Source organism: Quercus robur, chromosome 1, assembly GCF_932294415.1.
Source record: "Quercus robur chromosome 1, dhQueRobu3.1, whole genome shotgun sequence".
Taxonomy (NCBI): Eukaryota; Viridiplantae; Streptophyta; class Magnoliopsida; order Fagales; family Fagaceae; genus Quercus; species Quercus robur.
The window spans coordinates 32,545,857-32,599,750 of NC_065534.1; the positions used below are offsets into that span (position 1 = coordinate 32,545,857).

General features: G+C 39.1%; 3 protein-coding genes and 1 pseudogene across 4 annotated transcripts; 3 read left to right on the forward strand and 1 right to left on the reverse strand.

Annotated features, from left to right (window-relative positions):
- Positions 1-1,257: 1,257 nt before the first annotated feature.
- On the forward strand, positions 1,258-2,318 carry LOC126731208 (osmotin-like protein). The gene has a single exon (XM_050435025.1). It carries the CDS (start codon positions 1,305-1,307, stop codon positions 2,055-2,057), a length of 753 nt encoding a protein of 250 aa, XP_050290982.1. The 5' UTR covers positions 1,258-1,304; the 3' UTR covers positions 2,058-2,318.
- Positions 2,319-11,511: 9,193 nt separating this feature from the next.
- LOC126731224 (ubiquitin-conjugating enzyme E2 7) lies at positions 11,512-19,457 on the forward strand. Of its 2 annotated transcripts, none has more exons than XM_050435027.1 (6): positions 11,512-11,694; positions 11,824-11,926; positions 15,425-15,522; positions 15,617-15,717; positions 17,302-17,379; positions 17,839-18,325. In XM_050435027.1, the coding sequence occupies exons 1-6, from the start codon at positions 11,649-11,651 to the stop codon at positions 17,845-17,847; spliced, it is 435 nt and encodes a 144-aa protein (XP_050290984.1). In that variant the 5' UTR covers positions 11,512-11,648; the 3' UTR covers positions 17,848-18,325. The 2 variants fall into 2 exon arrangements, with proteins under 2 accessions (XP_050290984.1, XP_050290983.1); XM_050435026.1 differs by lacking the exon at positions 17,839-18,325 and adding an exon at positions 19,116-19,457 and having other exon boundaries at positions 11,519-11,694.
- A 2,541-nt stretch (positions 19,458-21,998) lies between these two features.
- On the reverse strand, positions 21,999-22,503 carry LOC126714060 (uncharacterized; annotated as a pseudogene).
- Positions 22,504-24,428: 1,925 nt separating this feature from the next.
- Positions 24,429-25,847, forward strand: LOC126701438 (protein FAR-RED ELONGATED HYPOCOTYL 3-like). Its single transcript, XM_050399565.1, has 2 exons — positions 24,429-24,629; positions 25,053-25,847. The coding sequence occupies exons 1-2, from the start codon at positions 24,429-24,431 to the stop codon at positions 25,845-25,847; spliced, it is 996 nt and encodes a 331-aa protein (XP_050255522.1).
- The last annotated feature ends 28,047 nt before the right edge of the window (positions 25,848-53,894 follow it).

Genomic DNA, 53,894 nt, shown 5'->3' on the forward strand with positions numbered 1-53,894 from the left:
CTCTCACTCCTTCCTTAAAATATTTCCAAATAAGATAATTGAATTACTCTCCCTCCCTCTACTATACTCTCTCTCCTTTTTTACACATCCAAACAGACTATAACTAAAAAAAAAGGCAAAACACTGTGCCAGCAAGCAGAACTAGTTTACTTGATTCTCAAAAAAAAAAAAAGCAGAACTAGGAGAGTGTTTGGTCATTGATTTCAAAACATATTGTTTAGTGTTTAAACACTAAACAATATTGTTCAAAAACAAAAAAAAATATGTTTGGTCATTGATTTCAAAAAGTATTGTTTAAAAAATATTGCTCAAAACATATGTTTCAAACAATAGTTTTTGAAATCAGCTTGGGACTGATTTTGAACAACAAAAACCATTGCTGAGTGGCATTTTTGTAATTAAGTTGAACAGTACCGGTCAGCTTTTTCACCCACACTGAACAGTACCGGCAGCTTTTAAACAATATTTTATATTTTTTTTGTACTTTGCTGATTTAAAAAATATTTATTTTGTACTTTATTCAGCTTTTTTTTACCATCTAACACACACATATCAAACACATATTTTATGTTTTTGAACACTGAAACATGTTATTTAAACCATGATACCAAACACATTTTTTTTGTTTTATAAACACTAAAAACATATATTTCAATAACACTTTTTAAACTACAATTTTTACATCTTTTTAAACAATAATTTTTGAACTCTATAACCAAACGGGCCCTAGTTTACTTGATTCTCAAAAAAAAAAAAAAAAGCAGAACTAGTTTACTAATACTGTTAACATTTCCCATAGAATTTTTAGTCTTTATTCACAACTTCACTGTTATTGGGAGGCCAAAAGACGTTTTAGTCCTTGGCATCCCCACGTTTGCTTGTTCAGTTGTTTTAAAACGAAACTGACGTCTAACTTTGGTGGTCAAAAGAAGTGAGATCACCTATAACTTTGAAACGTAAAAATAAAATATAAAAAAATCCTTTTAAAAAAAAATAATAATAAAAAGTTTACTTTCTCTGTCCCTAGTTTCTGACCGACGTGTAGTTTCTTACATTAAAAAAAAACGTTTCTGACCGACGTTGTACATAGGACCACAAAAAGACAATAGTACACGTATTCAAAAACCCAAAAAAAAAAAAGCCAACGTCTCTTATACGAATAAGGGTAATATGGTCTTTCCAGTCTTCAACCCAGTACTACTTCCTACCAGTGCTACACCAGTTTGCATAACATACCAAGCTCCTATAAAACCCAACCAAACCCTTCGCTCTATCTCTCACTCTCACACACACAGCTTCTGAAAATGGCTTCCAGTTCCTTTGTTTTTCTCACTGCCACATTTCTTATCCTGTGCACCCTCACCAAAGCCACGAACCCAGGTCTCTTTCTAACCCTGGTTAACAACTGCCCTTTCACCGTCTGGCCAGCCATCCAGCCCAACTCCGGCCACCCCGTCCTCGAGCGCGGCGGCTTCGCTCTCCACACTCTCACCCATCACTCCTTCCCCGCCCCGACTCAACACTGGTCGGGTCGGATCTGGGCCCGTACCGACTGCACCTACGCCAACAACCGCTTCTCCTGCGCCACCGGCGACTGTGGCAACCGCCTAGAGTGCAACGGCTTGGGCGGCGCCACCCCAGCCACCTTAGCTCAGTTCAGCCTCCACCATGGCCACACTGACCTCTCCTCTTACGCTGTTAGCCTCGTTGACGGCTTTAACGTCCCCATGACTGTGACCCCACATGAGGGTAAAGGCCAATGCCCAGTGGTTGGCTGCCGTGCCAATCTGCTCGCCACGTGTCCTGACAAACTCCAGCTCCGGTCACCGCCGGGTCACGGTCCAGTTGTTGCTTGTAAGAGTGGGTGTGAAGCGTTTGGTACCGATGAACTGTGTTGTAGGAACCACTATAATAGCCCACAGACGTGTAGGGCTTCGACCTTCTCTGAGTTTTTTAAGCACGCTTGTCCTGCCACGTTTACCTATGCACATGACAGTCCGTCTCTCATGCATGAGTGCTCGTCGCCACGTGAGCTCAAAGTCATTTTCTGCCACTAGACAGTAGAGAGACCACGAGATAATATGCATGCATTCCCATCTTAATTTCAGTCGGTTTCGTTTAAGGTCTAGTTTTTAAAATGAGAAAGAAAAAATATATAAAAATAAATATGGTTTGGGTTATTATTGACATTTCGTTGTGTCTTTTATGTAACGGGCTTTTACGTGCAAACTGCAAAGCCTCTTTTATGATTGGAGTGGGAATGTAATCTTTTGGGGTTTGTCTAATGCATGAATAAAGTGTATGCGTAATTATTGGTAGCTTCTTTTCTCTCTTTTTACCTAATGTAAATACAACATAGTGCTTAGCCAGTGGCCCAGTGGCTAATGGGCAAAAATTGCTCTCTTTAGTCTCATGTAGTAAAGTTCAAACTTCAGACATGAAAAATGGTAGTTAGATTTAAAATATTGTAATAGCAGCTGAACGGGTCTCATGATCAGTTTTTCTGGAGATAATGTAACGTATGGTAAAGAGTAAAGGCAGGAAACAGAACGGTGGGAGTTTGTGCCTTGTGGTCTTTCGGCCGGTATTTCTCTCTGGTAACCCTTTCTCTTCTCCCGAAAAAAGCAAAAGAGAAAAAGAGAGTGCGCAGTGCGCAGTAGGAAATCTCTCATTAGCGAATATTTGACGAATATCTTGTGGGAACATAAATCAAAATATTGCGAGCTTTTGAGTGACAGATCACAGATGCAAGGGTCCATGGTCTTGAAAAGACCTATCTTTTGGTTCGTATCTCGAAATTTACCATCTTTTATTGTTCCACAAGCATGCTTTTGCTGCGTCTGTTGCTAGTTTGCTTTATAAAAAAGAAAGTCTAAAGAAACAAATTTCACCAAAAATATTAATTTTGTTATTTGTGAATGTTATAAGTGGCGGATTTAAATGTAAATAAGTGGAAGATTGTTGTCAATTTTATATTACCAAATTATGTGTGTATGTAGCAACTTTAGTGAGGGAGTCAGGGAGGTCTTGCATGATGAGATTTTGAATTATTTAACAACTCTTCCTATCAGGCCTTCAGATTTTGTAAATAATTATCCTCGGGTTTTATAACATTATTTACATATTTAAAAATTATTCTACACACTTACGCGTGCAGCTTGTGTGAAAAAGACGTAGATGTTGCGTTGCTTTACAGAGTGATTTTTTTCTTTGTGCTGACAATAGTTTTTCTCCACAGCTTAATAAAAGATTAAAGAAGCTAACATTGGAACCCGAACTGTGAAGTGATAAGATCTGAGTTGTCCTTATCAAGAAAAAAAAGATCTGAGTTGTCAAGCACCTTTGTAAGAGGTTTTTTTTTTTTTTTTTTTTGGGAGTAATGAACTTTATAAGAGTTGATTGTCTGTTTCCAAGAGCACGTGGTGAGAGAATACTTCTATTTATGGGCCTTGAAGTCCAGCCCATATAGCAAAGAAAATATGGGCCAAAGGCCTAACTCGTGTAATAAATTAATTGCGGGCCAAGAGCCCAATAACTTATGAAAGAAAAATAAATGCGCTAATACTATATCCTATATATATTTGTTGTGCAACATCAGAAGCTAACATCAATTAAACATTTACAAAAGATAACAATATTTAATGTGGTTTGGCCAACGACAACTCACACAAATAATATTCATAAACCTTACCAACATAAACTCACAAACATAAAGCCTTAATATACTTAATAACTCACACTCACAAAACAAACAACTCTCAGCATACAACTATGGGTAATCTTTCAACTCCAAATAATCTACTATTTACTCTTCGAAGTAACCCACTGTAGGGTCACGTTTTTCAGGCCAAGTCCAAGATGCATGGGACCTTAGACCAGTAAGCCCGATACAATGAGTTTTGTAGAGAATGAGCCAAAGAACTGGGGTTTAGTGGATGGACAACAATCATCACGGTGTTCCTCATGGGTCGATTTTTAAGAAAATTGGTTCTCGGCATGATCCGAGGAGCTTTTCCTGGTATCCCTGATATGTTGGGGGGGGGGAGGATCCCCCTTTTCTGTTTCTCTTTATTCCTTTTTTATAGTCGTTTTCTTCCTCCTGAATGGGGTCCCTAGGGTAGGTACTTGTCCCATCAGCCTCTCCCTTCAGTTGTTGGGAGTGGTTGTGAGGACAAAGAAGTATGGTTCTGTCAGGCATAAGGCACTGAATGCAATAGTGGTAGCCTTTCCCTTAGATGCTTCCGTTTTCTCCGTTGTCTTTTTCTGCTTTAGTGTGTTTCTTGCCCTATGGAACGATATGGAGTGTCGCTACTGGTGATATGTTGCCTCTTTTACCCTAGGCTATATCTCAGCCGAGGAGGATTCTCCCATGGCCGAGGAGGGGTTTTCCTTGGGCTGGGCCCCTGGCCCAATGTAGACATCGACATGGGCCTATTAGTCTTTTACCCCCCCCCCCCCACAATAGCCCCTTAAAATCCTGCTGTCCGGCTCCTCAGACGGAGAGGAGGGTTTTGGTGACATCAGGCCTTTGTCACGGTTTGCAAAATCTTGCCGTCCATTAATGCCAGAGTCTCTTCGTTTGCCCGAGGCGCGTTCCTGGCTGTGAGACATTCTTTTAATCTATCCAAGCCACGTCCATGTCGCTTCGGTACACGAGGCGGGCTTTAATTAGGGCCCTTTCACGAGGTGACATAAATCCAACGGCTGAAGACTACTTTGAAACTCGAGCGAGAATGATCTCATTTGTAATTCCTTCTTGGGATTTTGGGGCGAATTGATTGCCTCCAGATTCGTCCCCTTCTTCAGAAGCCTTGGGTGTCTCTAAGATTCAGAATGGTCCAGTCAGGACAAGGGAGACAAAGGCTCAAGACCCTTTTTCTCCTCGACAAGGCAAGAAAGGAGCCTCTTCTTCCTTCAGCCAAAATCCGAAGCGGTTGGAGGTCGCATCAAATTTTTGGTGCGACAGCATTGGAACCTCTATCCGGTGCCGTATGTCATGCACGTGGGGGCGTGGATTTCCCATCACCGGTACCATTTGTGCTTGCTCGATTGCTGCTAGAACGATACTTGCTCGGTTGCTGCTAGAACAGGTATGGGGATTGGGCATCCCCGCTTCTTCCTCTCTTCCATCACTGGTGCCATCCAGGTGCCTCCGCTTCTTCTTCTCTTCCATCACTGGTGCCATCCAAGTGCTTCTGTTTCTTCTTCTCTTCCATCACTAGTGCCATCCAGACTTGCCTAGTCATTGTTAAAGCAAAATTGAAGGATCTATCGTCCCCGTGTATTCCTTTTTTTTTTTTTTTAGTTAGCTTATGATTATAGGCTTTTCTAAGCCCTTTTATGTATACTGTACCATCTCTTTATCTAATAAAAGATGATTTTATTGCATTTTACGTATCCTTTCTCTTCTGCAATAATTATCTTGTGAATGGATGTGCTGGTGTCTTTTATTTCAAACCATACTTAGAACCAATGCCTTCGTTGGTAGAGTTATTACTTTGAACTTGTCGAAATCGACGAGCACAACAGTGCCGACTTTAAATAAGTTAACTATACAATACTAACCGGGATAACAGCCGCACGTTCTGTATTGCGAACGGGGTGACCGCCTAAGGATGTGTAATCCGAAATAAACCGTCTAAGGGGGTCGCTGGGTATTAGGGTTCTTTTTCGCGTTTTCGATGATATTCGTAGCTTTAACTTGTTTTAAGTGTATGGTCCGAGGACCGAGGCATGACTGTACCTGGTCTAAACACAGAAAGGCACCGTTGTGTGTTAGTTTCCGTAAGGTCGGAGGGCTGAGGACCATGCAATACTTCCATTCTGCCCAAGACTTAGAACCTTCTTGAAGTTGCTAGTTTCCCGTAGGTTTGAGTTCGAGGACTATGCAATACCTTGGTTCTGTCCAGCACTTGGGCTCTTAGAGTGTCTAGTTTCCCCATAGGTTTGAGTCCGAGGACCATGCAAGACCTTAGTTATGTTTAACACTTAGGCTCTTAGAGTGTCTAGTTTTCCCATAGGCTTGAGTCCGAGGACTATGCAAGACCTTGGTTCTGTCTAGCACTTAGGCTTAGGCTCTTACAGTGTCTAGTTTCCCCATAGGCTTGAGTCCGAGAATCATGCAAGACCTTGGTTCTGTCTAGCACTTAGGCTTATAGAGTGTCTAGTTTTCCCATAAGCTTGAGTCCGAGGATCATGCAAGACCTTGGTTCTGTCTAGCACTTAGGCTTAGGCTCTTATAGTGTCTAGTTTCCCCACAGGCTTGAGTCCGAGGACCATGCAAGACCTTGGTTCTGTCTAGCACTTAGGCTTTTAGAGTGTCTAGTTTTCCCATAGGCTTGAGTCCGAGGACCATGCAAGACCTTGGTTCTGTCTAGCACTTAGGCTTTTAGAGTGTCTAGTTTTCCCATAGGCTTGAGTCCAAGGACCATGCAAGACCTTGGTTCTGTCTAGCACTTAGGCTTAGGCTCTTACAGTGTCTAGTTTCCCCATAGGCTTGAGTCCGAGAACCATGCAAAACCTTGGTTCTGTCTAGCACTTAGGCTTTTATGTTTGGCCATCAACTTCTCTCTCCGCATAGGATTCAGCGGACTGGATTACTAGGCCCGCGAGGATCTGCCCCTTGTCAAGTGCTCGGGGCACATGTCTGACATTAGAAACCCCTAGGACCACGTATTGCTTAACAGCCCTTCCCACATAATCAACACTTCGAAGTGTGGGCCTGAGTGGAAGCTGAGTTACGACAATGATGGTGGGTTTTAGGAAATAAGGGGGAGGCTTTTGTGCAGCTTGCACCACTGTCACGACGGTCTTCCTGATGGACTCCTACTGGCAGGAGCTTGATCCCACTATGATTAACCGTTGCACTTGCTAATGCACAAGCTCTCCCCACAGACGGCGCCAATTGTAGGGTCACGTTTTTTAGGCCAAGCCCAAGATGCATGGGACCTTAGACTAGTGAGCCCGATACAATGAGTTTTGTAGAGAGTGGGCCAAAGAGCTGGGCTTTAGTGGATGGACAACGATCATCACGGTGTTCCTTATGGGCCGAGTTTACCAAAGAAAATTGGTCATCGGCATGATCCGAGGAGCTTTTCCTGGTATCCCTGATATGTTGGGGGGGGGGGGGAGGATCCCCCTTTTCTGTTTCTCTTTATTCCCTTTTTATAGTAGTTTTCTTCCTCCTGAATGGGATCCCTAGGGTAGGTACTTATCCCATCAGCCTCTCCCTTCAGTTGTTGGGAGTGGTTGTGAGGACAGAAAAGTATGGCTTTGTCAAGTACAAGGCACTGAATGTAATAGTGGCAGCCTTTCCCTTAGACGCTTCCGTTTTATTCGTTGTCTTTTTCTGCTTTAGTGCGTTTCCTGCCTTGTGGAACGATATGGAGTGTCGCTACTGGTGGTATGTTGCCTCTTTTACCCTAGGCTATATCTCAGCCAAGGAGGATTCTCCCATGGCCGAGGAGGGGTTTTCCTTGGGCTGGGCCCCTGGCCCAATGTAAACATCGACATGGGCCTATTAGTCTTTTACCCCCCCCCCCCCCCCCCCCCCCACACCCACGATGTTCTTCTAGGAGTTTTTCACCTTTCCTAGGAACCTTGGGCAAAAGCCATCAAACTGCTCTTCAAAGAAATCCAATCATGTTCTTCTAAGAACCTTTCACCCTCTCCCCACCTAGGAGAAATTTTGGGTATAAGTCATCAAACCTTTTGCAACAATACCTATTTATAAGACTTCAATTCTATTCCTTGATTGACAGAATACTATTACTTCTTTAGTAAGGAATATTTTTCTTTCTATGATAAGGAGAATTTTTGTCTTCCACACTCAGTAAATTCTTCTCATTTACACCAAAGAAACCCAAACCAAAACTAATTAGGAATATGAGGATATATATATATATATATATATAGCTTGGTCAAAGATCAAAAAGTAGCCCTCAACACCCCATTTATGTTCAAACGGAGAAAGCTTATTGAAACATTCATATTTGATTAAGATTGAACAACCATTTAAGCAAATGTCTAATTAATGTGATCAACCGGTACAAGTAAGCATGCAAGAAATATTTCCCCTTCAAATGTAATTTAACTAATATGCATCAATGCTATTTTATCAAAATTCAAAAGATTGATATGGTCTTGATTTAAGGAAAGCAATTTGAAAAAAAAAAAAAAAAAAAACCCTCAGATTCCTGTATTCCTTAAATCAAACCCTCTCAATTTTGTTCACAGTTACTTTCCCTGCTAAAATAGAATCAAGATTGACACGTTTACCAAACTTTCTATTTTGGCGATAAGAAAGGTTGGGCTACTTTTCTTTCTTTATATTCGTTTGAGTGAAAGCCAATCCTAGCAAACTCTCTTTTAAATGTCAACGTATGGAGTTGTTAAATTACCAAATGTAGGTGGCAGCCATCAATTTGCATTTTTTATACAATTTTATTTGGAAGAAGCTAATGGCATATCTGGAGTGGAGCATAAGTTACAACAAGTGAATTTTGGAAGAATTCAGAAAAAATAAATAAATAAATAAAGAGGCTATTTTGGAAGGCAATCTTATTTCTTTTGGCCAAATTTATTTGTATTGTTGCTAAGATGAAAGTGGAAGCGCGGTAATCTATGGTTAGATTGTTTTCACCATTCGCATTTTAAAGTACTCGTAATCTAACTCTAAAGTGTATAAACAATAATAATAAAAAAGTGAAATATATCCTATTACAGAGTATCTTGTAACTCAATTGGCACGTTTGTAGTATTTAAAATTAAGATGTTTAGAATTCAAAACCCTCATTCTCCAACTATTGAATTATAAATAATAAAAAAAATAAAAAATAAAGAAGAAGAAGCATGTAAATATTCCTTAGGTACAGTTCACAAAATACAATATATTAGACTCTTCGATTAAATTTAGACTAATATTATTTATGTTTCATTAATCTATGCAACCATACATTTAAATTAAATTGACAAACTTTTTTTTTTTTTTTTTTTTTTTTATAGAAAATTTCAACCTATAACGTTTGCTCCTTTTTTATTATTAGACCAAGACACCAATCAGTTTTTGGTATAGGTGGGTATTAAACCACAGATCTTTTATTCAACTATCAGAAACTTTACCAGTTGAGCTAACTGGAACCCATAAATTGAGAAACTTGATGTATAGGGTATGCTTAGAACTATCATATATTAGTCAATGCAACCATGTAAATATTTCTTAGGTAGGCTTAGAACTACCAAACAAGTTTGCTAGATATATCCCTATCATTAAGTATTAAAATGAAAATTTTAGTATAGAATTTAACAACAAGTGGCAACAAAAAAAGGATAAGAATGATAATTTTTATCAAGGACAATGTTTTCCTCCAAGCCAGCTTGGAAGAATCTCTTTCAATTCACTACGTGACAATTTATAAAGTTTTTCACATTTATTAAATAAGTCACACGATTCAATTAAAAAGTAATGTGACTAAAAATACACGTAAATATTATTTTTAACTACCATATAGTGAGTTAAAGGAAGTTTCCTTCAAATTGGTTCGAAGGTAATTTTTTTTTTCCTTTTATCAATGTCCAATAAATAATTAACTTGGTGTTTTGGCCACAAATTGTTTTACTTGAAAGAAAAAGGCAAAAAGAGAGAGTTGGAATTCTTAAAATTAAATATTGGTGTTTTTTTTTTTGGGGGGAGAGGGGGGGGGGGGGGGGGGAGGGGGGGAGAGGAGGGAGGGAGGGGGGTTCAACTTGTGGACAATGCTGTAAATTCACTCATAGGACTTCACAAGTCTAATATGCGAGAGGAGCGACAGATAGTCACTTTCGTTCATTCAACATGGTCCCCACAAAGTGAAGCTGAAATCAATCACAAATGTAAATTCATCCAACATGGTGCCCAAAGTGAAGTTGAAATCAATCACAAATGTAAATTCACTGGGAAACATCCAACTACACTCTCATATGTGGCAAGTTCCTATAGGCTGGAACACCGACTTAACACAAGAAAAAAGATAAATCATAAATTACACCTTCTAACTTTACCTAAAATTTAAATTAGTCATCTAACTTCTCTTTCATTCAATTCAGTCATGTCATTAAACTTCATCGAAATTCAAAATTGCTTCGTTAACTTTCAATTTTATTTAATTCAAAACTACACCATTTTTGGAATACAAAGTAAGGGGAAATTATACCTTTTCACCATAAACTATACCACATTTTCACTTTGCCCCATTTTACATTTTGCCTATTGAGCTATCAAAACACACAATTGACCCCCCTAAAGTTATAACTCTATAACACTTAATTCCTACTGTCTTTTTTGGGGTTCAGTCTAATAGAATTTAACATTAAAAGGTCAATTTACCCCTCCCTTCAAAATAGATAGTAGAGGGTAAAATGGTCTTTTAATACTAACTTTTGTTAGACTCAAGCACCAAAACAAATGGCAAGAGTTAAGTGTTATAGAGTTATAATTTTAAGGGATAATTATGCATTTCAATAGTTTAATAGAATTTAACATTTAAAAAAATAAATAAATTTAACCTTCCCTTTACAACAGATAGTAGAGGGTAAAATGGTTTTTTAATGCTAAATTTTGTTAGACTTAACCCCCTAAAACAGATGGTTAGTATTAAGTATTATAGAGTTATAACTTTAAGAGTTCATTTGGTTGGGGGTGAAACAAGAAGGATAGAAAATAAGGGAGAGAAAAGTGGAGAGAAAATTGATTTTATAGGAGTTTGGTTGGAGAGAAGGGGAGGATGGAAAATTGATGAGGCCCATGTGTTTTCTTTTCTGGCCTACCAAAATTATATCTGCTTAATTTGTGGAGAAAATAGAGGGGGGGAGGAATAGTTGCATCAATGACTGAACTACCTCCTTTTTTTTTTTTCTTTCCTGGGTGTGGGACTTGCACACCGATTTTCCACTTTTTTTTTTTCTTTCTTGGGCATGGACCTGCTGGTTGCTCTATTTTTTTTTCTTGGTGTGATACAAGTTTTGCTCTTATTATTATTATTATTATTTTGGGTTTAGCTAGACGTGAATATTTTTTTAAACATTTTTTTGACATGATTTTTCTTTTTTTAATAAATTTAGGTGATTTTTTTTGGTTGTATTGCCACCTTTTTGTTTTAATTGTGCATCGTTTTTTTCAACAAGGGTATGTAGTAAATTTATACAAATTTATTGTTTCTATTCCTCTACTTTTTCACCCCAACTAAATACAAATTAGAAAAACTAAAACCTCTTCTATACTCTCATTTTTTCACCCCTTCAACCAAACGTACCCGAAGAGATAATCATGCATTCCGTGAGTTCATGGGATACGGTCTAAAATAAGGTCTAATTTAAGGTGAAATTAAAAAAAATAAAAATGTAATTACCCGAAAAAGTAAAAGTAAAAAGAAAAAAAAAATCCCCGCAAGCATAGGCAAATAGCATTATAAGCCTATATTGGATCATATTAAAGAGTAGAGTCCGGAATACGAACCTTCTAAGTTCTATCCATTTATATAAATGCACAAAAGTGTCGGCTTTACAATTTATATAAATCTCTTTTTGCTTTCCTCTCTTTGTTTCTTTCTCTCTCCCTCGCTCGTCGCTCGCAATCGCAGAGCTATTGTAAGCTCTCGAACCTTCTTTCCTCCATGGCGGCGTCCCAAGCAAGCCTCCTCCTCCAAAAGCAACTCAAAGGTATGTACAAATTTCAAATTCTTTGTTCCTCCTATCTCTCACACACGTACAAAATTCGATGTAGGTTTTCAATTTTGATTGATTACCAGCCGTTCATCAGTTTCTGATTGATCTTATTGTGTGGTTCAGATCTTTGTAAGAACCCGGTCGATGGGTTCTCGGCCGGTCTGGTCGACGAGACCAATATCTTCGAATGGAGCGTTACAATTATTGGACCGCCGGATACTCTTTAGTACGTGCTTTATTTTTATTTTCTGAGCTTAAATTTTGTGTCTTTTTGGATCACTATCTTGGGGGATTTAGGTTTTTTTGGGTATTGTGGGCAGGATTTTAATTTTTCTTTTGGTTATAGGATTGAATCAAGGGCTGGATTGTGATTTTCTTGGGGGAAAGTTTGTGTTTTTGATTAGTTTTGGAATTTGGTTGAATTAGTTGGGTGTTTCGTGATTGTGGATTCTTTTTTTAATTTGATGTGTTGGTTTTAGGGTTCTAGCCTAATCGTTGAATTGATAGAGATTTTGGAATTGTTAATTGTAGGAAAAGGAGAAATCTTTAGAGGGAAGCTTAGGATAGCCAATTCTAATCTTGTTACTGGATCATAGTTTTTAGGTGCTTTTGTTTCAGATAATTTGTTATGCTATATATTTGATGTGTTGGTCTAGGGTTTTAGCCTAATCGTTGAATTGATAGAGCTTTTGCAATTGTTAATTCTAGGGAAAGGAGAGATCTTTAGAAGGAAACTTAAAACATCCAATTATAATCTTGTTACTGGATCATAATTTTTAGGTGCTTTTGTTTCAGATAATTTTTTATTCTATATTTTCTTGGGATAATATCTTGTTAACTAGATTGGATGCTTTGGGCTAGGAATTGTTGAAAGTTTCATTTTTTGGAAGAATCCTTTTCTTGAATATTGGTTTTTGTAAAGAAGACAGTGGACAAGGGGAAGATAAGGATTTTTAGTAACGTGAAAATGCATACCTTTGATTTGTTCCAAGTCCAAGGAATGTATCAATTTCTGCTCAAATGGCACCTTCTCCACCTATGTATATCAATTGCTGCTTGCTTCATTTGGTTCTTTAGTTGGTTACTTTTGATTGTAGGATTCATGTGCTTTAAAGATTGGTTGAGGGGTTGATTTTGGAGTATGTGGCTTTTTATATATCTACCTAATGTTTTGCTTTCAAATAGAGCTAATGCATAGGCTAATGTCACACTGTTGAGTTTCAAACTAATGTTTAGCTATGAGTTGTGTACTTATTATGATTTTTAAGCATTACATAATTGCAGTGAGGTGGGATTTTTCAATGCTTTATTAAAATTCTTTGAGCGTAAATTTTGTGTTCTTTTGGATCATTGTCTGGGGTTTGAGGCCTTTTTGAGATGTTGTGGGCAGGATTTAAATTTTTTGGTGATAGAATTGAATCAAGGGCTCATTCTTATTAAATTTTTTTTGGGGGTAAAGTTTGTGTTGTTTTGGAATTTTCTTGAGTTAATTGTGTGTTTGGTGATTGTGGATTCTTTTTTTTTTAATTTGATGTGTTGGTTTTGGGGTTTTAGCCTAATCGTTAAATTGATAGTGCTTTTGGAATTGTTAATTGTTGGAAAAGTGAAATATTTAGAGGGAAACTTAGAACAACCAATTCTAATCTTGTTATTGGGCCAAAATATCTAGGTATTTTTGTTTCGGATAATTTTTTATGTTATATTTTCTTGTGATAATTTATTGTTAACTAAATTGGATGTTTTGCACTAGAAATTATTTGAAGTTTCATGTTTTGAAACATTCCTTTTTCTTAAGTATTCTTTTTGTAAAGAAGAGGGTGGATAAGTGAAAAAAGTATGGTTTATTAATGTGATAAGGCATAACCTTTGAATTTTTTGAGTCCATGGAATGTATCAATTTGATGCAGGACAAACCAGAAGTTTGCTACAAGAAAATTAAATAATAGGAAAATAAAGGATAGAACCTAGTAGTCGGCACCTAGGCGTGCTTAGAGTTAGCACCAAGCGAAGAAAAACCACTAGAAGTAGGTTATCACCAAACCAAAACATCAAAAGGAACATTTATTCAGCAAAATAACTCTTCCTTGATAGGAGTACAATGCTTAGCTTATATAGGAATACTAAACCCTAATCTAACTGGCATAGAAAACTCTAATTGCGTTATTACAAAAATAATCCTAGATTTGAATAAAATACTAAAAATCCTAATTAAATACTGGGGCTTAAAATAAAATAAAACTGACCAAAGATACAATTGACCAGCAAAATTAAATAATAATAAGTTAAAATAAATATCTCTTTGTGTCTCTTGCATCATCCTTCCCTAGTTAGAGAAAACTTGACCTTGAGTTTTGAAGTGCTGAAGGATCAAAATTCTGGCACGTAAACCTTGCTTTAGTTTAGGTGTCACCTTAGGAAGCACAGAGAAAGAGAAACCTTGCATTCACTAACCTCTCATGTGTGAAGCTTTGTCTTTGAAGTTGTTGGTCACCTTTTAAGATGCCTCGAAACTCAAGTTGAGTGGTTATGTGTTGAACCTTTGCAGACATATTTGTTTAGGCCGTGTATGACTTTCATTAAGCTTTCTAGGGTCATGAAAGACTGCATTGGAGTGGGCTTAGGATTAGAAATTGCACTATCATTCATAATATGCTTTTCAAATTGTGCAATTGGTGGGTTGTCACATTGCCTTAGATTGTCTTTATGATTTTCGAAATTACCATGTTGGTTTGGGGTAGATATTTTGCTCAAAAGTATTGTGATAAATATTGATCATAAAGTTTTTCTTTCATATCCTTCCTAAGCAGTAATGGTAGGTTCGTATTTAATAAAGTGATTATATATGAGGTTCTCCCAGAAAATATGATGAATGCTTGTACAATTTCTAACCTCCATGCTCTCATGGTCAAAGGTGGTTCCTTAATTGAAGCAAGTGATATGTGTCGGAGTTTCGATCCTTCCCCACTTCAAAACTCAAGGTCGAGTTTTGTCCGACTAGGGGAGGATGATGCGGGATGCACAAGGATTTATTTATTTATTCTATTGGCCATCAATTTTGTTTTTTATTTTAAGCCCTCGTATTTAATTCAGTTAATAGTATTTTTTTGTAAAACCTAGGGTATTTTTGTCATTCAATAAGTAGGGTTTTCTATGTCAGTATGAAACAGGGTTAGAATTCCTATATAAGCTAAGCGTTGTACTCCTATCAAGGGAGATCATTTTGATGAATGGAGGTTCCTTAGGTTTTTTGGTCTGGTGCCAACTCCTAGTGATTTTTCTTTGCTTGGCGCTGACTCCAAGCCTAGGTGCTAACTCATAAGTTCTATCCTCTATTTTCCTGTTATTTATTTTTCTTATTACAAAGTTCTAGTTTGTTTTGCATAACAATTGCTTCTCAAATGTCACGTCCTCCCCCACATAAGAAATGGTAGAAGTTAAAGTCGTGGGTTCAAAACTTACTGGGTGCATGTGTAAATTTACCAATTAAAAAATAATAATAATTCAATTGCTGCTTGCTCCAGATGGATTGATTGTAGCATTCAAGGGCCTCTAAGATTGGTTGAGGGGCCAGTTTTGAGGATGTGGCTTTTGAGATATCTACCAAATGTTTTTCTGCCAAATAGAGCAAATGTATAGGCCGGTGTTATGCTGTTGAGATTCAACCTAGTGTTAAAAGCAAAGAATTGTTTCCTAATTATGATTTTTATACATTACATAATTGCAGTGAGGGAGGATTTTTCAATGCCATTATGAGCTTCCCATCGAATTACCCAAACAGCCCTCCGACAGTGAAATTTACTTCAGAAATATGGCATCCTAATGGTTGGTTACTTTTCTAACTCTCATCTGTTTGATCTCTTTGCCCCTGTTGATTAGCAGATTACACTGGCTGATTTGGTTTCTTCATGAGTTGCAGTTTATCCTGATGGCCGCGTATGCATATCAATTCTTCATCCTCCTGGTGAGGACCCAAATGGCTATGAGCTTGCAAGTGAGCGCTGGACACCGGTGCATACGGTATGTATCCCTCTCTTGGTTCCATTGATGAAGTTGGGGATCTGAACTTGGGAATTCCCCACTTTCCAACTTCAGGGTTAGGGAATATTTGTCCAATTCAATATTCTGAAGTAAATGCGGAGCAGTTGGTTATATATCAAAATGTTATTGATAGTTAATTGAGTTTCAAATTTTCAATGTAAGATGTGAAGATACTGGTCAGAATTCCCTGCATTTTTTGGGGAAAGAGTTGGGGGGGGGGGGGGGGAAGGTGAGGGTGGACTAGTGGGTTGAAGACAATAAAGAGGATAAATAATAATAAGCCAATAATTTAATATGGTTATACAAAATTAATTATTACTTATAAGAACTAAGAAACTATGAGGTAATAAGCTTCAATCATTAGGGGGGTGGGGGGGGGGAAGGTGAGGGTGGACTAGTGGGTTGAAGACAATAAAGAGAATAAATAATAATAAGCCAATAATTTAATATGGTTATACAAAATTAATTATTACTTATAAGAACTAAGAAACTATGAGGTAATAAGCTTCAATCATATTTATTATGTACTCAACAAGAAGTTGCAAATGTTTGTTGGATTTACTATTTTGTTTTTTTAATAACAGTTGATGTCAGAACCTTATGGATGAGGCCATTTAGAATATAAATCTACAATGCATAGTAGTTGAATTCTATCACACCTTTATTTAACTTCATATGTTGATACTTACAGAAAACCTACTGATTTTAAGTTCCTCATCTTAAGTGCATCTCTAAAATTGAACTATCATTACATATATTTGCACAGTTTTAAAGGTTTCAAGGCTTACGCTTCGAGTTTCATCTTGAATGTTCGGGGCACAAGACCATGGCTTAGCTTCTTTTGTTTCACTCAAAAATATTTTCTTGTTTGAATTCTTTTGCTGTTCTTTATGATTTTTTATAAGAAAATTTATTAGAAGAAAGGGATTGTTGTTCTTTATGAATCTAAGTGAGTAAAATATATTTTATGCTTATGGGAAAATATAGTATTTGTCACGGATGCCATTTTTGTATATCCTCCATGTAGGACTTTATTTTTCATGAACTAGAAGTTCATATTAATCAAATAGGAGAACGTCGAGATTTTTAGTATTTATTTTGCTTCCTTGATTTTCCTTGAAACAAACACAGCATTAAGAAAAGGCTCTTTCCTCTGTTTCATGTCATTTGGTTTCTCTTTTGTCTCGTCTATTCTTTTCCTTCGTTACATTAGTCTTTGTTGGTTAAGAGTTGTTCTATATTGCTTCCAAATTTCTTAGAGTTCAACTCAATAATACCAACCTTGTCCAGAAAAAAAGAGGTTACTAATAGAATATTGGAGAAGTCCAGTGTCTGAAAACCAGTCAACTAAGAAATTTTAACATGATGGTTTCTTCTCATTTAGTCATATTATGAGTTTTACTGTGTAAACACCTAGATTATGAGACTTATGGCTTAACCCTGGGCTCAACAGAGGGCAGAAGCTCTAGACAGATCTCACCCTATAAATCATTGCTTCCCTGCTTAATGACTGATATTTACCATAACCTTACATGTTCTAACGTATTTTTGTTATTGTTTCAGGTTGAAAGTATAGTTTTAAGTATAATATCAATGCTTTCCGGTCCTAATGACGAATCACCTGCAAATGTTGAAGCTGCTGTAAGTGATTGTTGGCTATTGATTTTTCTTGTTCTATTTATAAGTAAAGAACTATGATGTGCAACATGTGAATATGCAAATGCTTCAAGTTAACATAATTGTAATAGTAAATTATGTGGACAGATTATAGGCAAGGTTGCAGACTGCTTAATATTTTTGTTAGATAAATCCTTTTCGATTAATAATGTCGGTAGCCCTGTGATAGATTGCTTTAGTCAGCAAACAGCTTGACCAAATGAAGAACATGCTAAGGCTCATCATACATGAGGCAGATAATGGATTTGCAGGAAGTCCACGGCCAAGGGAAATTTAATCTAGTTAGTTACAAGCATCTATGGAGGGACTAATTTCTCTTTAGTAGATCTTATACAATGTAGGATGGATATCATTTAATGAATAAGAAGAATGAAAATGGTTTGATTTCTTGATTTTAGTTATTCAGACGGTGCGCTCGTGTAGGTGGTGTAAAACTGATCAAAGAAATCTCGTGCTTGGTAGAGATTCTTGAAGAGAGTTGGTTGTGGACTACTTCTGACTTTGCAAATTAAATGTTATATTCCAGACACCGGAGATCTAAGTGAGTTTGTGTAATGCAAGAGACTGAAACTTGTACTGATGGTCATTCAGAGAAGTACAGGCTTCAATGATGGAGATTATTTAGTTAATGAAGGAGAATAGTGTTTACTGATTTCTTGATTTCAGTTATCTTGATGATGTAAGAAAAGCTTTAAAAGTTCTCAAGACAAGAAGTTCTATGTAATCAGGTGGTAGAATTATCAAAGAATATCATACTTTAGTACAAGATCCTGAATGGAGTGCTCAAGTGGGGGGTTATTTCCTTGATGCTGAGGAGTGTCTAAATGTTGGTATGTACTGATTGTGGGGTATACAAGTAATCAAGCGAAAATAGTAATTACAAATTTTGATATATAAGATGTTCTCATGATTGCATCTAGGGTTCAAATGTGCCAAGCCAAGCTTTGCCTTGCTCTCATGCTTCATTTGTTAAAGATCATACAAGCTTGAGCTCAAATCAAGTTTATTTTAAGCTTGAGAACCTGAGCTTGAGGCATCATAAGCTTGTTGAGTTCATGAAGAGCTTGATGAGCCCATATTTTCTAAAGTTAATAAATTATAGCCACTCAAGTACCAAAAGCCACGAAAATAACAAGCCCACGGGCTAGAGAGGGTTAGGGACTCACCGTGGTTGCAAAGTCTATGTCAAAGTTGAAAATTGAAGAAATTATTTATAATCAAGGTTTTAACAACAAAAAATATGTATAACCTAAAGAATCTTGAGCTTCTTGTTTAGTTAAATAAACAAATATGCCTGAGCTTTTACAAAGTCAAGATCCTAGTTGCTCATTAATGGCTTGGTTCATTTGTTCTTGTGTTTTCATAAGTTGAAGCCAGATCTTTTCATGTATTTTGGTTGGATTTTCTGCTTTGATCCTCTTTTGAGTCCTTAAAACTAATTGACCATTTGGCATATTGTTGTAATTCTTTTTCTTTTTTCACAAAATTGATATTTACTGTGATTTTGAAGTTTGTGGTTATTATGATTATGTAAGTTGCGGCTTCCTCTATTGTCATTTTTCCTCCTCAATTGTTCTTTTCAACTCCCCCATCTATTATTAGAACATCATTTTCCAATATACATGGATTTATTTATAAATATAGCCACATATTGTTTGGTACCACAAAGTGAATTTCATAATTTGCATCTCTTATTACAGAAGGAATGGAGAGATAGGAGAGACGAGTTCAAGAAAAAAGTCAGCAGATGTGTGAGAAAATCACAAGAAATGTTATGATCCAGCAGGCCACCAATGCTTCTTCTCTGCTTGTGGGTGCCAGAGGGGTCTTAAACTATGTTGGGGGGGACTGGTTCACCAGGAAATGTGTTCGTCCTTGTACCATGCCATCGAAGTTCTCGCGCCCGTTTATTTAGTTCTTTTGTTTTATCTAAGAATGGACGAATTGTATGACTTGGAACATTTATGTAATTCAAAAATGCTTTGGTTAGTGTTTGATGACAAGCATTCTTGTTCGATACTTAATGTCATCTGCTTGAGTAACTTTGGGATTTTTACTAGGTGTGGACTTCGGTCCAGACCATATTTGGAATGGTTTTTTGTTTGGTTGTGTATGTTTGTCAACATGGCAAAGTCTGTAGACAAACCAGCAAAACTGAGAGGAACCCCTCCCTATTATTTGGATTTTGGAATGCGCCTGTTCTCTACTGCTGCTCTTCTTTCCCAATCTGTTAACTGTGAGAACACAAACAGTGTGTGAGTATACAAACAGTGCATGGTTGGAAGTATAATACGAATGTGGGAATATTAAAACGTTTCTATTGATGCCATTCCTAATTTTAAAGACATGAGTGAAATCAGTTGTATGTAAAGAAGAACGACTGGTGTTAAAAAATCCACCCAAAAAAAAAAAAAAAAATACTGGCTGTTGTTAAAATAAAAGTCTATTGGTGATCGCATCGGGGTTTCTTTGAAGTTCGAACATCATTTGCAAACTGCACATTGAGTTGAATCAGACTGAGGAGTATGGATCTTGTAGTACAAAACTGAAGCGGCAGAAATTTGAATATGTTGTGAGAGGGAGGAGGTGAATCAGTAAGAGAGGCGGAGGGCTTCTGCAACTCCATTGATTTCAATCTGTGGTTTGGCTGACCATGAGAAAATGAAGAGGGGAAGGTCTGCAATCTGAGAAATTGAGATTGAGAGAATAGGAATTGTCAAATAGTTAGATTATAAAAATTAAAAAGAAAAAGAATAATCTCAGTAACTTAGTCTGAGGTTTTGGTTAATATTAATTAGGTTCAAGACATTTCAAAATTAACCAATTTGGTCTCTAAACCCAACTTGGTCCTTAAATGTCGTTAAGCTCATTAGTCATTCTAATCCCTCTCTTCTCTCTCTCCTCTCTCCTCTCATCTCCACTTATCTCACTCTCCCTAACCCTAAACTTTGATCCCCCAAAACCTCATGGCTATTGCTAGCAAGCCACAATCATTGTGAGCAACTCTCTCTCTCTCTCTCTCTCTCAACCATGGAAGAGCTCCATGAAGCCCATCTCACCACTGATGGCGATGAGCTCAACGACATCACCACAACCACTGGCTGTTGCTTTCTTTACCCTATATCTCTATTATCCTATTCTTTATTTTTCTCATTTATTTTCTCTTGTTGTTTTTGGCCGAAACCCTCTTTTGTATATAGTTTTTGGTTTGGATAATTTAGGGATTGGGTTTTTGGTTGGCTATAGGGATTTAGTGATTTTGAATTGAGTTTGTAAGATGGTGTACAGTGTACTATGAGTTTTTTATTTTATTTTATTTTTTAATTTTGAGGAGCTTGGCTATTAGGGTTTGAAAAAGGGGATTTTAGGGTTGATTTCAAATGGGTTTGGATGTACCGCTCGTATAAATGTTATTTATGCCATGTGTATATGAATTTGTGTATGTATGTCTAAATTAGTTAGTGTGTGTAAGATTTGTTTGTGGTGGTGGGCTTTTTAACAACGGTGGTGAGGTGGTGGTTTTGCTGATTTAGTATGAGTTTGGTATATACACGGAGAGAGAAGAGAGAATTAAAGCAAGGAGAGAGAGAGAGAGAGAGAGAGACGAAATGTGTTAGAATGACTAATAGACCTAACGGTGTTTAGAGACCAAGTTGGTTAGTTTTGAAATGTTTTAGACTTGGTTGTCATTAACTCAAACTTTAGGGTAAGTTACCAAAATTTATCCAAAAGAAAATAGTGATGATGTGTAAATTTAGGAGGTCTTCAAACCAAATTGAACCCTAATATATGGTCAAAAGACAAAGTAGAATTTATTGCAAAATCATAAACAAACTAATTGATTGATCTTTAATTGATTTCCCACCAACTATAAAGATTGAACTCTATACTCCATTGACATGGTTTCAAAAACCGGTACGGTCAAAAAATTGTTTTTGCTCTTGGTTCTTAGTTTTGGTCGATTTTAGAGGTTTTTATCAAACCGAATTGGTGCCCGATTCCTATTGAATCGGTACAATTAGCCGGTCTAGTTTGGTTTTTAAAACTATACTTCACTTTTGAATTGCCTATAGTCTTTCCGAATTTCCAATCACAAATCTAATTTCACTAATAAATTTATTTTGCGTACTCCACCCATTTTCAACACCAGATAATCAAAACAATTGATACTCTATTCCAAAAGAAAGGTGAAATGTCACTTATTCTTATCATTTTGGGGGTTGAATGTTATTTCTTTAAAATCAGGAACAGTAAATATAATTAATTTCACTATACTCAAAGTGTCAATTTAATTTTTTCGAATAAATTGGAGTTTTGATGACTTTATATTAATAAAAGTTAATGAATAGTAGCCATTTGTCCCCCTAAACGTGTGCGCAACAGTAGAGGAAAAAAAAAAAAGAAAAAAAAAAGAAAAAAGAAGAAGAAACTTAAATTCAAAACGCAACAGCCGGATCTAAACACATACTATGTAACGTGATTCTAATCTATTCATAAATTTTATCAATAAAAGAAATTTCACTTTTCATATTTTATTCAAATCATTTTAAAATGAAAAATAAAATCCATCTTTATTTTCAAATGGTGCACGATAAATGATTGATTGATTAGGGTAACAGAATTACCTGAAACCAGCAATAATAATAGTCATCACCTAATGAAGCTCTCAAGCCATCCACAAACTTTATGGCTGGGTTCCTGGGAAAAAATGGCACGCTCAAGTTGACCACAGCTTTCACTCGGTCTGGCCTGAACCAGCAAAGTGCCAGGCCATCGTAGCTCCCAAGTCATGACCCACCAAGAAGACCTGGTCGATACCCAAATGGTCAAGCAGGCAAATAAGGTCACCAACAATGTGGAACGAGGTGTAGGAGGAGAAAGAGGGCGGGGCATCAGTGTCGCCATATCCGCGGAGGTCGGGGCGATGCAGCGGTAGCCATGGGAGGACAGGAAGAGAAGCTGGTGGCGCCATGAGCATCAGAACTCAGGAAAGCCGTGGAGAAAGAGTATGACTGGGCCTGTCCCTATTGACGCTACGTGCATGTTTATGCCATTTGTGGCTACTGTTGTGTGCTCTATCTTCTCCATCTTTTGATTTCTGAGTACTCAGTGTGTCTTTGTTATTCTTCTTGCTCTTGGTTTCATGGTCAGGGTCTGCTGTATAATAAAAAGTGTGGGGCCTGTGGGCCTTACTTTGATTTCGAAGGTGATGTGATGTTTGAAACATTTGTATATAGTTGCTCACTCGAGCTCCGGATCCCCTCCATGGGCACAAGCCACAAGGGAAAATCCCTATCGAACCGGCCCCTCTTTTCCTGGCGGCTTGGGTGTGCAAAGTCCCTTGCCATCCACTCTAGTCATATGTGATGTCAAGTGAGTAGATTCGGATCCTCTCAATTTACCTTTGAAATGGAGAGTGTCCATTTTACAGACAAGATCTTTTTGAAAACTATCAAGGGTCAAAAACATGTCACGTCAATTAAAATGTAAACGCACACTTAACTGTAGTTAAACACTTAAACTAGAGGGCTCTTTAACTCAACCGGACAAATTCTACTGAAAAAAAGAAAAGAAAAGAGAGAGAGAGAGAGAGAGAGAGAGAGAGAGAGAGAGAGAGAGAGAGAGAGAGAGAGAGAGAGAGAGAGAGAGAGAGAGAGAGAGAGAGCTCTTTTAGGAGGGAAAAGTGAACCAAATGTGTACGTTCAAAGCTTCAAAGAACACGTTCAAAGGTTCAGAGAACAAGTTCAGAGCACATCTCTGTTTCTATCTTGCCAAAACAGAGGTATATCCGTAAAACTTGTTTATGGTTATCTTATTTGATGTTTGATCATTTTTATGCATTTATATTGTTGTCTTAGTGAGTTTATATTATTGTTTCGGTGGCTGGATGTAAGTTAGAGTCTATCTGAATTTTTATTTTTTATTTTTTGAGATAAAGATTGAATCTTTATAATGGATAGATGATTCTTGGAGTCCATCTCATTTTTCTGCATTTATATTGTTGTCTTGGTGAATTTATATTGTTGTTTTGATGGCTGGATGCAAGTTAGAGTCTATTTGAACTTTTATTTTTAATTTTTTGATATAAAGATTGAATCTTTATAATGGCTAGATGATTCTTGGAGTCCGTCTCATTTTTCTGCATTTATATTGTTGTCTTGGTGAGTTTATATTGTTGTTTTGATGGCTGGATGCAAGTTAGAGTCTATTTGAACTTTTATTTTTAATTTTTTGAGATAAAGATTGAATCTTTATAATGGCTGGATGATTCTTGGGGTATCTTTTTTATTTTTTTGAGATAAAGATTGAATCTTTATTAGTATATGGCATATTTGATTGCCTGGTCTATCCACACCTATGGTCTCTGTTCTGCCTGGTCTATTTCCCATTTGATTGCTGACATTCAAGACTTGGCTATGTCTTTTGTTTCTTGCAATTTTAGTTGGATTAGTAGATGCCGTAACTCTACTGCTCATTCAGTAGCCAAATTTTCCCTTGCTTCCAATGACTCTTTCATTTTTACTTTGGCTACTCTTTCATTTTTACTTTGTCTCTTTTTTTTTTACATCATCTCTGTTTTGAAAACAAATGATAGGTGAAAGTTATAATAAATTTATGATCAATTTTTTCTAGGGATAATGATGGGAATACATAATCCTTCTAATGTGCCCATGGAATCTACCCCATTTAAAGGGATGGAATTTGAAGCAGATGGGATTGCATATGATTTTTATAATGAATATGGCAGAAAGGCTGGTTTTAGTATTAGAAAAGAGTATGTAAATAAATGTAAAAAGACTGGAGTGGTTACTTCAAGGAGATTTGTGTGTGCAAATGAGGGAGTTTGAGGCAAAGACAAGAGAGATCAGAATATAAAGAATCCACGAACAGAAACAAGATGTGGTTATGAAGCACGTTTGGTTATTGTACTTAATTGAGATAGTAAAAAATATGTGGCGAATGAATTTATTGCTGAGCATAACCACTATCTCCACCTCCCATCAACTATACACATGATGCCATCACAATGGAAAGTGGCTGCAACTCATGCTATTGAAATTGATTTGGCACATGAATCGGGATTAAGATTAAAGCAATCTTATGAGTTTCTTAGTAAGCAAGTTGGTGGATATGATAATCTTGGTTTTACCAAGCAAGATCATAAAAACTATTTTTGCATTAAGCGACAGAGAGACATGGAGCATGGGGAAGCTGTTAGCTTGGGAAGATATTTCAGTCGTCAACTTAAGGAAAATTCTTCATATTATTTCGCTACTCAATTGGACTGTGAAGAGTTGATTACTAATATCTTTTGAGCCGATGCAAGAATGATCATTGACCATAGCCACTTCGGTGATGTAATAACGTTTGATACAACGTATAGTACAAATAGAGATGCAAGACCACTTAGAGTATTTTTGGGTCTCAATCACCATAGAGAAACTGTTGTATTTGGAGGTGCACTTTTATATGATGAAACGATTGAATATTTTGTATGGTTATTTAAGACCTTAGAAGTAATGTCTGAAAAGAAACCAATCATTATTTTCACATATCAAGATGCAGCAATGTCAGCTACAATAAAAGTAGTCATGCCTAAGACATATCATGCACTGTGTAGTTGGCATATGTGGTAGAATGCTGAGAGACACTTAGGTCATTTACTCAAAAATGAGTCTCAATTTAACGATGATTTCTTAGCATGTATCTATGAGTATGATGGTGAAGATGAGTTTCTTACAGCTTGGAATGAAATACTGGATAAGTACGATTTTCGTGAAAATAAATGGCTAATTGGTCCATTTAAATTGAAGGAAAAATGGGCCCAAGCATATGTTAAGAGAACTTTCACTGCAGAAATGAAGACAACCCAACTTAGTGATAGTTTCAATGTTGACTTGAAGGATTGCTTGCGTATTGATCTCAATATAGTAGAGTTTTTCACTCATTTTGAAAGAGTTGAAAATCAAAAACGGGATAAGGAGTTAGAAGCAGAATACAACTCTAGACATAAATTTCCAAGATTGAGGCTCAAAGGTTCTCCTATGCTTAACCAAGTAATAACAGTGTACACGCCTACGTTGTTTGATTTATTTCAGACAAAAGTTGAAGAGGTAATGACACTTTCCATCCTAGAACGCAATGTGAGTCAAACACATAGTTATGTGGTTGGAGTTTTCAATCAAGATGGAAAATATGAAGTCATGTGGAATCCATTAGATGAGACTCTATCTTGTAGTTGCAGAAAGTTTGAGTCATTTGGTATTTTATGTAGGCATGGTTTGAAAGTTCTTGATGTATTGGATATCAAGTTGATTCTTAATAAATATATCATGAAGAGGTGGAGAAGAGATGCAAAAGATGGAAGCAGAAAAAATTGCACAACACATAACATTAAGCCAGATACTCAACTGGAATATGTAGATCGGTAACGAGATTTATGTCCAAAATATATTCAATTGGTGAATGAGGCACGTGAAACTAAAGAAGACCATAATATTCTAAGCTTAGCAATTGCAAATTTGAAAAAAAAAACTTTGTGACCTTAGGAATTGCAAAGCTAATGTAGAAGAAGACATCATTAGGCCTTCCACCAATTTTGCAAACAAAGAAGATCAATTATGTGCTTCGATTACGATTGTACCAAAAGAGATAAAGAAAATGGAGATTTATCGTAATAAAAAGCATAGGACGAAATCATGGATAGAAAAGATGTCGAAACCAAAGGAAGGCACATTAAAGAAGCAAACAAAGAAAAGAAAAGTGCACGAGGTAATCTTCTAAATTATCCTTATTTTCACCATTCTATTTTATTTTTACACATTAATGTAGTATACTATTATTGTGGCTAAACAAGTACAATTTTTACAGGAAATATATGCACATGACATCACGGCACAAAAGAAAACTGAGGATATCTCTTTCGGAAATATTACTAGTTTTACACAACTTTTAATGGTAAAGATATTTACAATTATATATTTTACTTTGATATTAATAATAGTTTAAATGCATGATTTGATAATTTTAATGCTAAGATTGTGATATGTGTAATGTGTAATTGGTTTTTTTGTAGTCGGCTTCTATAAGTTATACATCACATCAGGGAGGCTCATCAACAAGTGTTGCATTAACATCACATTTTAAGAGTATATTAAGTGTTGTAGGCTCCAATGACAAAATTAATGGTGCATGAGGTCTCTTGACTCAAGGAAGTGTTGCAAGTGGAGGTCCCTTGATTCAAGAAAGTGTTACAAGTGGATGGAATGAGATGGTTCATAAAGTCAAGCTATTTTTCTAGTTTAGGATCATATTTTATAATCTATGACACATGTTAAGATTAAGTGCTCTTGTTTTGTAATTTTCCTAGTTTAGGACTGGAGTTTTGATGGTCCAAAACTTAGTCACATTTGGTCACATTCAAATGTTCAGATTTTTTATTATTTGGAAAGAATACTTAACTTGCATGTCTGATGTATCTCTGCATGGTGTTAATTTCTACATAATTATTTGTTGTTGCAGAAATTGTTTTGTTTTTCTACATAATTACTGTTTCTGCAGAATAGGTCCGGTATTGCACATTTTGTAGCAGATTGTCTTGTTTTGTTTTAAAGGTTTTGGATGTATTGTTTGTGTTTCTGCAGAAGTTGTTGTTTTCTACATAATTGTTATGCTATTAGGAGTGGATCAGTTTCCCTCTTTGCTATAGATAGTGTTCAGTTTTTGTCTAGGCAGGAGTTGTTGTTTTTATATATAAGTGTTGCTGTTTGGGGAAAAAAATTATATAAATAAGCCAAGCTTGGAGCTGTATGCATGTTAATTGGTGTGACAATTTTTCTTTTGTTTCCACTCTCACTAAGGAATTTTGAGTTTAAAATTTAGTGTATGTTTCTAAGGCAAGTACCCAATGTCATCAGTGAATATAATGTATTTTGCAATAAAGCAATCTAGTTGCCATTGCACTATTTAAATTTTGAATTTGTGAATCAAATTTGAAATCCAAACGATGTTGCTTTTATGGATTTAACATGTGCAAAGCAGTTTAAGGCCAAAATGCAAATCACTTGGTTTTTGGTTAAATGCACATTCATGTGAACTCTGTGTACTTGCATTGCAAATTGGTAAGGGAGCCAGTTAATCACTTTCTTTTACATTGCTCAGCTAATCTATGTACTTGGGTTGCACCCCTATGAGTTACTTGGCATTACAATCAAAATTCAATCCAACAGAGTAAACAATAAGAGTATTTAATACAAAAAATGAACAAATATTATTAATATGTACACTTTGATCACATAACAAGTAGGGCTGTAATTGGTTCGGTTCGGTCGGTTTTTTTTATTCGGCCAACCGAAACTGAAATTTTCGGTTTTTAAAAGTCTCAACCAAAACCGACCGAAATAGTTGAAAAACCGTCGATTTCGGTTTCGGTCGGTTTCGGTTTTTGGGCCTGGAGTTTGGGTCAATTGGGCCTTTAGTTTTTTTTTCCAAAAATTTTTAGTTTGGGCTTTTTTTTTTTTTTTTTTTTTTTTTTTTTTTTTTATTAAATGCAATATTCAAGCCTCTTATTTTATGGCCCTATTATGCTCTAATTAAGTCTTTTTTTAGAAACCTGTTTTGGCCTTTGTTAGGAACCAGTTGTGGCCCAGATTTGGGCCTTCTCTATTTTGGTAATGGCCATCTTTGGGTCTTTTTTAGCTTTCTGTTTTGGCTATTTTGGTAATGGCCATCTTTGGGTCTTTTTAGCTTTCTGTTTTGGCCCTTTTGGCCCAGATTCAGGCCTTTCCTATTTTGGCCATTTTTGGGGCTTTTTATACATCCATAAAGCATTTTACAAACAAGAAAAAAATCACAACCTGTTTTGCATTTTAAATTTTTCATAACTTTCTTTTGCTCCACATAAATCTAGAAATACACATTATAGCAGATTCTTCAAAAAAAAAAATAATAATAATAACCTGTTACAAATTCATAAATCCAAAAATACAACACATATAGCAGATTCATAAATCACAACCTATCATAAATTCATAACCTTCTTTAGAGCTTCTATTATACTCATTAAAATACACATCACATATTCATAAATCCAAAAATAACCTATCAACATGATATAACCTGTCCACAATACATTTGCACAAGCACCTGTCAAAACAGATTCACAAATCCAGAAATAATCTAGAGCAAAAAATTGCTCTAGTACTCAAAGCCTCAAACTAATCTGTAACTTGTTACAAGCACCCATCAAATACAAACAAGATTAAAAAATAAATTGTACAAGTCAAAATAAAATAACTAGTGCATATTTCATTACTTCATTAGTAATATGTCAATGTCCACATATTGTCCATATATCAATACCTACATAATAGCATTATAGCCAAAGACTCAAAATAAATTGGCTATATGTCAATGTCAATGTCAACATATACACTGTCCATATTTAATATTTGGCCAAAGACTCAAAATAAATTGGCCATATGTCATTGCCTATTGCCTAATATATCATATATTGTCTATGTATTATGTATAGGCCACTATCAAAGCTCAAAATAAAAGCCCATATATATATGTAGGCCACTGTCTACTAGTGTCTAATAGCAAAAAATGTACATATCCAAAGTGTACAACTATGCATATCAAAAAGTGTACATATCAACATCAATACCACCTATCCAAAGAGCACAGAGCAATCTTCAACCATCAACTTCAATAGGTGTTGGTGTGGACATACCAAGTTCCGACGTTAATGCAGCATCACTCACGAGTTCTAAAAACAAAAAATGAAAAAAAAACGTAAAAGTCACTTGTACAATACAACAATAAATATGCCAAGAATCCAAGACATTTAGGTTTTTTTTAATAAAGAAAGAAGTAGACATGAAGAATGTACAATAAAACAACAAATATGCCAAGAATCCAAGACATTTAGTTTTTTTTAATAATAATAATAGACATGCAGAATTTTTTTTTAATAAATAAAGAAATAGAAAGTCATTTTTTTAATATAACAGATAATAGTCACACCTCCATCAAGCTTTTCAAACACCTCAACATCATCGATGGCAGCACGAAGGCAGATTGGATCAGATGAAGTACGGAGCCAGTTTTGACCACAAATGAGGGCTTCCACCATAAATGGAGACAATGAACTCCGGAAGGGATCAAGGACATGACTAGCCGTACTAAAGGCAAATTCTGAGGCCACAGTGGATACCGGAATTGCAAGAACATGTCGTGCAACTCTTGAAAGCACACAGTATCGTGGGGAATTAACCTTCCACCAAGCCAAAATATCAAAATTATCATCAAAGACATCTTCACAACTCTCTAACAAGTATTTATCAACCTCTGATTTGGTATTTGAAGAATCAATAACCTTCAAGTGCTTCTTAAATCCCATCATCCTCATTGCCTTCGCATCAACCACACTAGAATCATCTCCCTCCATTGATCCACTTGGGTTTTGGCCTTGGGCTTGTACAGCAGCACTAGCACTACTACTCCCCACTTGATTTTGACTATAAGATTTATATAAATCCTTCAAAACAGCCTTTACTCTTCCTACCATATCAACAACCTTTTGCTTCTCATACAAAGTACCAAAACAGTACTCAAGATACCTTAACTTGTATCGAGGATCAAGAACTAACCCTACATACAACAAGTGATTCATATTATCAAAGTTCCCCCAATACTTTTCAAATTTGTTCTTCATGTAATCAACCATTTTTCTCAACAAATAACTATCTTTTTCATGCTCCAACTCAATTGTGTCATGAATTGACATGAGCTCCAAAAAGAAAGAGTTGCTAGTGACATAATTAGCACCTGAAAACCGCAAGGTTGCATCATAGAAAATTTTAAGAAATTTCGAAAGTATCCTAATCTTTTCCCAATCCACATCATCCATTCCCCAAGCAACCTCATGTCTATCATTTCCTTCTTCCTTTGCCTCCTCTCTAATTGTCATAAGAAAATTTGGATCATCTTCCTCCAATCTCTCAAAAGCCTTTTGATACTTCTCGGCCTTCTCCAACATAATATAGGTGTAGTTCCACCTAGTGGGCACATCTAAACACAACTGATTTTTAAAGTCAACTTTCTCCTTCTCCGAACATAACTTAAATGTGCTTTGTCTATGTGGAGATGATCTCACATATTTCACAGATTTCCTCACCTTCACTATTGTCTCATCCATTTCAACTAACCCTTCACGAATAATCAAGTTCAAAATATGAGCACTACACCTCACATGCAAGTATTTATGCCCTAAAATTGTTGCCTTCCTATGCTTAGTCTTTTTTTGAATAAAAGAAATTAGCCCACTATTAGAGGCAGCATTATCAACTGTAATAGTTAGAATCTTGTCTATCCCCTAATCAAGTAAACACATCTCAACCGCCTTCCCAAGTGTTTCACCCTTGTGATTTTCCACTAAACAAAAACTAAGAATCCTTTTGTGTATTTTCCAATCACTATCTATAAAATGGGCAGTGAGACACATGTAGTTCAAATTTTGAACGGATGTCCATGTATCTGTGGTAAGGCAGACCCGCTGCTCTCTTAGGGCTTCTTTCAACTTTTGTTTCTCATCTAAAAACACCCTAAAGCAAGTTTTGGCAATTGTTGTGCGGCATGGGATTGGATTGAACCTAGGTTGGGTAACAGACATAAACTTCCTAAAACCAAAACCCTCCACAAATCTAAAAGACAGCTCATCTAGAATAATCATCTTTGCCAATGCTTTCTTACATTCCTCAAAATTAAACACCCAAGGCACAAGTTTACCACTACTTTCTCCTTCTTCTTTAGGTTTGAATGCGAGGGTTGATTGGTTTTTTTTGTCTTCCCTATAAGGATATTTCAAACATTGTGATTGTATGTGATTTCTCATGTTTGTAGTGCCATTACATTTAGTGTCACAAGCATAGGTTGTGCCACAGTAGTTACAAGCTGCCCTAGGTTCCCCCCCCCCCTCTTCAATAATAGTGAAATGACCCCAAACAATAGATCTTTTTTTACTAGTATTACCTTCACTTGGTGGGAGTGGGGGTTTGCCTTTGCCTTCATGCACATTGGTTGCCCCTTGACCCGCTTCATTGTGTTGACCCTCTGGGATTTCTCTTGTCTCATTCATCTACAATATAAAATAAAACACAATAAGTCAACAACTATAAAAAGTAAAAAATAAAAAGAATGAAAGGGACTCTTCACTCTACTCTAGTATACAATAACACAACAAGTCAACAAGAAAAAAAAAGAAAAAAAAAAGGAATAAGAAGGACTTTAGTATACAGCAACAAGCCAACAATAAACACGTCAATAAGATAATAATAAACACATCAACATCAAGGCAATAATAAACAAATACCCCAACATCACAGTCAACTATTAACAAATACACCAACATCATAGTTAAGCACATGGGGTTATTGATTTTCAAATCTGTAACATCAATAAGAAGTTAACAACTCAACATCACAGTCACAGTTTCACAGCATGTCAACAACAATAAACAAAAATATATCAACAGTAAATAAATAAAAAAAGCAGCTAACTTTATATATTAGATCTCAAAGGCAATCAGCTAACTTTACTACAAAACAAAGATTCAGTATTTTAAAAACCCTAACTTTATTGATTCAGTATTTTAAAAACCCTAACTTTATTGATTCAGTATTAAACAAAACCCAAAATACAAAACAGAGAGAGGGTTATCGAGATTTTTAACGACCACATGAGACAAAGGCAATCAGCTGAGCTAACTTTAATAAATAAACCAACTAGCACAAGCAACCAAGCACATGGGTTATCAATTTTTTCAAAACCCTAACTTTATTTGCATATAAAATATTAAAACTTGAAAAAATAAACATCTTGATCTTATGTTGTTTCTACAAAGCAGAGATTCACTATTTTCAAAACCTAAAACACAAAACAGAGAGAGGGTACAAAATCAACATTATATAAAACTAAATTACACTAACTCAAATCATTCACATGCATACACCGTGGATGGAATAATAAAAAAGTGGCTTTTTGTCATTTTTTCAACGTGTTTGAATTCCCCTATTTACTTATCATCATGCATCAAAAGAAAAGAAGAAAAGAACATCATCAAAAGAAAAGAAGAAATGAAGAAAAGAGCATCAAAACAGAGACTCACCGTGAGATCACTGAGATGAGAAGCCGATGATCAAGCCGATGTGTGGAGGTGGCGACAGAGGGTGATTCGGCGTGAGAGGACTGTGGAGTGGAGGCTGAAGTTTGATGAACGTGAGAGAGAGTGGAAAGTGTGAGAGACTGAGAGTGAAACTGAAAAGTGTGGGCCGAGTATGTAGGGTAGGGTTTTCATCTTTTGATTTTATACTCTAATTAGTTTTAGTTTAATTAGATATTTACTTAGTTTAATTATAGGTGTTTAATCTAATGGGTTTTAAAATGCTATGTTTAAAAAAGATAAGTTAAGCCGGATTATTTGTTTGAATTTTGAAATCTTGAATCATTGAATCGTGAATCATTGAATGACTGAATTGTTTAATATGAAAACATTGAAAAGATGGAAGCTGAATATGAAAAGATGGAAAGATGGAAGCCCACTGCCCCACGCAAGCCAAAGGCCAAAAGCATAACTCTCTTTTTTTGAGAATAGCCAAGCGTATCTCAGAGGACAAAGTCACAAATGGTTAGTTAGAGTCAAATTAAATATTTAATATTATATATTTAAGATAAATTATAATATTATATATTTAATATAAATTACAATATATATTTAATATAAATTAAAATATAATAATATATTTCGATTCGGTTCGGTCGGTTCAGTTTATTAAAATTTGCAACCGAAAACCGAACCGAACTTTTCGGTTTTTTATTTAATAAAATCGAAACCGAACCGAAATTTTTGCATCGGTTTGGTCGGTTTGAATCGGTTTTTTCGGTTCTTCGGTTTTTTGCACACCCCTAATAACAAGAATTCCATTGAAATAAACACTTTGATTATATGATTATAATAACATGAAACTTCTACAATTGGTGTGCTTATTGCTTGATTATACATTCCACATCTTGCTTCTTGATTATACATTCCATCCAAAGTCTACAATTTTCAATCTTAGCTTGATCACTTCAACTTGCCTCGTGTTAAACAACTTGCCCCATCTCTTGGTATGAATGTATGATGCTTCTTTGTTATGTAAGTTCTTTTGGTATTAAAGCTTTGGGATGTATCATAGCTCCAAAGGCCCTTCCAAATTACTGATGATTAGGATCAATGAAACCTACAAGCAATATTAACAAATCTCAATCCTTCAGAATTATAGAGAAACCAATAGCAGAACCTATCCAAAAAATTGTGCAGACTTTCCAAAGGGATAACCAAAAGGCCAATACAAGAACCAATCTACAAAAAGAGAGACACAAAAAACAGTCAAAAAATTCAATTATTCTTCCTATAAGAGCTTTAAAGTTCAAATACCAACCACAAAAAGGTTCTCAACAATTCATATTTTTGAAGATCGAAAATTCATCTGCCTTACCCTAAAAGCTAATGTATATCAGCAGCTAACAGCCAGTAAACAAAAATCTAGCCATAGGCTGAATGTTTTCTTTTACAGTTCATCATCAAAATACAATTATGTGCATTCCATTCCTACAAAGGACAATTTACGCACACCTAATTCTGCAATCAGTGGCATGACAAGGAAAACAAAGAGATATTCACAATACATTCCCTAAAACCTTTCATAATAAAGTGAACAATTAAAAATAAAATCAAAATCCATGCAAAAGCACAAACATTTTACATAACAGTGAGACCCGAAAAAATACCTACAAACCAAAAAAATGGAACCAAACATTCTAATAACCACAGCATAAAACACACACACAGATAATATATATATATATATATATATATTAAGAGAGACCCCAATAAAAATTTTAAGCGTATAAACTAATCCTAATTCCAAAGTGTAAGAACCAAGTACAAGAACTCTGGGCCTTAGATCCCTTGGGCTCACAATTTATTTGTAGTGGGTTTAAGGATTTCCTACAATGGGTCGTTCTCGGCAGAGAGACTCAAAGCAACAATCAGCTGAAAAGCTCTCTCTTTCACTCCTTTTCTCTCAATTTTTCTGAACCCCTTCTTCTCCCAACTTTCCTCTATTTATAGCCAAGGTTAGTGGGGAGACCATGATTATGTTCATCGTTAGTGCTATTGAAGGTCCAGTATTATCTGGTTAAAGTGGCTGTTTTAGGTGAGAGGGCGGTGCAGCATTTATGATCTTGGAACTTGGCTCCATTTTCACCGATTATGTTCGGCGACTCACGTTCCCGTGCATATCATGACCTTCCCGGGTATTGACTCATGCGCTCTACCGAGAAATGTTAACCGGTCAACCCCGGGAGCTTAATAACCAAAACTTGTTTTTGGCCCTAAGGCAGTTTTAAGAAGGGCATAAGGTAACGGGAACTATCTGCTGGGCCTGCGCCCAAGGCTGGTATGGGCTTGGGCCCGGGGCCTAGATGGGTCTGGGCCCAAGGCCTGTATGGGCTTTGGGAGCTCGGTGCCGTACAATAGCCCCCCCTTGATTCATACTCGGTTGCCGAGGAGAATCAAGGAACTGCCCGGGCTTCTTGACCTCGGGAATCTTTTAGTCTGGGACTTCTGGCTGTCATTTCTCATTAATAGCCATCTCAAAAGACGCGCCGTTTCGCGGCGCCAGGCGCAGACGTCATTATTGCCTGACGGTTCGTGAACCGAAGCGGTGCGCAAATCGGTTACGCTTGGCATTTGCTGGGTCGCTCGTTCGCTGTGCCCATTTATTGTTTGATCAAGCGTTTCATCTTCCCCCATTTCTTCTGGCTCTATAAATAGTTCTTCTCCAAGCGTCACTCCATTTTTCCTTTGCCTCTGATTTTTAGCGCCTACTCTCTGCCGACCACATTTCTGTGTGCTTGCTTGCTCAGCGTTCTTTTCCTCCTTAGAACCCAACGTAAGTCTCTTTTTCCCTTCCCGTTCCTTCAGCTTTGTTTCTTTGATTTTATTCTTGTAGTTTTAGGCTTTGTAGATGGGTTATTCTTACCTTCTAGATACCCCAGCTGCTTTGGCCAACTTTAGGAGTAAATTTAGTATCCCCCGTGACGTGGACGTGGCTTACTGCCACGAGAGTGATATGGAACTCCACCGAGGGCATGGTACAGCCTTCTTTCCTTTGATGTCCATCTTAGAAGGTGGGGTTAGGTTCCCGGTAGATCCCCTCTTGATAAGCACACTTACCTACTATGGGCTGTGCCCCGACCAGCTTCCCCCCAATTTTTACCGGGTAGTTAGTTGCGTCGGCCAGTTAAACCATACCTTTAACTTACAACTAGATCACCATGATATTTACCAAATGTACAGCCTTTGTGGGAGCAAGTCCACAAATTACTACTTAAAGACAAGGGATGCTCGGGTACGGCTGATATCGTGCCTACCCGATTCGAACAGGAACTCCGCCGGGGAGTTTGTTAGGGTGCGCGGCAATTGGTTTGCCGGGGAGATCCCTTGCCCCCTCACACGGCGTGAAGTGGGTTCGTACCTTCCCCTTCTTGTAGTTGTTTAAGTAAAAGAAAATCTTTTATTGTTAAAAGCTAACGTGTTATTTGTTCCTCTGCAGACGGCAAAGTGTTTACTCAGGACCTCAGAGCCGTCCACGTCAAGGACTTAAACTTCGTCCTTCGTTCCGAGATCTTCGTGCACTGGGACGGGCAACTCCGGGCCTCACACCTGATCCTCGGCGTTGAACCGGTTTACTCCACTTGGCAATCATTCAAGCAGGCGTTGTTAGTTGACAGCCCCCTGCTCTCGTACATAGACGTCCGGTACGTGAACTTCTTGCCGCCGAAGCTTACAACCGGGGAAGCGAGGGAATTTGGTAGGCGGTTCACTACCGCGGACGAACTAGTTCCCCTTCGAGACGATTCCGCGGAGCAAGTATCCCGGCGCCTTAGAGAGAGAGCCCACGAAGCTATACAACAAGGGGACCAAGCCCAAGAGCAGACCCATCCCGAGGATCCACCCGCCGAGCATCAACAGCAAGTGACAGACGCGGCTAACCTGCTAGCTGAAGCGATCCAGCCCGGTGCAAGCATGGTGGCAAGGCGAATAATGACCCTAGACAGGTTCGTGCCTGGTGCCCGGCCGACCAACCAGCCCCCGCTTACCCAAGGTCGGGGTCCAGTTTCTCAACCTCCTCCAACCTCGCAGTCCGGACGTGCCCGGAAAAAACAGAAAGTGGTTGAGCCACATTCCACGGCCCCGGGGGACGCCGCTGTCCGGACTCCTCCCCGACCAACAGGGGGGATTGTCATCCGTGAGCCGCAGACCGAAGCCGGCACGGGGGGCGCATCCTCCTCCCAAGTGGCTCCGGCTTGGGAGCCGAAGTTCCTTCTGGATGGCAAACCATTGCCATCAACGGCCTCTGTTCGGATATGGGATAAGGGCGAGGGCGGCCGTATTGCCCAAACCTTGGCCGGAGCTCTCCAACTTCCCGAGGACGTGCACGCCTTTGAGGACGGGTCCGAGGAGTCCGTGGGGCGCCGGTTAGAGTGGCACGCCATTGCGGTAATTCTTTTGTCTATTTGCTCCATGTAAATTTCTTTTTGCCGCTTTGCTAACCTTCACGCTTGCCAGGCCGCTCAACTAGCTCACATCGTGGCTGCCCGGGCACGGGAGCTTGACGAGGAAAATGAGCGCGAGAAGGTGGCGCGGGAGGCAGCAGTAAAAACGGCTAAGGAAAAGGCCAAGATTGCTGAATCTGCCTAGAATAAGGCTGCTGCCGCGGAGAAGTTCCGAGCATCTGCCGAACAGAGGTGTGCTGACCTCCTGGCCAGGCAAAATGAGACGGAACTTAAACTGGCCCAAGCCCTCAGTCTCAACACTTCTCATGCCGAGGAGATAGCTGATCTCAGGGCGGGCTTGGCGGCCGCGGAGCAGAAGTGGTACGACGTGGGCTTTGCCGACGCCGAGAACTCCGCAGAGCCGGTGGTGGCTCGGGCTCGGCATATGGGTTTCGAGGCCGGGTGGTTTGCTGCTCTTCAAGCAATGGGAGTTCCTGAAGACTCGCCGCTGAGAGACCCCGGCCAGATTCCATTTCCGAGTCCTTTACCTGCCGTCCAGAGCGCCCCGGCTGCTCTAGATGAGGAGGAGACGGCCAGTATGAGGGAGTTGGTTGAGCAAATAGACTCTCATGCTGAGCCCGAGGAGCTGGAGGCTACGAGCACACCGACCGTGCAGGAACTTCTCGACGAGGCCCAGCCTTTCTCCCTGATCGTCCAACAGGAAGTGCCACCACCGACTCAACCCCTTAGTTGATTTTATTTTTATTTCGTTTTTATTTGCCTATGTCACCGGGATGTGGTGATTGAACCGTTGTTTTATTTTATTGGTTTTATTTGCCTATGTCACCGGGCTGTGGTGACCGAACAATTGCTTTTACTCTTTTAATTGGAAGTCCGTTTTCTTTTCCTGTTTCAATTTTGTTGAATGGAATTATATTCGTTTGTGCTCTGCTTGAATCACACCAATGCTATGGCCGCCTAATATAATGTACCCCCGAGAACCTGTTGTGCGGAGCTGTGAATAGTTTTGAGAGCGCTATTTGGACTTAGTTTTTGTAAAAAGGGTTAGGTTTTTATCAGGTTTTGGTTTAACCGAGAATTGAGTTTCCGTCCTTCGAGCATTTGTTTGCAAAGTTTCCGTTTGTCCGGATGTTTGACTTTAACCGAGAATCAATTTCTTTGCCCTCATAGATTTAATTACAGGGTTCACACATGCTCGGTGATTTTGACCGAGTCGAAAGTCAGGTTTCTGCCCTTAGGGTTTTTGTTTGTAAGGTTTTCACCTGCTCGGCGATATTGATCGAGCCGAGGGTCAGGTTTCTGTCCTTAGGATTTTGTTTGTAAGGTTTTCACCTGCTCGGCGATATTGATCGAGCCGAGGGTCAGGTTCTGTCCTTAGGATTTTGTTAGTAAGGTTTTCACCTGCTCGGCGATATTGATCGAGCCGAGGGTCAGGTTTCTGTTTTTGTTTGTAAGGTTTTCACCTGCTCGGCGATATTGATCGAGCCGAGGGTCAGGTTTCTGTCCTTAGGATTTTGTTTGTAAGGTTTTCACCTGCTCGGCGATATTGATCAAGCCGAGGGTCAGGTTTCTGTCCTTAGGATTTTGTTTGTAAGGTTTTCACCTGCTCGGCGATATTGATCGAGCCGAGGGTCAGGTTTCTGTCCTTAGGATTTTGTTTGTAAGGTTTTCACCTGCTCGGCGATATTGATCGAGCCGAGGGTCAGGTTTCTGTCCTTAGGATTTTGTTTGTAAGGTTTTCACCTGCTCGGCGATATTGATCGAGCCGAGGGTCAGGTTTCTGTCCTTAGGATCTGCTGGCGATTCTCTTGGTGTGCGGCTACAGGGTAAAAAAAACAGCAAAGACAAAAAAGTTCATCATACTCTTAGTCTTCATAGAATACAAGTTTCGGCTTACATCGATGGTTACGCGTAGAACTTCTTTAGGTTGTTGGCGTTCCATGGTCGGGGGAGCGGCCTCTTGTCCAGGTCCTCTAAGTAGTAAGCCCCTGCCCCTGCTACGGCTGTGACTCTGTATGGTCCCTCCCAGCTCTGAGCAAGCTTCCCTGCAGCCACGTCCCGCATGTTCCCTACTACCCTTCTTAACACCAATTCCCCGGTACTGAATTCCCTGGTCCTTACATTCCGGTTGTACCTTTGCGCTAGCTTCTGCTAGTACTCGGCAAGACGTACGGTCGCAGCCTCCCTGCATTCTTCTAGCCAATCCAACTGCTCCATCATAAGGTCGGCGTTTTGTACAGGGTCAAACCCAACGATCCGCGCACTGCATAAGCTCACCTCGGTCGGTATCACTGCTTCTGCTCCGTATGCCAGAAAAAATGGGGTTTCCCCCGTGGATCTCCTGGGGGTCGTGCGGTAGGCCCACAAGACACTGGGTAGTTCTTCTGCCCACCTTCCTTTCGCTCCATCCAACCTTCTCTTGAGCCCGTTCAAAATAGTCTTGTTTACTGCTTCAGCTTGGCCGTTGCTCTGGGGGTATGCCGGGGTTGAATACTTGTTCTTGATGCCGACCTCGCTGCAAAAGGTCCGAAAAGCGTTGCTGTCGAACTGTAGCCCGTTGTCTGTCACTAGTGAATTCGGCACCCCAAACCTTGTAACTATGTTTTTCCACACAAACTTTTTCACGTCGGTATCCCGGATATTGGCCAAGGCTTCAGCTTCAGCCCACTTTGTGAAGTAATCCACGGCCACCAGTACAAAACGGCGGTTCCCCGTTGCTCGGGGGAATGGCCCGAGGATGTCAAGCCCCCATTGTGCAAATGGCCACGGGCTGCTGACAGGATTTAGATGTCCGGCAGGCTGATGGATCATTGGGGCGTGCCTTTGACATTGTTCGCAACTCCGAACGTATTCGGCGGCGTCCTTCTGCATCTGTGGCCACCAAAACCCCTGCGTCATTGCTCTGTGTGCTAAAGATCGTCCCCCGGCATGCCCGCCGCATACTCCTTCATGCAGCTCGGTTAGAAGCTCCTTAACTTTTTCAGGATGCAGGCACAAGAGGTAAGGGCCCGCGAAGGACCTTCTGTACAACTTTCGGTCCGAAGACAACCAGTACCTGGGAGCCATTCGTCGAATCTTATTGGCCTCGGCCTCATCCTCTGGAACTTTATCTTCGGAAAGAAAGTCTATGATCGGGTTCATCCAGCATGATCCGGCCACCGGCACCCGCGCAACTTCTACTCCGGCCTGGTCGAGGGCAGTCTGCACACAGATGCTTGGTTCCCTTACAAGTTCAATCGTGATAAGCCTCGGGGTGTCCTCGGTAGCCGATGAGGCTAACGTCGCAAGAGAGTCAGCATGCTTGTTCTGCGACCGGGGCACCTGGGATATCTTTACCTTTCCGAACTGACCGATAATTTGCTTTGCCGTACTCAGATAAGCTTTCATTCGAGGATCCCGAGCCTCGAAGTCCCCGGTGATCTGATAAACGACCAGCCGAGAGTCTGAGTAGATTTCTACGTCCCTGGCTCCCAGCTGCAATACTGCCCTTAGTCCGGCCAACAGGGCCTCATATTCGGCTTCATTGTTCGAGGCTTTGAACCCCAATCTGAAGGAATGTTCCAGTCGCATACCCTCAGGGGTGATTATGACAATACCAGCCCCGGCCCCCATAGCGTTTGATGCGCCGTCCACAAATAACCTCCACGGGCGAATCTCCGCACTACAGATTACCTGGCCTTTAGTCTTAGGTGTGAATTCCGCGATGAAATCAGCGAGAATCTGCCCTTTCACCGAGCTTCTAGGTCGGTATCTTATGTCAAACGATCCCAACCGAGTCCCCCATTTAGCAATCCGTCCTGTGAAATCGGATCTCTTCAACAGTGATTGTAATGGATACTCGGTGAGGACGAACACTGTGTGTGCCTGGAAGTAGTGTGGTAACTTCCTCGTGGCGTGTACCAAGGCCAAAACCAACTTTTCAAGAGGCAGGTACCTTGTCTCGGCATCGACCAAGGTCTTGCTTACGTAATACACCGGTATTTGCACTCCCCGGTCCCTTAGTAATACAGCACTTACGGCATGATTGGTCACTGCAAGGTACATAAACAGATCCTCCCCGGGCTCCGGGGCCGTCAACCTCGGCGCCTTTTCCAAATACTCCTTTAGTTCTCGAAAAGCTTCATCGCAGCTCTCGTCCCACTGAAACCCCTTCCACTTCTTCAGAAGTTGATAGAATGGCCGGCAGCGATCGGCAAACTTGGAGATGAACCGGTTTAAGGCGGCCAACATCCCGGTGAGCACCTGCACCTCCTTAGGATTGCTCGGTGATTTTAGGCGATTGATTGCCTCTATTTGGTCAGGGTTAGCCTCTATTCCCCGAGTGGAGATCAGATAACCCAGGAACTTGCCAGCCCCCACTCCGAAAGTGCACTTTTCGGCATTGAGGCGCAGCCTGTGTCGCCGTAGTATCTCGAACACTCCCCGAAGGTCTTCAGTATGCAGCGACTCTTTTCTGCTCTTTACTACCATGTCGTCGATGTAAACCTCAACCGTGCAGCCAATTTTCTCCCGGAACATCCTTGTCATCATACGCTGGTAGGTAGCTCCGGCATTCTTCAATCCAAACGGCATGACCTCGTAGTGGTAGTTTGCGTTCGGGGATATGAATGTTGTCTTCTCTCGGTCCTCGGGTGCTAAGGCAATCTGGTGGTAGCCTTGGAAGGCGTCCAGGAAACTCATTCTCGGGTGCCCGTACGTGGCATCCACCAACTGATCAATCTTGGGCATCGGGAACGGATCCTTGGGACACGCTCTGTTTAAATCGGTGAAGTCTACGCAAACTCTCCATTTACCGCTCTTCTTCTTTACTACGACAGTGTTTGCTAGCCATCTCGGGAAGAATATTTCTTTTATGGCCCCGGCCTCCTTCAGCCGCTGGACCTCCAGGTTTACTGCATCGACGTGCTCCTTTGACGCTCTTCTCGGCTTCTGCTTTTTCGGAGGAAATGATGGGTCCACATTGAGTTTGTGAACAATGAACTCGGGGTCTACGCCGGGCACTTCATACGGGTTCCACGCGAAGACATCTATGTTCTGCAACAGGAACAACAACATCTCCACCCTTTCCCGGTCATTCATGCTTGTACCTATCTGGAAGTATTTGTCACTATCTGGGAGAATTCTTACCTTCAGTAACTCCTCGGCAACGTCCGCCCCCTTTTCCTGGGGTATCTGTAATTGCTATGCAGTCTCTTTCTCGGCGTGCTCAGCTTGGCCGAGCTGTTCCTTTTCCCACTGGACCGCGGCTATGAGGCATTGCTTCGCCACCTGCTGATTCCCCCTTACCTCCACAACTCCGTACTCAGTGGGAAACTTTACTTTCACGTGAAGGGTGGACGGAACAGCCCCCATGGTGTGAATCCATGGCCTCCCCAGGATTGCGGTGTAAGGTGCGAACGATCGGACTACTATGAATGTAACTACAACTTCCTTACCCTCCATGTCCACTGGGAGTGAGATTTGCCCCTCGGGAATCACAATTCTCCCGTCAAACGAGACCAATGGCGTGTTATACTTCGCCAAATCCTGGGTTCTTAACCCGAGCCCTTTGAAGAGGTCCGGGTACATGACGTCAGCCCCACTACCCTGATCAATCATCACCCTCTTCACCAGGAATCCGCCTATCCGGGCTGTCACCACCAAAGCGTTGTCGTGGGGTTGGATTGTCCCTTCGAAATCATCTTCTCCGAACGAGATGTCTAGCCGTCCAGCCCTCTTTTGCTTCTTGGATGATTCTCCCTCCGCGCAAGCCACTGTCATCACCATCCTAGCCGCCGCTGCCCCTCTCGGTGCGGCATGAATGACGTTGATTACACCCCGGGGCGGTGGAAGGGGATTCCTTCTCTGTGGTGCGCCCTGCTCGGTCTCCCGGTCAGTGGAATCTGCTACAAACTCTTTCAGGTGCCCTGCCTTCACTAACTGCCCGAGATGATCTTTCAATACCCTACACTGCTCGGTGGTGTGCCCCTTGTCTCTGTGATAAGTGCAGTATAGGCTTTGGTTCCTCCGAGATGGGTCACCCCCCATTTTGTTCGGCCATCTGAAGAATGGCTCGTTCCTTATTCGTTCCAGTATCTTGTGCACGGGCTCTTTAAACAACACATTAACCCCTTCGATCTGCACCTCCGGCTCCTGCATTCTGAAGTCCCTTTTCGGCTTTGGCAGCAAGAAGCTTTGCCGAGCTCTCCCTGAAAAAGGGGCTTTCCCCCTGCTTTGCAGCCGGTCATCCTCCAGGCGTTTGTACTCCTCTATGCGTCTCATCAGTTGCCTCATGTCCTCCGGGGGTCTTCTTGTCAGCGACTCCCGTAGTTCAGAATCCTCGGGGAGCCCCATCCTGAAGGTGCTAGCCGCGATTTTCTCGTTTCCCCCACCAATCTCATTGTAGAGCTCCCAGTATCGGCTGGCATAACTCCGAAGGGTTTCCCCGACCCTCATTTTCATGGAAAGCAACGCGTCAACCGGTTGTTGCACTCGGCTGCATGTTACGAACCTGCTGCCGAACTCCTGAATCAGCTCGGCGAAGCTGTGTATAGAACCTTTCCGCAATCCATTGAACCATCTCAGTGCGGTAGATCCGAGACTAGAGGGGAATACTTTACACATCAATGCATCGTTGTGCGCATGCAATGACATCATGTGGATGTAATGACTGACATGCTCCACGGGGTCTGTTCTCCCCTCATAGGAATTGAATGGTGGACGCGTGAATCGGCTCGGCATGGGTGCCCGTTCAATCTCATCTGAGAATGGAGACCGGGCCGCCATCCGCAAGGCCCTGCTCATGGCATCCATCGCGGCGTTGTGGTGCTGCCGCTCCTCTGGTGACTCTGACCCGTGGTTGTCATATCCATGTGACCGGGAACGGTCCCGTCTACGACGAATATCCCGGGAGTGACGACGTGACTCTTGAGAATGGGATCGGTCTCGGTGTTGTTGCATAACAGGTCGGCTGGAACCTTCCTCGCCACGGTTCCTTCTGGGTTGGGGGTTGTGGTCCCTTTCGTGGCGCCGACCCCTTGCCTCCAGCTCCAAGTCCATTACCAATCTGCGCAACCGCTCCAGCTCCCGGTCTCTATCATCAGGTTGCCGATGTGCTGAGACGTTTGAAATCGTCCGGTGCGTTTGGTCCGATCCTTCTCCCAATCCGGACCCTTCCTCTCCTCTTGAATGCTCCCTATCCTCCAGCCGCTTCTGCCTTCTCTCCCTCCACGTCGATCCCCGGGAAGATCCTGCGGAATTGCTCGGAACGTGCCCTCTTGAACGCTCCTCAGACATCTTCTTTGCTTGAGTCTCACTCGAACCACAGCTTCGTAGGATGGCCCCACGGTGGGCGCCAATTGTAAGAACCAAGTACAAGAACTCTGGGCCTTAGATCCCTTGGGCTCACAATTTATTTGTAGTGGGTTTAAGGATTTCCTACAATGGGTCGTTCTCGGCAGAGAGACTCAAAGCAACAATCAGCTGAAAAGCTCTCTCTTTCACTCCTTTTCTCTCAATTTTTCTGAACCCCTTCTTCTCCCAACTTTCCTCTATTTATAGCCAAGGTTAGTGGGGAGACCATGATTATGTTCATCGTTAGTGCTATTGAAGGTCCAGTATTATCTGGTTAAAGTGGCTGTTTTAGGTGAGAGGGCGGTGCAGCATTTATGATCTTGGAACTTGGCTCCATTTTCACCGATTATGTTTGGCGACTCACGTTCCCGTGCATATCATGACCTTCCCGGGTATTGACTCATGCGCTTTACCGAGAAATGTTAACCGGTCAACCCCGGGAGCTTAATAACCAAAACTTGTTTTTGGCCCTAAGGCAGTTTTAAGAAGGGCATAAGGTAACGGGAACTATCTGCTGGGCCTGCGCCCAAGGCTGGTATGGGCTTGGGCCCGGGGCCTAGATGGGTCTGGGCCCAAGGCCTGTATGGGCTTTGGGAGCTCGGTGCCGTACACAAAGAAAATCAAAAACCCCAAGAAAAGCACTATCACAAAGCAACAAAAGGCATACAAACATAGATAGATTAGTTGATATTTTTCTAGTGGATGAAGTTGGAGAAAATCTTTTGCTTATAGTGTTTGGGTAAAAGCTTGGAGCATAAAAGCTTGATCAAATCATAGCCTTCGCGTAGGTGGTAGTTGTGGCACCGTGACGGCGGGGCAAGAGAGAAAGTCAAACCTTGGAGAAGAGAGAGAAAGAGAGTTTGAAATATTCAGATGGGTTTGGTGAGAGAGAAATTGTTGAGTTAACTGTGGTTTGAATTTGGATCCTAGAGTTTTACATTTTAATTAACGTGGCACGTTTTTTACCCTTGATAGTTTTCAAAAAGATCTTGTTTGTGAAATTGACACTTTCCATTTTAAAGGGAAATGGAGAGGATCCAGATCCGCTCACTTGACATCACATATGACAAGAGAGGATGGGAAGGGTGTCAAGATTCTACAAAGAAAGATAGAAAGGATCATGACAGAAGCAAGGATCAAGGGAAGAAGAAGACTCTCAAGTCTGCTGCTTAAACGACAATATATATACTCTCTACATTGTGTTAGTTTTATTTTTATACTACATGTAGCTTTGCATCATTGGTGTTAGTTTTAGTAAGTGGATAACACGTGTGTGGTAGTTAGTTTTATTAATCAGGTTTTGGGGGAAATTTGGTAGATTAGTTAGTTGATTTGTTAATTCGTTTCTCCTGCTTTCCTTTCCTTGTAAATATGTACACTTAGCCTCTGTAATCTTCAATTGAATGCAATACAGAAATTTCTCCAAGTCCAAAATCTTTTTTCTCTGTTTTCCTAATATGGTATCAGAACAGTTTTTAGCTTTCGCTTAAATTTCTCAATTCCTTTTCTTCCCAAAAGTTAGGGTTTTTCTTCTTCTTTAGAATCTTGAAGCTTCATCAATGGCTTCCTCTGATCAAGCTTCTGCAATCATCACCATTGATGAATCGCATCCATTTTTTCTTCATCATGCTGAAAATCCTACTACGATATTAGTCTCACAATCACTAATTGGAGGTGAGAATTACCCTACATGGGTGCGATCAATGGAGAGAGCTCTTGGGATCAAGAATAAGTTCTGGTTGATTGATGGATCAGCTTCTCTAACTTCAACCATGGAGAAAATTCCTCTCTTGGTTCAAAGCTGGTCACGATGCAATGAAATTGTGGTTTCTTGGATTGTTAATTGTGTTTCTCCCAGGATAGCCACGAGCATGGTGTATCGTAAGATTGCTAAGGAAGTCTGGAAGAAGCTCCAAAACATGTTTTCTCAAGGTATTGGACCTAGGGTTTATCAATTACAGAATGATCTTGCAAGTTTCTCTCAAGGTGAGCTATCTATGACTGAATACTTCACCAATCTTTCAATTCTATGGGATGAATTACAGAACTATGAACCTCTTCCTACATGTTCTTGTGAGAAGTGTGTGTGTCATATAAATGAGAAGATCTCAAATATTCATCACAGAGAAGTTGTTATGCAATTTTTGATGGGTCTCAATGACTATTTCTCTTACATTCAAGGACAAATTTTGTTGATGGATCCTATTCCATCTGTTGAGAAAGTCTTCTCCTTGCTGATTCAAGATGAGAAGCAAAGATCAGTTGGGCATGGCAACAATAATGGTCCTTTTGTGGAGTCCACAGCACTTGCAGCTAAGACCATGAATCTTGATTCCAAGACCTTCAAGAAAACTAAGGAAAAGCCTACTTGCAGCCACTATAGATTGCGTGGTCACACCCTGGAGAAATGCTACAAACTCCATGGCTACCCTCCTGGCTACAAGACCAAGTCAAGGGCTAATCAAGTTTCATCTTTTGATGCTGCTCAAGAGCCTGTTGCTGTTACTACTCATCAAGCATTTCCTTTTACAATGGAGCAATGTCAGAAATTGCTTGCCATGATTGGAGGGAATGATGCTTAGGCCAACATTGTTGCCATGGCAAATAATGTTGCTTTCAATCAGGCTTCATGCTCTCAGTCCACACCCCTAGTAGGTAATCTCAAGCACTCCATATTTTCTACTAAGCTTGTGAACAGAACCGCCTTTGGTGTTGATTCTTGGGTTATGGATACAGGAGCAAGTGATCATATTGTTTGTTTTGTCTCTCTTTTTCAGTCTTATACTACTGTTTCACATTGTGTTGTTGAATTGCCAAATGGTGAATCAACACATGTTACTCACATTGGCATTGTTAAACTTTCTAATTCTCTTATTCTTGAACATGTTCTTTGTGTTCCTTCTTTCTCATTCAATCTCTTGTCTATCAATCAACTTACTCAAAGATTGCCTTTGTGTCTTGTGTTTTTGTCTCAATATTGTTTCATTCAGGACCTTTCATGTTGGAAGACGATTGGAGTGGGTGAAGTCCATAATGGTTTGTATTTGCTACAGAAGAGTACTTCCAAGACTACACCTTCTCTGTTAGATCATCTTTCCAATCATAAGTCCTTCAAGTCAGCTTTTTCCTCTTCTATTTCTTCTAAAGACATGTCAATCTTGCGGCATTTTAGGTTGGGCCATCCATCCTTGAGCAGAATGTCTGTTTTACAGAATGTTCTACCTTATTTTTATCCAAATGTACCGATGTTTGTACCATTTGTCCTTTGGCAAAGCAAAAGAGATTGCATTTTCCTTCTCAAAATAATTTGTGTAATGAACCTTTTTCATTAATACATGTGGATGTTTGGGGTCCATATTCTATTTGCACTCATGATGGTTTTAAGTTTTTCCTTACAATTGTTAATGATGCTACCAGGTCTACTTGGGTGTACCTCATGAAAGCTAAATCAGATGTTAAACATCTTTTAATCTCATTTTATAACATGGTTTACACCCAATTTGACATTGGTATTAAAGTAATCAGGTCAGACAATGCTTTTGAATTCTCTTTACCTAATTTTTATAATGCTCATGGCATTGTGCATCAAAAGAATTGTGCTTATACACCATAGCAAAATTCTGTGGGGGAAAGGAAACACCAACATCTTTTGAATGTTGCAAGGTCTCTTAAGCTCCAATCTAGTCTCCCTTCTGCTTATTGGGGTGATTGCATCCTCACTGCCACTTACCTCATTAATAGGCTGCTTGTTCCTTTGTTACAAAACAAGTCCCCTTTTGAACTTCTTTTCCATAAACCACCTTCATTTGATCACCTTATAGTTTTTGGATGTTTGTGTCTTATCTCTACTCCCCCTATTCATAGGTTGAAATTTGACTCTAGAGCCCTTCCTTGTGTCTTCCTTGGTTACCCTTTCCATGTGAAAGGTTACAAAGTCCTTAATTTGCATACTAGGAAGATCACTGTCTCTAGAGATGTTATATTTTATGAATCAATTTTCCTTTCTCTCCTTCTTATAAGTCTTTGTTATCTGAGACACCTCCATTGTCAATTCCTTTACCTGCTTCTTGTAATCCTGTTTTTGATGATTCTTCTAGTCCTAGTTTTGTTTCTGCAGACACACCTTTGAATCCAGGGACTCCTTCATCTAGTCCTTCCTCCATTTTGGTTGGTTCTTTACCAATTCCCTTGCCTACTAATCCTGATCAGTCCACTTCCATGTCAATTGATCATCTTGCTATGTTGCCTAATCAGCCCTCTTCCATGTCTGGTGATCAACCTCTTGTGTTGCCTTATCAGCCCACTTCCTTGTCTAATTCTAATCAGCCTGTTACCCTTAGAAAATCTACTAGGGTCAGTCATAAACTAGCTTAACTAAATGCTTACAAATGTAATCAAGTGTCTTCCCAGTGTCATATTCCCTCTAGTACTGCCCATCCTTTGTCATCATACTTGTCTTCTCACAGGTTGTCCTCTAAACACTTGCACTTCTGCAATATGATTTCCTCCATTGAGGAACCTAAGTTCTATCACTAGGCAGTCACTGATCCCAAGTGGAGAGAAGCTATGGCTGCTGAAATTTCTGCCCTTGAAGCTAAATGGGTGTATAAGGTGAAATATGGGTCTAATGGGAGTGTGGAGAGATATAAGGCCAGGTTGGTTGCCAAAGGCTTCACTCAAAAGGAAGGCCTTGATTATTTGGAGTCTTTTTCTCCTATTGCAAAGTTGGTTTCTGTCAAAAGCCTCCTTGCCGTAGCTATTGTGAAAGGCTGGTTTTTATGTCAGCTTGATGTAAACAATGCCTTCCTTCATGGTGATTTGAAGGAAGAGGTATATATGGACCTTCCACTAGGCTTCCAAAGCAAGGGGGGGCTTGTATGCAAACTTGTCAAATCCTTGTATGGTCTGAAACAAGCTTCCAAACAGTGGTTTGCTAAGTTTTCCACTGCTCTACTCATGCTAGGTTTTACTCAATTTAGAGCAGACTACTCTTTGTTTACTAAGAAGACTTCTACCTCATTCATTGCTCTTTTAGTATATGTTGATGATATTTTACTTGCTAGTGACAACAAGTAGGCAGTGGATGAATTAAAGGTTCTTCTTGATCAACAGTTTAAATTGAAGGACTTGGGTGACTTAAAGTTCTTTTTGGGTCTTGAAGTCACAAGGGTTGCAAGTGGTATTAGCTTGTGTCAAAGGAAGTACATTCTAGATCTATTAAAAGAGGCTGGCATGATGGGGTGTAAACCAGCCAAGATTCCAATGAATCCTAATGTCAAGCTCAGTAAGTATAAAGGTAAAGCTTTGCAAGATCCTAGTTCCTATAGGAGGCTTATAGGAAGGCTTCTATACTTAACCATAACCAAACCAGATATAACCTTTGCTGTGAATCGTTTGAGTCAATTCATGGCATATCCTAGAGAACCACACTTACATGCAGCCAATTAAATCTTGCAATACCTCAAGGCAACACCAGGTCAGGGTCTATTCTTTTCAAGTAAGTTAAACCTGCACTTGAAAACCTTCACAGATGTAGACTAGGCTTCTTGTCTTGACACTAGAAGGTTTGTGACAGGGTTTTGTGTCTTTCTTGGTGAGTCTCTAGTCTCCTGGAAGTCTAAAAAGCAACAAACAATCTCAAGATCCTCAGCAGAATTAGAGTATCGAGCCATGGTAGTAGCTATTTGTGAGGTCATTTGGCTTTTGTATTTGTTTAGTGATCTTCAAGTCAAGCACCCTCAAGCAGCCCTTCACATAGCTGCAAACCCGGTTTTCCATGAAAGAATGAAGCATATTGAAATAGATTGTCATCTAGTGAGGGATAAGGTTTTGGAAGGGTATATCAGAATGTTACATGTTAAAACTAATTCCCAAATTGCAGATTTGTTGACAAAGGCTTTAAATACTCATCAATTTTCCTTTCTTGTGTCCAAGTTGAATATGGTCAACATTTATGCCCCTCTTCCACTTGAGGGGGGGAGTCAAGATTCTACAAAGAAAGATAGAAAGGATCATGACAGAAGCAAGGATCAAGGAAAGAAGAAGACTCTCAAGTCTGCTGCTTAAACGACAATATATATACTTTGTACACTGTGTTAGTTTTATTTTTATACTACATGTAGCTTTGCATCACTGGTGTTAGTTTTAGTAAGCACGTGGATAACACGTATGTGGTAGTAAGTTTTATTAATTAGGTTTTGGGGGAAATCTGATAGATTAGTTAGTTGATTTGTTAATCCATTTCCCTTGCTTTCCTTTCCTTGTATATATGTACACTTAGCCTCTATAATCTTCAATTGAATGCAATACAGAAATTTCTCCAAGTCCAGAATCTTCTTTTCTTTGTTTTCCTAATAAAGGGACTTTGCACACCCAAGCCACCAGGAAAAGAGGGGCCGGTTCAATAGGGATTTTCCCTTGTGGCTTGTGCCCATGTAACCACAGGTTTCATTTTTGACTAGAGCTCCTTGTTTTCCTTGTGAGATTTTTGTCTTATACTCAGCTCTTATCTAGAGAATGAGGGCCCGTTTATTACTATTGTTTAAATAACATTACATGTTTTTTCACATACTTTTTCACCTATAAATATTTCTAAAAGATACAAACAATATTACTAGAAATCTCTTACCAAACGGACCCAAATGGTGATTTTGCCAAAATTTGATTGCCTCTTTATTCTAGTAATACTGAGTAGTGTACGTATTTGTTGTAAAATAAAAGAAAATGGTTAGCAAGAACAAAGAAAACCAAACATTAATAGTACGTAAGTACATAAATATCAATCTCTCAAGTGGTCATCCACAGTACACGTATTGATTAGATGATATATCTAGATCGAGTACATGTAAATGTAAATCATCTAATTGATACAATATATCTATCTCTCTACCTTCATTTGCAAGTGAGGGTCATATACATAGCAATGAGGGGCGGCTTTAGACTTGACTATAACTTAATATATAATAGGTGAGAAATGCGGTCATTAGAAGGCCACAAAGTGTCAAGGATGAAATTGCAAATGAAGTGGCTGGGCACTGCTTAACAATATTTGATGGGAAATTTCAATCGGCATAGAATGCTGTATAAGACAAATCTTGCCGGCCAATGTATGTCTTATATCATAACAGTATTTAAATTATCTTTAAAAAATTGGTATATTACAACAAAATTGGAGAAAATGGGCAAATGCCCTTTTCTCCCAAACTAAGCAGCATTTTGTCCTATTTTCCAAATTAATTAGGGAAATGTCCCTCTTTTATAACTCGATTTGAGATAAATTGAGTTTAACAAAAAAAAATTTCTAGAGCCCTATAGCGGCCTTTTTAAGGACCTATAGTGACGTTTTAAGGACCTATAGTGGCGTTTTTTAACTCGATCTCCATGAAATTGAGTTATAGGCAATTTTTTTTACCTATAACTCGATTTCATAGAGGTCGAGTTACAAAACGCCACTATAGATCCTGAAAACGTCACTATAAGCTCCTTAAAAACGCCGCCATAAGGCCTAACTTGCTTGATCACAAATCGAGTTTCAAAAGAGGAGTATTTCCCTAATTAGTTTGGGAAAAGCGGCAAAGAATTGCTATTTTTGCCCGAAAAGGGCATTTGACAATTTTTTCCCAACAAAATTAGTGTAGTGTATATAAAAATACTTTAGACTTAGCATGATAACCCTTAGCAGGTGTCTAATTTTGCTTGTTCCCACCATTTAATGCAAATATTCCTTGCAAGGGTAATAGGATGAAGTGGACTATTTTGGATGAAAGTATAATCCTAGTAATAAATCCAAGATATACCAAATAGCACAAAGAAAATTAATGATTTTGAAAATTTGAAACTCCTTCGAGACATAATAATTTTTTTTTGCTCAAAAGTCTAAAGGAAGAATTTCAATGATGACTCAAAGTAACCCTACAATTATGAAAATCAATATGGGAAATTGGATTTGATGTTGCCATTATTGGCTTTTTGTTTGGACCATTATTGGCTTGTTGAATTGCTTTTAAAGTTGGATACCGATAGAAAAATGCACTGCTTGGTTTTAAATGGATGCACAACTTACATTTTAGATTAAAAAAACTCTAACTATCACCGGACTATTACACAATTTATTGGACTATTATACAATTTATTTGCCAATAATGTGACAGTGTGAGTGGTAAAAAAAAAATGGTAAGTCTGGTATAAGTGATAACGATCACTCATAATCTGTCACGTCAAAATTGTGACAAAAATTGTAACAAAAACTTGTGGACAATTTATTGGATTTTTACACAATTTATTTGCCAATGATGTGACAAAGTGTGAGTGATGAAAAAAAAAAGTAGGTCCATATATAAGTAATAACAATCACTTACAATCTATCACGTTACAATTGTGACAAAAATTATAACAGAAAGTTGTGAAATAATTTATAGTCCTAGATCCAATTTTTTGATTATGCACTCGTTGATCAATAGTTTATAGTCCCAGAACCCATCTTTAGATTATGCACTCGTTAGTTTTTATTGGTGGATGCACAACTAGATTCCTTTTGCTTGTCTTGGAAGTTCTTTGATCTTGTAGCTTTTGTAATGTTAAATGTCCCTCACGTTTTGTATTTTGAAATTTCGCTAAATGCTCTGAATTTGTTGAAACTCTAAATTCTTTTTGCTTTTGTTCTTTGCTCGTGTAGCTTTTGTAATGTTAAATTTCCATCATGTTTTATATTTTGAAATTTCGCTAAATGCTCTTTTAACTTGTTGAAACTCTGCTTTGCTCTATTACTTTTGTCAAATAAATGGAGGGATGATTTCATAACAGTCGTATTCATTTCCTCCAAATAATTTCTAGAGGATGTTGAAGAGACAACTTCTCTTTGGTTTTCCATCATTTTTTTTTAATTAAAAAAACCCTAATTCAAATGGAAAAAGACGTCATTAGATGAAAATTTTATTTTGAGATAACGAAGAAATTAAAAAAGAAATTGGTATTTTAAGGAATTCGACAACCAAATAACAGAAAAATTTAGGGAAGCATATTATGCTTCTGTAAACAAAAAATAAATAAATACCTTTTTCATTTTTCATTTTTTTATTTTATTTTTATCTCTTTTCGAAGTATATAAATAGGAAAAAATATACAACATGGCATGTAAAAATATTGATATATATGTTTTATTGGTTATTGCAAAAGGCCAACCGAGACAATATACAACATATGATATGGCAAGTAAAAGAGGGAAAAACAATTAATTCAATACGCCTATCCTGGAACAATTTGAAACGCACAAATTACTAACCTCACCATTCAAAGTAAGTAGAGATGTACACAACTTACTGATCTAACTGACATCATGGAACAAACACGTATTATTGAAAATATAATTTACTAATTAAGCCACATATTAAAGACTATAGTGATTAAAATGACAATTGCGTAGTCTCAAAAACAAAATTTGTCTTTTTTTTTTTGGGGGTTGGGGGTGTTCATGAAAATTGGAATTTGGAAGTACAAGCCACCAAGAGAAATCAAAAAATGTT

Coding starts and splice junctions, on each gene's coding strand:
- LOC126731224 (XM_050435026.1), top strand. CDS start 11,649: ATGGCGGCGTCCCAAGCAAGCCTCCTCCTCCAAAAGCAACTCAAAG. Junction 11,927..15,424: donor GGACCGCCGGATACTCTTTA/GTACGTGCTTTA, acceptor ACATAATTGCAG/TGAGGGAGGATTTTTCAATG. Junction 15,523..15,616: donor AGAAATATGGCATCCTAATG/GTTGGTTACTTT, acceptor CATGAGTTGCAG/TTTATCCTGATGGCCGCGTA.
- LOC126701438 (XM_050399565.1), top strand. CDS start 24,429: ATGATGCCATCACAATGGAAAGTGGCTGCAACTCATGCTATTGAAATT. Junction 24,630..25,052: donor ACATGGAGCATGGGGAAGCT/GTTAGCTTGGGA, acceptor CATATGTGGTAG/AATGCTGAGAGACACTTAGG.
- LOC126731208 (XM_050435025.1), top strand. CDS start 1,305: ATGGCTTCCAGTTCCTTTGTTTTTCTCACTGCCACATTTCTTATCCTG.